This window comes from Heterodontus francisci, unplaced genomic scaffold (genome assembly GCF_036365525.1).
Source record: "Heterodontus francisci isolate sHetFra1 unplaced genomic scaffold, sHetFra1.hap1 HAP1_SCAFFOLD_43, whole genome shotgun sequence".
NCBI classification, from domain to species: domain Eukaryota; kingdom Metazoa; phylum Chordata; class Chondrichthyes; order Heterodontiformes; family Heterodontidae; genus Heterodontus; species Heterodontus francisci.
Window position 1 is genome coordinate 17,319,437 of NW_027141852.1, and position 72,089 is coordinate 17,391,525.

A 72,089-nucleotide genomic window follows, 5' to 3' on the forward strand; every position below is an offset into this window, starting at 1 on the left:
TTAGAGATGCAGCACTGAAACAGGCCCTTCGGCCCACCGAGTCTGTGCCGACCATCAATCACCCATTTTTACTAATCCGACACTAATTCCATATTCCTACCACATCCCCACCTGTCCCTATATTTCCCGACCACCTACCTATACCAGGGGCAATTGCTGATGGCCAATTTACCTATCAACCTGCAAGTCTTTGGCATGTGGGAGGAAACCCACGCAGACACAGGGAGAACTTGCAAACTCCACACAGGCAGTACCCAGAATTGAACCCGGGTCGCTGGAGCTGTGAGGCTGCGGTGCCAACTACTGCGCCACTGTGCCGCCCAAGAGTGTGGAAAGAGATGCAGTGGTTTTTGTCGAGGTTCATCTCAAGCAGCTCTGGAACACAGGAGTCTGTGTTCGACGGGCTGTTCCCAGGGACACACACCGAGATAGACATTAACTGCTGCTGAATGACCATCAATTCAGTGAAAGACGCTCTTTGGTCTGCTCGAAACTTGCTCGTCTTCCAGTGGAAAGAGTTGTCCACGACCGAGTGTTGCAGACTGGCACATTCCGAGGTCCAGGACTACATGCTGTGGGGCGCACTAAAGCTTGGGGCAGCCGCTGCAAAGTCTCAATGGGGAAAGACCACTGTGTAAGGTCCTCCCACCAAAATGAACTGAGAGGCTGGATCCATGGGAAACCCCTCGGGCTGTATACACCAAATATGGGTTTGCTGTAAAATGTACATGGTATGGAAAATGGAATGGAAGGGTTGTCAAAGTCGAGGAAGGAGAGTTACTCCATCTACATCAACAAAGTGATGAAGCAGGTTCACCCCAACACCACCATCTCCTCCAGGGCCATGAGCATCATGAATTCGTTGGTGAACGATATTTTGAATTTATGGCTTTTAATGTTAAATATTTTTCCGGCGGATTGTGATTCCATTTTTGAATCGTTTTTCTATCCGGTGGTAAGTTTCTGGGAAATGCAGTTTCACTACCCAGCAGAATATTTGTCTCCCGATTCACTGTTTGTGATTTAAACTGAACACTGCTCCCTGATCCTTTGTCGTTTTCTGGTCTGACCCGTTCATGTTCCGCCTCTTCCCAGACTGTGGTCAGTAAGAGCTGATTTAAAGGGAATGGCTCAGTCTTCAGTCACTCATTTCTCTTTTTCCAGTTTGTTTACTTATTGGGGAATATTAATTCATTAACCGTAAACCGCTGGGAGTGTAACAACCTTAATGTCACTTTTACTTCTTACACCAGAAGTTTGGGCTCAGGTTTAGCTCCCTTGGCAGCTCCTGTCACCAGGAATCAATCTATAATCTGTGATGTGTTTTCTTTACACAGATTGAGCTGGAATGTGTCCCGTCACAGAATGCTGTGAATGAGGCTTTATACTCGCCCGTTACAGACAGTGTCAAATCCAAGGGACAATAAACCCGAATACAGACCGGATTTTAAAAGCAAGTCATAGAGTCATAAAGTTATACAGCACAGAAACAGGCCCTTCAGCCCATCGTGTCTGTGCCGGCCATCAAGCACCTAACTATTCTAATCCCATTTTCCAGCACTTGGGATGTAGCCTTGTATCCTATGGCATTTCAAGTGCTCATTGAAATACCTCTTAAATGTTGTGATGGTCCCTGCCTCTACCACCTCTTCAGGTAGTGTTTTCTAGATTCGAACCACCCTCTGAGTGAAAGAAAATGTCCTCAAATCCCCTCTAAACCTCCTGTACCTTATCTTAAATCTATGCCCCCTCGTTATTGACCCCTCCGCTAAGGGAAAATGTTTCTTCCTATCTAAACTATCAATGCTCCTCATAATTTTGTATACCTCAATCATGTCCCCCCTCAGCCTTCTCTGCTCTAAGGAAAACAACCCTAGCCTTTTCAGTCTCTCTTCATAGCTGAAATGCTCCAGCCCAGGCAACATCCTGGTGAATCTCCTCTGTACCCTCTCTGGGGCAATCACATCCCTCCTATAGTGTGGTGCCCAGAACTGGACACAGTACTCCAGCTGTGGCCTAACTCGCATTTTATACAGCTCCATCATAACCTCCCTGCTCTTATATTATATGCCTCGGCTAATAAAGGCAACTATCCCATATGCCTTCCTAGCCAGCTTATCGAGCTGTGCTGCTGCCTTCAGTGATCTATGACAAGTACACCAAGGTCCGTCTGACCCTCTGTACTTCCTAGTGTCCTACCATCCATTGTATATTCCCTTGCCTTGTTAGACCTCCCAAAATGCAAGGCCTCACACTTCTCAGGATTGAATTCCATTTGCTACTGCTCCGCCCATCTTACCAGCCCATCTATATTGTCCTGTAATCGAAGGCTTTCCTCCTTATTATTTATGATACAACCAATTTTCATGTCATCTGCAAACTTACTTATCATACCTGCTGTATTCACTTCTAAATCATTAATGTCCACTAAAAACAGCAAGGGTCCCAGCACCGATCCCTGGTCACAGTCTTCCACTCGCAAAAACAACCCTTGACCATTACCCTCTGCCTCCTGCCACTCAGATAATTTTGAATCAAATTTGCCCAATTGGCCTGTATCCCATGGGCTCTTACCTTCTTAACCAATCTCCCATGTGGGACTTTATCAAAAGCCTTCGTGACGTCCATGGAGACTACATCAACTGCTTGACCCTGCAGTGGCCAGCACCGCAGCCTCACAGCTCCAGGGACCTGGGTTCGATTCTGGGTACTGCCTGTGTGGAGTTTGCAAGTTCTCCCTGTGTCTGCGTGGGTTTTCTCCGGGACTCCGGTTTCCTCCCACAAGCCAAAAAGACTTGCAGGTTGATAGGTAAATTGGCCATTATAAATTGTCACTAGTTTCGGTAGGTGGTAGGGAAATATAGGGACAGGTGGGGATGTTTGGTAGGAATATGGGATTAGTGTAGGATTGGTATAAATGGGTGGTTGATGTTCGGCACAGACTCGGTGGGCCGAAGGGCCTGTTTCAGTGCTGTATCTCCAATCTAATACACATCTAGTCACCACCTCGAAAAATTCAATCAGGTTAGTTAGAAACGCGCTCCCCCTGACAAAGCCATGCTGACTATCCCTGATTAATCACTGCCTCTCCAAGTGGAGATTAATCCTGTCCCTCAGAATTTTTCCCAATATAGTTTCCCTACCACTGATGTTAGACTCACCGGCCTGTAATTACCTGGTTTATCCCTGCTACCCTTCTTGAATAAAGGAACCACATTTGCTGTCCTCCAATCTTCTGGAACCTCTCCTGTGGCCAGAGAGGATTTGAAAATTGGTGTCAGAGTCCCTGCTATTTCCTCCCTTGCCTCACATAATAGCCTGGGATACATCTCATCTGGGCCTGAGGATTTATCCACTTTTAAGCCCAATAAAACAGTTAATACTTCCTCCCTTTTAATGCTAATATGTTCAAGTATATCACAATCCCCCTCCCTGATCACTACACCTACATTGTCCTTCTCCATAGTGAACACAGATGAAAAGAAATAATTTAAAACATCACCTATGTCCTCCATTCTCCCACACAGGTCTGCTCCACTCCCGGAAGGTAAGTGACTGGACCGCGATCCTTGGGCATAATTTATCAGCTCCACTCTCGGTGTTCTCCCCACAGGCCTGCTCCTCTCTGCTCTGTTCCCGGAAGGAAACTAAGTCTGGTATCTGTGACGGACAATGAAGAGAAACACAATATCAGGAGAGAGTGAAATACATTTTACTCTTTAGACGATAATATTTATTATATTTCAGCTGTTCCTTGTTTTACAAATATTTTGGCGGGCTTTTCAGATTTGAGAATGGATTTCAGCTCTGACAATTTGTCATTCACCACCCCATTTTCTCATTGCCCTTTGATGATCGGCGAAATAGCAGCTACCTGATTGGTGACATGAACCAGCCAATGAGATTCAGCAGACAGTAACCAATCAGAAGTAGCCGGACTGCATTCCTCCAGCAGGTAAAGCAGGGAAGTGCGGGAGGAATTCCTCACTCTTTGTGAAAGTATTTGTGAGATTGTGGAAATGTCTGGAAGATGTGCAGGGGAGAGACCATGATCCTGTCTCAGGTAAGTTTTTGAGTAAAATGGCCGAAACCAATTCTGTAACTTCAGGCCAGGGAGTGTGTAACACCGTTCGGGTGGCAGTGAAGGATAAGGAAGGAGATGCACCGGTTGATCGTACCTTCTTCATTAAGAAAATCCTTATTGATTGCTGTGGATTCCAAGCTGTAAACATCTTCTGCCTGCAGGACTTCCCCAGCAGTGGATATTTTGACGTGACATTCAAGTACGTGGCGGATGCATCAAGTTCCTGAAGGTGTTCAAGGAGAAGGGAAACCAGGCGCCGCTGTCGATCCTCACAATGGAGCCGCTCTTCACACTGCCATTCGCAACGTGACCAGGTGGTGAGAAGCCACCTCTACAACCCCCATGTTCCTGTCGTGGATGAACTCACCTTCCTCACCAGGTATGTTGAGGCGGCCGGCGGCAGCACTGATGTCAAGGAACCATTTGGGAATTGGACCAGCTAGCGGCAGGTCAAGGTGACCTTGAAGGTCGATGCCAACGGAGCCATCATCCATCCTCCCTCCAGCTTCGCTTTCGGGGGAAGTCGAGGCTTCATGGTCTATGCGGAGCAGCCCAGAGTTTGTCGTACCTGCGGCAAATCTGGTCACGTGGCAGCTAACTGCAGCACAGTCGTCTGCAAGAACTGCAAGAAGGAAGGCCATCACACCAAGGACTGTAAACAGAGTAAGTACTGCAACCTGTGAGGTGGGGCAGGCCACCTCTACAAAACCTGCCCAAACGCTGCCTCAGTTATGCTCAGGCAGCAAGGACCAAGGAAAGACCGGGTTAAGGAATGGTGAACATGTCTGGTTCTGGGAGGGAAACAAGCAATCCTCCCCACAGCGATGAAAGTCGATCTGAGAAAGAGAAGAAAGGGGAGGCAGCTGCAACCAGTGACCCAACACCTACTCCGTGCCTGGAAACTCCTCCTCCACAGACAGAATTAATGGAGGAGGAGGCAGCAGATGGACAAACAGGTCAGTGGCAGGTGGTACAAAGGAAAACCACAAAGAAAAAAGCTCCAAAAAAAGAACAGGTCACCACCCAAACCAGTGGCAAGAGGAGGCTACCGTCTGAGACAGACTACAGCAGCTCCTCCTCACTGGACGAGGAAGGGCCGGAACGATGGCACCTCCAAAAGAAGCAGCAGAACTCAAAGGAGCTGGAAGATAACGCCCCCCAGCTCCGGGGCACTGGAAGCTGTGACACGCCCAGCGCACCCCAAACCAAAAGCATGGAACCCAAGGAGATGCTCAGTGCACCCCAGCTCCGGGAGACCGAGAGCAGCAAAGTGTCCTGCGCACTCCAGCTCCGGAAGTCAGGAACAGTGATGTCTTCGAGGAGGGACCGAGGGGAAAGACACCAACAGCAGAGGACAACCCAAGCCTTGCTGCCAACAAGACCCGTCCCCCACCTGCCGATGTCACCCCAGTGGAACAAAACCCTCATGAATAACCATGAGGGGTTTCTGGGCTCAACGAATGTGAAACAGCTTGCGTACACTATGGGTATGCAGGAACATACTCAAGGACTGGGACTAGCAAGGACACCTGGTGTGGTAAGCAACACCCAACTTTATAGTGGATATAAAGAATGCTTCGATTAACATGCATTGTGTTAAATCCACCACGTGATGTGTTTCAACCTTGGGTGACTTCGCAAAGGTCAAAGCCGGCATACTGTTTTGTCAGGAGTGTGGAATCCTGCACCGCAGCACTTACAGGCAATGGTCACGATGGTGATCCCACGGGCCATCGATCTGGTTCAGAGGAAATGATTCCTGTTCCTCCGGCCTGGGGATTCTGCTGTGGGGAGGCGATTTAACCATCTCTGAAGTTAAGATGCTGGTGGGCGGTCGCATTCTCGTAGCAGATGTAATGTACAACAATGCTCCGCTCCAGTTAAGCAACGTCTATGCCCCGGTCCAATACAGTGAGCGGCTGATCATCCTCCAGCAACTCACACTGCTGCTGGCGACATCCAGGCCGGTCATTCTTGGAGGTGACTTCAACTGCATCATTGATGCAGCTGGACGATCTGGCAGTGACGACAGAAAACTGGACGCTCCGCCCAGATTCTTAAATGAAACAGTAATAAATGCCAAACTGCACAATGTCTTCAGCAAACCTGCAGACAGAGAGCAGCGTCGATACACATGGTCAAGATCGGACGGGTCTGCCCATTCCAGGATTGACTTCCTGTATGTGTCCCCTGCTTTCAAGGTCAGATCCACCAACGTCAAGCCGGTGTTCTTCTCCGACCACTGCCTCTTACTGGTTGACTGTCACTTACAGGATGACCAGCGGGTTGGCAGGGGGACATGGAAGCTCAATGCTACACTGCTAACCTCAGAGAACATTGAGCAACTCAAAAGAGATTGAAAAAGTTGGAGAACAGTGAGACCCTCTTTGAGTATCCGGTGCACTGGTGGGAAGCGATCAAGGTGAATATCAAGAGGTTCTTTATCTCCAAAGGTGTTCAGAGGGCGAGAGAGACAAAGGGAAATGTCCCAACTCCAGAAAAGAATGCAAAATCTGCTCCGGCTGCAGTCGATGGGGGTCGAGGTCAAGGAGGATCTCCAAGAGGTGAAGAGCCAGCAGGCCTCGCTCTTTGCCACGGAGGCCTCCGAGATCATCTTCCGGACCAGAGTCCGCTCCATTGAGCAGGATGAGACGTGCTCGCGTTTCTTCTTCCAAAAGGTACACACAAAGAGCTCTGTGATCAGCAGCCTGAAGGAAGAGGATGGCTCGGTCACAACTTCACAGTCCGACATTCTAAGGATTAGCAAATCCTTGAATGCTGGGCTGCACGACGTGAAGTCTAAGGACAGCACGTCCTCCCAGTCCTTCCTGTCATCTATCACAGAGGTCTTAGATGACAGCATGCAGGAGAATCTGGACAAACCACTAACTCTGGACAAGCTGACAAAGGCCATCAAGTCTTTTGAGATGAAGAAAACTCCCGGAAGCGACGGCTTACCAGTTGAGTTGTATTCGGCCCTGTGGTACTGGGTCAGCCCGGACCTGCTGGAAGTATACGAGAGTACGCTCCTGGCCGGCAGCATGTCAGAATCCATGAGGAAAGGCATCATCACCCTCATCTACAAGCAGAAGGGGGAGAGGGCAGAAAACAGAAATTGGCGGCCCATCTCACTGCTTAATGTATTAAGATTCTGTCCAAAGTCATCGCCAATCGAGTCAAGTCTGCTCTGGAGTTGGTGATTCACCCTGACCTGACCTGTACTGTACCCAGTAGGAAGATCTCTGATAGTCTCGTGCTCCTCAGGGATACGATCGCCGATGTATGGGTCAGGAGGGTGGACACCTGCCTCATCAGCCTGGACCAGGAGAAGGCTTTTGACAGGATATCGCACACATACATGATGGATGTGCTCTCCAACATGGGGTTTGGGGAGGGAATCTGCAATTGGATCAAACTGCTCCACACAAACATCAGTAGTACAGTCCAAAAAATTGGGTGGGAATCAGAAAGTTTCCAATCAAATCTGGAGTCGGACAGGGCTTTCCTCTTTCCCCTGCCTTGTGTGTTTGCTGTATCGAACCCTTTGCTGAGTCTATTTGGAAGGATGCGGGCATAAGAGGGGTGACAATCCCAGGCAGTGGAGTCACTCAGGTCAAAGCCTCCCTGTCCATGGATGATGTTGCAGTATTCTGATCGGATCCGCTGTCCATTCACAGACTGATGAGCATCTGCGACCAGTTCGAACTGGATTCGGGAGCCAATGTTAACCATGGCAAAAGCGAGGCCATGTTCCTTGGAAACTGGGCTGACCGATCCTTTGTCCCCTTCACCGTCAGGTCAGACTACCTGAAGGTGCTGGGGATATGGTTTGTAAGGGCCGGGACGTGCACCAAAACCTGGGAGGAGCGAGTAGCCAGGGTACAACATAAATTGAGCAAGTGGGAGCAGCGGTCTCTCTCTATTATGGGTAAGAACCTGGTCATCAGGTGCAAGGTGCTCACGTTGTTGCTGTAAGTGGCACAGGTCTGGCCCATACCCCACTCCTGTGCTGTGGCGATCACCCGAGCCAATTCCCGCTTTAGATGAAGACGTAAAATGGACAGGGTCCAGAGGGACACGATGTTCAAACCTCTGGATAAAGGCGAAAAAATGTACTCAACGTCGCCCTCAACCTGATGGCCACCTTCGTATGTAGCTGCATCAAGCTGTGCGTAGAGCCCCAGTATGCAAACATCAAGTGTCACTACGTGCTGAGGTTCTATCTGACCCCGGTGTTGCGAAGGATGGATCTGGTCACATTGCCACGGAACGCTCCATCCAGTTGGACTCTGCGTTTGTGGAAATGTTTGTGTGGAAAAACACCTTTGACCACCAATCCATCAGGCAGTGGTCTGCACGGAATGTCCTCAAGTATATTTTTGGAAAAGAAAAGTCTGGAAGAGGAAAGACCGGCGGAAAAGCTTGGTCCAAGGCCAAGTCTCGCTCCTCCCGGGCTGGTCTGCAGTTCCCGGTGGGCCGTGTACACAGGCTCCTGAGAAAGGGCAACTATGCTGAGCGTTTGGGTGCCGGAGCCCCGGTCTATCTGGCTGCTGTGCTCGAGTATCTGACCGCTGAAATCCTCGAGTTGGCCATTAACGCGGCCCAGGACAACAAGAAGACCCGCAACATCCTCAGACACCTACAGATGGCCGTCCTCAATGACGAGGAGCTCACCAAGCTGCTGGGAGGGGTGACCATCCTCTGTACTCTCTCCACAGCAATTATGTCCTTTCTGCAATGTGATGACCAGAACTGTACGCAATACTCCAGCTGTGGCCAAACCACCGTTTTAAAGAGTTCTCGCATTACATCCCTGCTTTTGTCGACAAGAAAGGAAAGCATTCCATATGCCTTCTTCACCACTCTATCTCCCTATCCTGTCACCTTCAGGGACCTGTGGACATGCACTCCAGAGTCTCTCACTTCTTCTACCCCTCTCAATATCTTCCCGTTTATTGTGTATTCCCTTGCTTTGTTTGCCCTCCCCAAATGCATTACCTCACACTTCTCCAGATTGAATTCCATTTGCCACTTTTCCGCCCACTCAATTAATCCATTCAAATCATTCTTCAGTCCACAGCTATCCTCCTCACTATCAATTGCACGGCCAATTTTTGTGTCATCAGTAAATTTCCCAATCATAGCTCCCACATTTAATTCCAAAGAATTAATTTTTTTTTAAAGAGATACAGCACTGAAACAGGCCCTTCGGCCCACCGAGTGTGTGCCGACCATCAACCATCCATGTTATACTCATCCTACACTAATTCCATATTCCTACCACATCCCCACCTGTCCCTATATTTCCCTACCACCTACCTCGGGATAATTTATAATGGCCAATTAACCTATCAACCAGCAAGTCTTTGGCATGTGGGAGGAAACTGGAGCACCCAGAGGAAACCCACACAGACACAGGGAGAACTTGCATACACCACACAGGCAGTACCCAGAATTGAACCCACCACTGAGGTCAGACTTACCACATCCTTTGAAAATAATAGTACAACGTTCGCAGACCTCCAATCCTCCGGCACCTCCCCCATATCCAGTGAGGATTTGAAGATGATCCTCAGCGCATCCACTATTTACTCCTTGGCTTCATTTAAGAACCTCAGATGCAAACTATCTGGCCCTGGTGATTTATTCATTTTCAAGGATGTCAGACCCTCTCGTACTTCCACTCTCATTATGCTTATCGTATCTAATATTTCGCACTCCTCTTCTTTTCCGACAATGTCTGCATCATCCCTCTCCTTTGTGAAGGCAGAGACAAAAAACTCATTAAGAACCCCGCCCACATCTTCTGGATCCACACAGAAGTTCCCTTGTACATCTCTGATAGGCCATACCCTTTCCTTAGTTATCCTCTTGCTCTTAATGGACCGATAAAACATCCTTGGGGTTTCCTTCAAGTAGTTGTATCCAGTCCACATCCACCAAATCACCTCTCAGCTTTGTAAAATTTGCCTTCCCCCAGTTTCGAACTTTAACTTTTCGAGCTGCCCTGCCATTACTTAGCTTTACAAACTCATTATTGCTCGTGTAATAAGTGTAATAAGTAGAATAATTTACCAGTTACTCACCGATCAGCTTCTTCCCCTGTACCATGGAGGCCGAAAAGGCAGAAGTGAAGAGACCAAAGAGCACCTCCTTCCCCTAGTCAGTGAAGTCCCTCACACATCAACTCACAGCTTTACACTCTGTCCAAACAGCACTTTCTAATTAGTAATTATTCATAAATTACACTAACTAAAACATTAGTAACCTGACCAATTACAAGGTAGCTATTTGAGGGTTTTTAAACAAAGAGCTTTTTTCCCTATCCCAAAGGCTCTTTTCAGATCCACCCACAGTATCTGAAAGGGCTGATTACTGTCTGAAGTCTGCTGTACCCACACCTCTGTCTATCCCTTTTCATCTAAAACAAACAGCGTCATCTTCCATTCCTTTCACCATCATGTGTTTAACTCGCTTCTCCTTATAGACAGTCAGATATCAATGTAATAATGAAATGATCTGTATCAGTGCTGGCCATTTCCCTGTCCTGATTTCAGAGCCCACTCTGGACACTTGTTTCCCATTCCAGGACCTTCTTGTATTAATATTCAGCACCACCTGTCACTCAGAAACTTGTTTCAATGAACCGATCCTTTTACTGAACTTCCAACTGCTGCTGTCTATTTCTCGAGGGTAAGAGCTGCTCACTGTGTAAGGATGTGAGGGGAATGTAACCCGGCTGCTGGTGAGAAGGTCCCGTCTTCTCAATCAAAAGCCTTTTATTTTACTACAGTGATTCCCAGATTCCCAGCTGGTCCGTTGAGGATTTTGTTTTCACAGAAATATCTTGTTAAATACAAATCTGATTCCAACACGTCAATAACAGGACAGAATGGGAACCTTTTAAAAGGATGAAACAACTATTTCAGTGTCTCCTCACTGTCCCCCTGAAGCCTGTGTGAAGGGGAATTACCAATAGTCTGTAATTTATTACTTCCACACCGAGTTTGAGTTATTTGTCGTGTGAACGATTGCTGAACGGAGTCTTTTACTGTCAGTTACGGATGAGAAGTTGACAACAATTGGCAAAATAAAGCTGTTCATAAAATAGCACCAGCAATTTGAGTCGGTAAAAGCAAAATTGTGTTTTAAAAGTTTATTTAAACCGCTACGGGAAAATAGATTTTTATGTCCTTTTCCAGTCGATCACTTCTTTTCCAAAGTGAAATTGGCGGCTTTCACAAATTCAAATATTCTGCCAGGTTGACAGGTTCAACCAATGATTTTTTGTATTTTGTGCATCGAGGTTCTCTAATTGAATCATTCATGTGAGCTAATGGCCGTGTGGCCTAATGGGTAAGGCATCTGACTTCGGTATATTCCATGATGTTATCAGAAGATTGCAGGTTCGTGTCCTGCCATGGTTATTTTGACCCAAATGGATTATGCAGGGCTTTGGGGATCGAGTCGGGGACTGAACAGATTGGAAACCCGACATGGACTGAATGGGGTAAATGGCCTCCTCATGTTCTGTCACTGACTTTATGAGAAGAGGGTGACCAATCAGAAGTGGGCTGGGGAGACAGCGGGCTCAAACTGCAGGAATTCCAGGTCCCTGAATGACTGAGCTGAAACTGATCAATTTCACTGCAGGAAACACCGTCTCGGGGGAAATAACATCACAAATAATTCCATTTGACTAATTATTCAATTATAAAACAATGGGCAGATGTGAAGGTGTGATGTTACTTTTCACTGTGAGGGGAGTATCCGCCATCTGCATAAATCAGCAACTTTATCACATCGTCTGTGCGTTTGGAAAAGAAACGATGAAAACTCTCCCCATAACCCTGGTGTGGTGGAAAGGCTCAATTCAGAGATTGGAATATAACGAGAGCACAACATAAATCATTAACTGATATTTCCGGCATAAAACACACCCCAGCTCCCGTTCCCATGTCACTGCTGTCCCTATGAGGCGGTGGGTGACTCTGAAAAGAGACTTTGTTTTGTGTTTCTGCAGGAAAACCACAAAGATCCTCCCAGGCAGTGAAACTCATCTTCCCAGAATCTCCATACCAGATTGAAACAGAAAACACAAAGACAGTGAGAAAGTTCCAGAGAGTTACTGAGCATTAAAACCAATGAAATAAACCAATTCTAGAGAGATGTTGGTGCAGCTTTTTCAGAGAGATTGTAGGTGGCTCTGAAAAGAGCCGTTGTGTTTCGGGTGTTTTCACTACATGGTGGAGTTTTACTTGGAGTTGATGTACTTGGTCACTCACTTTGTCCCTTCTCACATTCCGAGCGCTTTGTTGGGTGGAAATATTTATTCAGGCAGTTACAACAGCTCAGAGCCGACATTGAGTCAGAAACCAGAAATGGGAGTACGGGACACAGACAAGGAATTGAGGCTGAACCTTTCTAAATCTCACTGGTTATCGGCCTCAGCTAGAGCATTGTGTCTAATTCCATGCTCCACACTTTAGCAGGAATGTCAAGGCCTTAGAGAGGGTGCAGAGGAGATTTACTAGAATGTATCAGAGATGCAGGAATTCAGCTAATGTGGAAAGAATAGGGGTCTGGGGTGTGTGAAGCTGGGGTCCTTCTTCTTAGAGCAGAGGTGTTAATGGGGCAGTTGAAAGTTGTGTTCAACATTGTGAAGAGTTTTTATAAGAATAAAGAAGTTTGACTGCAATTAGACAGAGCCTCGGTGAGATCACACCTGGAGCACTGTGTACAGTTTTGGTCCCCTTATCTAAGGAAGGATATACTTGCCTTAAAGGAAGTGTAGCAAAGTGTCACTCGTTTGCTTCCTGGGATGGGGGGATTGACCTATGAGAAGAGATTGAGTGGACGAGGCCGATATTCCTCATAATTTAGAAGAGTGAGAGGTAATCTTACTGGCACCTAAAAATCTTAAGGGATTTAACAGGGTAAATGCTGGGAGGATGTTTCCTCTGGCTGGGGAATCTCGAACTAGGGATCACAGTCTCAGTATAAATGGCTCAATCATTTAGGACTGAGAAGAGGAGAATTTATTTTCACTCAAAGTATTGTGAATCTTTGGAATTCTCGACGCACAGTGGTTAGCACCGCAGCCTCACAGCTCCTGTGACCTCGGTTCTGTTCAGGGTACTGCCTGTGCAGAGTTTGCAAGTTCTCTCTGTGACCACGTGGGTTTCCGCCGGGTGCTCCAGTTTCCTCCCACAGCCAAAGACTTGCAGGTTGATAGGTAAATTGACCATTGTAAATTGCCCCTAGTGTAGATAGGTGGTAGGAGAATGGTGGGAACGTGGTAGGGAATATGGGATGAATGTAGGATTAGTATAAATGGGTCGTTGTTGGTCGGCACAGGCTCGGTGGTCCCAAGGGCCTTTTTCAGTGCTGTATCTCTCTGTGACTCTAGAGATGTGGATGCTCAATCATTGGGTATATCAAAGAGAGAGATCGATAGGTTTTTGGATACGAAGGGAATGAAGGGATCTATGCTAGTGTGGTAAGATGGAGTTGATGTAGGAGATCAGCTGTGATCTTATTGAATGGCAGAGCTATTTCGATGGGCCGAATGGCCCACTCCTATTTTTTATGTAAAGTTCCATTCCTCTCAGGGAATATTTTATTTTCAAAAAGAGAATTACTGCACACACTGGAAACCTGAATAATAACAGAAGATTCTGGAAACACTCAGCAGTTCCAGCAGTATCTGTGGAGAGAGGAAGGGAGGAGCAATGTTTCAGGTCTATAGAAGGGTCACAGAACTGGACCACTATCCCGAGCTTCTCTTCTCCACAGTTGTTTCCGGACTGGCTGAGTGTTTTCAGTATTTTAGGCTTTTTCTTGCTGTATTTCATCCTTTTCCTATTTGACTATTTGCTGTGAAACTTTCAGCGTTGTGCTCAGTTCTTTGTGTCGTTGTGTTTTCTTTATTTGAAGTAATGTAAATAGTATCCTGAAATGAATTTGCCAAATGGTTGGGCAAATTGTTACAACCAGCTTTTGAGCAAGTTCTCCACATACACAGTGAAGGATTCCTTCACATTTGCGAATACCATCCAGGACTTGCATATCGATAGCAATGCCGTGTCCATGTGTCATTTGACATTGCTAGCCTATTCACCAATGTACCACTTCAGGAAGCCATAGATATTTGCACTGCAGTGCTATATCATGGCGATCTAGACCCGTCACCATTGTGTGAATCCGTATTCATTGAACTTATGAACTCGGCAACTTGCACAGTTGAGTTCAGTTTTATTGACACCATGTATCGCTGGTGTTGCCATGGGATCCCCTCTCGGCCCAGCTCTCACAAACATCTTTGTTGGATTCCATGACAAACCTGTTTTTAAGGGAATGACACCTAACCTCCGACCTCTTGCATATTTCCAATATGTCGATGATACATTTGCTATATTTGAATCCGCAGCTGCATGAAATAATTTCCTTGCACGTCTTCATGGGCTCCATCCTAGACTCAAATTCACCTTTGCAATGGAGCAGTCAAATGAGCTCCCTTTCCTTGATGTACTAGTTGAGAAATCTGCTAAGGGGTTTTCTACCACGGTCTACCGCAAACCTACCTTCACTGGTCAATGCACGCGTTGGGATTATTACAGATCCACGCGCTAGAAGATTGGTCTTTTCGGCAACCTCATAAATAGGGCTGAGCCATTTGCTCACCATGCAAGCTTGATGCTGAAATAGGGCGAATCAAAGACATCCTGCATTACAATGGCTACACTGATCAGATCATTTCTCACTGTATATCACACAAACTTATAAACGGGCTGAAGGACGTCATTTTGAGCCCTGAAAAGTGCCCAGTCTCCCTCAAATTACCCTGGAAGGGTAATATATCCCCAGTATTTGAGTAACAGGTGAAGCTCGCTGTTTCCTGCTGTTACTATGCAGGAGCAACAAGTGTGGTGTTCACCACTAACAGGATGCTGCTGTCAAGCAAAAGAGATGTCCTGCCTATCACACAAATAAGTAACGTGATATATGAATTTCAATACCAGTGTGATGCTAGGTTTCTAGACCGTACATCCCAAAACTGGCGGATTGTATCAAATAACATGTCCCTTCAGCTGTTCGCAATGGGCCCTACCCAACCAACCCGTGCTTGCAAAACCCAAAACACAGTATCCAACATGAGATGTGATTCCACAATAGGACAACATTTGCTAAATAATTCTCAGTGTGCTAAGAATTACACTGACAACCAATTTAAGACTGTCAGTCGGGCTCGCAATGTGGTGCATTGGTGTGGACTGTAAGCTACATATATTAATACATAGGGCCCTGTTCTTTGCAGACATAAAGAACATGCACACACATTGTGTCAGTTTCAGCTAAACAAAATAAGTGACAGCCATTGACTGGCTCATTCCACAGGGCAATGCCTTGGCCAATCAGAGTTCACTTGCCCACCAATCAGCACTCTCTTCTCATACAGAAGAAAGTTGTTGTTTTCCTTTAAATTGGTATTCTTGTGGAATGCCCTGCTGAGTGCAAGACGAAAACAACTGGCTACCAAAGTTTGGACAACATGTCACTATTTTCACGAAATGATTACTTTTATTTTCAATATAAAAATATAAAGCAATATGAGTGTAACATTTACAGACAAATTCTATTACCTCACATTGCCTGATTCTTTCACACTGACAGACTATGTGAACTACTGTCCCGATTTTGCAGTTCTCATTTCCACTTAGCAAATGTCAGCAATCTGTGATACAGTGCAGTTTACAGACCAGACCGTCAATCACAACATGCAATAATTGCTCAGCTTATGTTGGACTGGTGGGATTTAGAAATACTAGGAATTGAGATGAGCTGTTATTGTATTTAATTATTTGTTTCATGGGATGTGGACGTCGCCATCCAGGCCAGCATTTATTGTCCATCCCTAATTGCCCATGAGAAGGTGGTGGTGAGCTTCCTTCTTGAACCACTGCAGTCCATGTGGGGTAGGTACACCCACAGTGCTATTAGGAAGGGAGTTCCGGGATTTTGACCCAGCGACAGTGAAGGAATGGCGATATAGTTCCAAGTCAGGATGATGTGTAGCTTGGAGGAGAACTTTCAGGTGGTGGTATTCCCATGCATCTGCTGCCCTTGTCCTTCTAGGCAGTAGTGGATGCAGGTTTGGAAGGTGCTGCCTGAGTAGCCTTGGTGCATTGTTGCAGTGCATCTTGTAGATGGTACACACTGCTGCCACTGTACGTCAGTGGTGAAGGGAGTGAATGTTGTGGACGGGGTGCCAATCAAGCATGTTGCTTTGTCCTGGATGGTGTCGAGCTTCTTGAATGTTGTTGGAGCTGCACCCATCCGGGCAAGTGGATAGTATTCCATCACACTCCAGACTTGTGCCTTGTAAATGGTGGACAGGCTTTGGGGAGTCAGGAGGTGAGTTACTCACCGCATGCTTCGTACCTTCTGACCAGCTCATGTAGTCACACTATTTATAAGGCTACTCCAGTTCAGTTTCTGGTCAATGGGAACCCCCAGGAAGTTGATAGTGGGGGATTCAGCGATCGTAATGCCGTTGAATGTCAATGGGAGATCGTTAGATTCTCTCTTGTTCGAGATGGTCATTGCCTGGCACTTGTGTGGCGCGAATGTTACTTGCCACTTATCAGCCCAAGCCTGGATATTGTCCAGGTCTTGCTGCATTTCTACATGGACTGCTTCAGTATCTGAGGAGTCGCGAATGGTGCTAAATTTTGCAATCATCAGTGAACATCCCCACTTCTGACCTTATGATTGAAGGAAGGTCACTGATGAAGTAGTGAAGAAGGTTGAGCCGAGGATACTACCCTGAGGAACTCCAGCAGTAATGTCCTGAAGCTGAAATGATTGACCTCCAACAATCACAACCATTTTCCTTTCTGCCAGGTACGATTGCAACCAGTGCAGAGTTTTCCTCTTGATTCCCATTGACTCCAGTTTTGCTCTGGCTCCTTGATGCCATACTCAGTCAAATGCTACCTTGATGTCAAGGGCAGACACTCTCACCTCACCTCTTGAGTTCAGCTCTTTTGTCCTTGTTTGAACCAAGTCTGTAATGAGGTCAGGAGCTGAATGGCCCTGGCGGAACCCAACTGAGTGTCACTGAACAGGTTATTGTGAAGCAAGTGCCACTTGATATCACTATCGATGACACCTTCCATCACTATACTGATGATTGAGAGTACACCGATGCGGCAGCAATTGGCTGGGTTGGATTTGTCCTGCTATCTGTGTACAGGACATACCTGGGCAATTTTCCACATTGCCGAGTAGATGCCAGTGTTGTAGCTGCACTGGAACAGCTTGGCTAGGGGCGCGGCAAGTTCTGGAGCACAGGTCTTCAGTACCATTGCCGGAATATTGTCAGGGCCCGTAGCCTTTGCTGTATCCAGTGCCTTCAGTCGTTTCTTGATATCAAGTTGAGTGAATCGAATTGGCTGAAGACTGGCATCTGTGATGCTGGGGACTTCAGAAGGAGGCCGAGATGGATCTTCAACCCGGCACTTCTGGCTGCAGATTGTTTCAAATTCTTCATCCTTGTCTTTTGCACTGATGTGCTGGGCTCCCCCATCATTGAGTTTGGGGATAATAGTGGAGCCACCTCCTCCTGTTGGTTGTTTAATTGTCCACCACCATTCATCATTGGATGTGGCAGGGTGTAGATCTGATCCGTTGGTTGTGGGATCACTTAGCCCTGTCTATTATATGCTGCTTCTGCTGTTTGGCATGAAAGTAGTCCTGGGCTGTAGCTTCATCAGGCTGACGCCTCATTTCAAGGTATGCCTGGTGCTGCTCCTGGCATGCCCTCCTGCACTCTTCATTGAATTAGGGTTGGTCCCCAGCTTGTTGGTAATGTTAGAGTGGGGGAATATGCCGGGCCATGAGGTTATAGAATGTGGTTAACTACAATTCTGCTGCTGGTAATGGTCCACAGCACCTCATGGATGCCCAGTTATACATTGTTAGATCTGTTCAAAATCTATCCCATTAAGCACAGTGGTAGTGGCACACAACACGATGGAGGGTATCCTCAATGTGAAGACGGGACATCATCTCCACAAGGACTGTGCAGTGGTCACTTCTACCAATACTGTCATGGACAGATGCATCTGCGGCAGGCAGATTGGTGAGGATGAGGTCAAGTATATTTTTCCCTCTTGTTCGTTCCCTCACCACCGACTGCAGACCCAATCGAGCAGCTATGTCCTTTAGGACTCGGCCAGCATGGTCAGTAGTGGTGCTACCGAGCCACTCATGGTGATGGACATTGAAATACCCCAGCCAGACTACATTCTGCACCCTTGCCCCTCAGTGCTCCCTCCAAGTGGTGTTAATCAGTCTTTCGCTGTTACTTGCTGGTTTGCTCAGTACCTTTCTCTGTCTGTTCCTTTCTGGGTCCTGATAATCTCTTCCTGGTTTTCTGTGTGTCTTTCTCTGCCTGCCTCATTGTCAGTGCTGTTACTCAGTGTCCTTGTGTCATTGTGCAGTGAGGGTGAGTCTGTCAGCACGTGTGTTGCTGAGTCCGGGATTCTTGAGAAATCCGACGACAATCCTATTTTTGGAAAAACATTGGGGAAATCAACATATTTCACTAACGGGCAGCTAAAATTGGCAACAGTCGTTAGCAGAGTGGCGCAGCGGAAGCGTGCTGGGCCCTCAACCCAGAGGTCAATGGATCGAAACCGTTCTCTGCTATTTATGTTTGGTAGCAATACAAACAGTTCACTTTTGAAGCATCAAGTATTTACCCACAATAACAAGATGCTTCCAAAGGCACTCAATTGCAATCAGCTTCTTCCTTCCAGTGAACACATCAATCAGTAACAAATCACTTTTGCTCACACGAACACAAGCTGCAAACACGGACCAGCCGAGTCTATCCCACTTTGTCAACCCCTTCCTGCAGAGCCTCCTCTCCACCACCAGATGGTGATGTTGGCCACAATAAAACCAGGACAAATGGTCACAGTGAGGAGACGGTCAGTAACAGAAAATAAAACAATAACAGGGAAAACCTTTGCACAACAACAGGGTACATCTTTACACAACAGAAAACATATTTACTAAACAGGAAATACCTTTAGACAACAGGGAGAATACAATCATAGAAATGCCTTGTTTCTCCATCTCAGTCTCGTTGTCTCTCTCTCTGTTCCTCACTTTTGCTTCCTCACAGTCTATTGGTTTTCTCTGTGGTTTTCTCTCTGTCCCGTTGTCGATGGTGTTACTCAGCGTCCTTGTAACATTGTGTAGCCAGGCTGAGCCTCCCAACACCTGTGTTGCTGTAATAAAGTCAGAAAATGCTGAAAATGCTCAGCTGGTCTGGCAGCATCTGTGCAGAGAGAAACAGTTAACAGTTCAGATCTGTTTCCTTAGCTCACATTAACTTTGTTTCTTTCTCCACAGATGCTGCCAGACCTGCTGACTATTTCAAGCATTTTCTGTTTATGTTTCAGATTTCCAGCATCTGCAGTATTTTGCTTTTGTACGTGTGTTGCTATGTCTGGGACTGTTTGAGTGCAATGCTATTGCTTTATAAACAGCGTTGAAACAAACATTTATCTCGCTAACACACAGCACTAATACACAGCTGGATATAAACAGCAGCCTGCAGCAGAGGGCGCACTGGAAGTTTATTAACACAAATAATTCACCAACACTATATTTACTGCTGTCCCCAATGACACCACACTTCATCTTAACACGTTTTACTCTTTATTTACATCAACTTCTTCCTTCCAGTAAACACTTCAATTTGGAACATAGCTTCCAAATCACCTTTATTCACAAAGCCAAACACACACCAGTCCAGACTTTCCCCTTTCTGTCAACCCATTCCTGCATCACTGCCTCTCCACCAACAGTTGTTGCTGGAATCATACAATCATAGAATGGCTACAGCACAGAAGGAGGTCATTCGGCCTGTCGAACCCGTGCTGGCTCTCTGTTAGAGCAACTCACCTCATTTCACTCCTCAGTCAGTTCAATTTTGGAGGTGAGAAAACTTCTCAAAAGAATAATTCGGGACAAAATTAATAGTCCCATGGACAAATGTGGGTTAATTCAAGAAAGCCAGCATGGATTTCTTAAGGGAAAATCATGTTTAACTGTCCTGCGGGAGTTTTTTGATGAGGTAACAGAGAGGGATGATGAGGGCAATGCTGTTGATGTGGTGCACATGGACTTTCAAAAGGTCTGGCAGCATCTGAAAGGTCACTGAACTGAAACGTTAACTTTGCTTCTCTCTGTACAGATGCTGCCAGACCTGCTGAGTATTTCCAGCATTTCTTGTTTTCATTATGGCACAGAGTTCCCTTTTCAAACTTACAGAATTAACCACAATAATGTACTCTGAGATTCAAGTGAAATATCAGCCCAATATTTACACACATTATGAGTTTATAAATTTCAGTATTAATTCCCATAGTGCATCCTGACATATACATTAGATATAACATAACATAAGAACAGAAGAAATAGGAGCAGGAGTAGGCCATTCGGCCCCTCAAGCCTGCCCCGCCATTCAGTAAGATCATGGCTGATCTGCCCCAGACCTCAACTCCTCTTTCATGCCAGCTCTTCATAGCCATCAACTCTCCAATATTTCAAAAATCTATTTACATCCTCTTTAAATACTTTCAGTGATTTAGCCTCCAATACTGTCTGGGGTAGATAATTCCAGACATTCACTACCCTCTGAGAGAAGAAATTCCTTTGCATCTCAGTGTTAAATGAGTGTCCCCTTATTCTGTAACTATGTCGCCGAGTTTGAGATTCCCCCACTAGTGGAAACATCTTCTCAACATCTACCCTGTTAATAAAAACAGGAAATGCTGGAAATACTCAGCAGGTCTGGCAACATCTGTGAAGAAAGAAGCAGAGTTAATGTTTCAGGTCAGAGACCCTTCTTCACCCTGTTAAGCCCCCTCAGAATCTTGTACGTTTCAAAAAGATCACCCCTCATTCTTCTAAACACGAATGAATAACCTGTTTTGCCGTTCTTCATAAGTCAACCCCTTCATCCCAGGAATCAGCTGAGTGAATCGCTTTTGAACTCCTCCAATGCCAGTGCATCCTTTCTTAAGTCTAAATCTCAAGTGTAATATCAGATTGAGAGAATCTGAAAGAGAGCATAACCTGAGATACAAACTGAGAATTCAGTTTAAAACTCCCCCGGATTGTGAAACTAAAAGATACAAGAGCAATTCAATTTGTATAGACTGTGCTTTGGATCACATTCCAGCCCTCATACAGTATCAGACTGGAAGATACTGTAGCAATTCCATTAGTGCAGACTCAGCTCTACATTACAGAGCAGGGAACATATTTAAACAACCGGGAACACTTTTACACAAGACGGATCACATTTACACAACTGAGAAGATCTTTACCCAACAGGGAACCATTTTACACAATAACAGAGAACATCTTTACACAACAGCGAATACAGTAACACAACAGAGAACATATTACACAGCAGGAAATATTTTAAAAGAACACAGGGAACATCTTTACACAACAGAGAACACAATTACATAAATCATTGGTCTTTCGCTGTCTCTTGCTGGTTTGCTCAGTACCTTTCTCTGTCTGTTCCCTTCTGGGTCCTGATAATCTCTTCCTGGTTTTCTGTGTGTCTTTCTCTGTCTGTTCCTTTCTGGGTCCTGATAATCTCTTCCTGGTTTTCTGTGTGTCTTTCTCTGTCTGTTCCTTTCTGGGTCCGAATGATCTCGACCCGGTTTTCTGTGTGTCTTTCTCTGTCCGTTCCTTTCTGGGTCCTGATAATCTCTTCCTGGTTTTCCGTGTGTCTTTCTCTGTCTGTTCCTTTCTGGGTCCGAATGATCTCTCCCTGGTTTTCTGTGTGTCTTTCTCTGTCTGTTCCTTTCTCGGTCCTGATAATCTCTTCCTGGTTTTCTGTGTGTCTTTCTCTGTCTGTTCCTTTCTGGGTCCTGATAACCTCTTCCTCGTTTTCTGTGTGTCTTTCTCTGTCTGTTCCTTTCTGGGCCCTGATATTCTCTTCCTGGTTTTCTGTGTGTCTTTCTCTGCCTGCCTCATTGTCGGTGCTGTTACTCAGTGTACTTGTGTCATTGTGCAGTGAGGGTGAGTCAGTCAGCACGTGTGTTGCTGAGTCCGGGATTCTTGAGAAATCCGACTGCAATCCTATTTTTATAAAAAATTGGGGAAAAGAACATATTTCACTAATGGGCAGCTTAAAATTAAAACAGCAGCTAGCGGAGTGGTGCAGCGGAAGCGTGCTGGGCCCATAACCCAGAAGTTGATAGATCGAAACCATTCTCTGCCATTTATGTTTGGTAATAACACAAACAGCTTACTTTCAAAACTTTAAGTGTTTCCCCATAATAACAAGATGCGCTCGATTGAAATCAGCTTTTTCCTTCGAGTGAACACATCAATCAGTAACAAATCACTTTTACTCACACGAACACAAACTGCAAACACGGACCAGCCGAGTCTCTCCCACTTTGTCAACCCCTTCCTGCAGAGCCTCGTCTCCAGCACCAGATGGTGATGTTGGCCACAATAAAACCAGGACAAATGGTCACAGTGAGGAGACGGTCAGTAACAGAAAATAAAACAATGACAGGGAAAACATTTACACAACAACGGGGTACATATTTACACAACAGAAAACATATTTACACAACAGGAAATACCGTTACACAACAGGGAGAACACATTCATGCAAATGCCTTGTTTCTCCATCTCAGTTTCGTTGTCTGTCTCTCTCCGTTCCTCACTTTTATTTCCTCACAGTCTATTACTTTTCTGTGTGTTTTTCTCTCTGTCCCGTTGTCGATGGTGTCACTCAGCATCCTTGTAACATTGCGTAGCCAGGCTGAGCCTCCCAACACCTTTGTTATGGAACATAGAACATAGAACAGTACAGCACAGTACAGGCCCTTCGGCCCACGATGTTGTGCCGAACTTTAAACCTACTCTAAGATCAAAACTACCTACATACCCTTCATTCTACTATCATCCATGTACCTATCCAAGAGACGCTTAAATGTCCCTAATGTATCTGCTTCGACCACCACCGCTGGCAGTGCATTCCACGCACCCACCACTCTCTGTACAAAGAACCGACCTCTGACATCTCCCCAAAACCTTCCTCCATCACCTTAAAATTATGCCCCCTGGTGATAGCCCTTTCCACCCTGGGAAAAAGTCTCTGGCTATCCACTCGATCTATGCCTCTCATCATCTTGTACCCCTCTATCAAGTCACCTCTCATCCTTCTTCATTCCAATGAGAAAAGCCCCAGCTCCCTCAATCTTTCTTCGTAAGACATGCCCTCCAGTCCAGGCAGCATCCTGATAAATCTCCTCTGCACCCTCTCTAAAGCTTCCACATCCTTCCTATAATGAGACGACCAGAACTGAACACAATATTGCAAGTGTGGTCGAACCAGGGCTTTATAGAGCTGCAACATAACCTCGCGGCTCTTAAACTCAATCCCCCTGTTAATGAAAGCCAACACACCTTGCGTCTTCGGAACAACCCTATCAACTTGGGTGGCAACTTTGAGCGATCTATGGACATGGGCCCCAAGATCCCTCCGTTCCTCCACACTACCAAGAATCCTGTCTTTTAGCCTGTATTCTGCATTCAAATTCGACCTTCCAAAATGAATCACTTCACACTTTTCCAGGTTGAACTCCATCTGCCTTTTCTCAGCCCAGCTCTGCATCCTGTCAATGTCCCGTTGCAACCTACAACAGCCTTCCACACTATCCACAACTCCAGCAACCTTCATGTCATCGGCAAACTTGCTAACCCAGACTTCCACTTGCTCATCCAAGTCATTTAGAAAAACCACAAAGAGCAGAGGTCCCAGAAAAGATCCCTGCGGAACACCACTGGTCACCGAGCTCCAGGCTGAATACTTTCCATCTACTACCACCCTCTGTCTTCTATGGGCCAGCCAATTCTGTATCCAGACAGCCAACCTTCCCTGCATCCCATGCCTCCTTACTTTCTGAATGAGCCGACCATGGGGAACCTTATCAAACACCTTGCTAAAATCCATATACACCTCATCCACTGCTCTTCCTTCATCAATGTGTTTTGTTACATCTTCAAAGAATTCAATAAGGCTTGTGAGGCATGACCTGCCCCTCACAAAGCCATGCTGACTGTCTCTAATCAAACTATGCTTTTCCAACTAATCATAAATCCTGTCTCTCAGAATCCTCTCCAATAATATGCCCACTACCTACGTAAGACTGACTGGTCTATAATTCCCAGGGTTATCCCTATTCCCTTTCTTGAACAAGGGAATAACATTTGCCACCCTCCAGTCATCTGGTACTACTCCAGTGGACAGTGAGGACGCAAAGATCATCGCCAAAGGCGCGGCAATCTCTTCCCTTGCTTCCCTTAATATCCTTGGGTATATCCCGTCTGGCCTCAGGGACTTATCTGTCCTCATGTCTTTCAAAATTTCCAGCACATCCTCCCTCTTAACATCAACCTGTTCGAGCATATCAGCCTGTTTCACGCTGTCCTCACAAACGACCAGGTCCCTCTCACTCGTGAATACTGAAGCAAAGTATTCATTTAGGACCTCCCCTACCTCCTCCGACTCCAGGCACAAGTTCCCTCCACTATCCCTGATCGGCCCTACTCTCACTCTGGCCATCCTCTTGTTCCTCACATAATTGTAGAACGCATTGGGATTTTCCTTAATCCTACCCGCCAAGACTTTTTCATGTCCCCTTCTAGGTCTCCTAAGTCCATTCTTCAGTTCCTTCCTGGCTACCTTGTAACCCTCTAGAGCCCTGTCTGATCCTTGCTTCCTCAACCTTAAGTCAGCTTCCTTCTTCCTCTTGACTCGCTGTTCCACATTTCTTGTCATCCAAGGTTCCTTCACCCTACCATCCCTTCCTTGCCTCATCAGGACAAACCTATCCAGCAGTCGCAGCAAGTGCTCCCTAAACAACCTCCACATTTCTGTTGTGCATTTCCCTGAGAACATCTGTTCCCAATTTATGCACCCCAGTTCCTGCCTAATAGCATTGTAATTCCCCCTCCCCCAATTAAATATTTTCCCATCCCGTCCGCTCCTGTCCCTCTCCATGACTATAGTAAAGGTCAGGGAGTTGTGATCACTATCACCGAAATGCTCTCCCACCGAGAGATCTGCCACCTGGCCTGGTTCGTTGCCAATCACCAAATCGAACATAGCCTCCCCTCTAGTCGGCTTATCTACATATTGAGTCAGGAAACCTTCCTGGACACACCTGACAAAAACTGTTCCATCCAAACTATTTGCACTAAGGAGGTTCCAATCAATATTAGGGAAGTTGAAGTCACCCATGACAACAACCCTGTTACTTCTGCACCTTTCCAAAATCTGCCTCCCAATCTATTCCTCCGTGTCTCTGTTGCTATTGGGGGGCCTATAGAAAACTCCCAATAAAGTGACTGCTCCTTTCCTGTTTCTGACTTCCACCCATAATGACTCAGTAGACAAACCCTCCTCGATGACCTCCCTTTCTGCAGCTGTGATACTATCCCTGATTAACAATGCCACTCCCCCACCTCTTTTACCTCCCTCCCTATTCCTTTTGAAACATCTAAACCCCAAAATTTCCAACATCCATTCCTGCCCCTGTGATCTCCAAGTCTCCATAATGGCCACAACATCGTAGCTCGAAGTACTGATCCATGCTCTAAGTTCATCACCCTTATTCCTGACACTGCTTGCATTTAAATAGACACACTTCAACCCATCGTACTGGCTGCAACTTTGCCCTGTCAACTGTCTAACCTTCCTCACAGACTCTCTGCACTCTGTATCTGCCTGATCAACAGCTACCCCATCCACTTATCCATAGCTCCGGTTCCCATCCCCCTGCCAAACTAGTTTAAACCCTCGCAAAGAGCTCTAGCAAACCTCCCACCCAGGATATTGATGCCCCTCCAGTTCAGATGCAACCCGTCCTTCTTGTACAGATCCCACCTTCTCCAGAAGGTATCCCAATGATCCACATAACTGAAGCCCTCCCTCCTACACCAGCTCTGTAGCCACGTGTTCAGCTGCACTCGCTCTCTGTTTCTAGCCTCACTAGCACGTGGCACCGGTATCAATCCTGACATTACTGCTCTGCTCGGCCTGCCTTTTAGCTTCCAACCTAACTCCGATATTCGCCTTTCAGGTCCTCATCCCTTTTCCTAGCTATGTCATTGGTACCGATATGTACCGTGACTTCTGGCTGCTCCCCCTCCCCTTTAAGAATCCTGTAGACTCGATCCGAGACATCAATGACCCTGGCACCAAGGAGGCAACATACCATCCGGGAGTCTCGCTCGCGACCACAGAATCTCCTGTCTGTTCCTCGAACCATTGAATCTCCTCTCACTATCACTCTCCTATTCTCCACCCTTCCCTTCTGAGCTGCAGAGCCAGGCTCAGTGCCAGAGACCTGGCCGCTGTGGCTTTCCCCTGGTAGGTTCCCCCCCCCCCACAACTGTATCCAAAACGGTATACTTATTATTGAGGGGAACGGCCACAGGGGATCCCTGCACTGTGCGCCTATTCCCTTTCCCTCCCCTGACGGTCACCCAGCTACCTTTATCTTGTGACTTAGGTGTCAGTACTTCCCTATAACTGCTCTCTATCATCCCCTCTGCCTCCCGCATGATCCGAAGTTCATCCAGCTCCAGCTCCAGTTCCCTAACGCAATCTGTGAGGAGCTGGTGTTGGGTGCACTTCTCACAGGTGAAGTCAGCAGGGACAAAAGTGGTGACTCTTACCTCCCACATCCTGCAAGAGGAGCATGCAACTGCCCTAGCTTCCATCCCCTCTGCTCGACATTGACAACAGAGAATAAAAAAATATAAAGGAAAACCTTACCTTACCAAACCCTCCACACAAGAGTCCTTTTTTTTGGTTGGAGGAGGAGGATGGGTGGAAACACTACACGTGTAGTGTTTCGGGTTTAGCCACCACGCGAATATATAAGTTCACTTACCCAGCAGTCCCCGTGTCCGCGTCCCCCGAATTGCCAGGTAAGTACTTGATAGTGAAACGTACCTTCCCGGCTGCCCCCTGGCTCGCACTATCACCGCTACTGCTGATCAAAGGTGTTGCTGTAATAAAAACAGAAAATGCTGGAAATGCTCAGTAGGTCTGGCAGCATCTGTGCAGAGAGAAACAGTTAACAGTTCAGGTCTGTTTCCTTAGCTCACATTAACTTTGTTCTCTCTCCACAGATGCTGCCAGACCTGCTGACTATTTCAAGCATTTTCTGTTTATGTTTCAGATTTCCAGCATCCGCAGTATTTTGCTTTTGTACGTGTGTTGCTATGTCTGGGACTGTTTGAGTGCAATGCTATTGCTTTATAAACAGCGTTGAAACAAACATTTATCTAGTTAACACACAGCACTAATACACAGCTGGATATAAACAGCAGCCTGCAGCAGAGGGCGCAGTGGAAGTTTATTCACACAAATAATTCACCAGCACTATATTTACTGCTATCCACAATCACACCACGTTTCATCTTAACACATTTTATTCTTCATTGACATCAACTTCCTGCTTCCAATAAAAACTTCAATTTGAAACACAGCTTCCAAATCACCTTTATTCACAAACCCGAACACAAGCTGCAAATGCTGCAAACACACACCAGCCCAGACTTTTCCCTTTCTGTCAACACATTCCTGCATCACTGCCTCTCCACCAACAGTTGCTGCGAGAACCATACAATCATAGAATGGCTAAAGCACAGAAGGAGGCCATTCGGCCTGACGAACCCATGCTGGCTCTCTGCTAAAGCAACTCACCTCGTCTCACTCCCCAGTCAGTTCAATTTCGGTGGTGGGAAAACTTCTCAAAAGAATAATTCAGGACAAAATTAATAGTCCCATGGACAAATGTGGGTTAATTCAGGAAAGACAGCATGGATTTCTTAAGGGAAAGTCATGTTTAACTGTCCTGCTGGAGTTTTTTGATGAGGTAACAGAAAGGGTTGATGAGGGCAATGCTGTTGATGTCGTGTACATGGACTTTCAAAAGGTCTGGCAGCATCTGAATGGTCACTGACCTGAAACATTAACTCTGTTTCTCTCTCCACAGATGCTGCCAGACCTGCTGAGTATTTCCAGAACTTTTTGTTTATATTTCAGATTTCTAGCATCTGCAGTATTTTGCTTTTATTGACTTTCAAAAGAAGTTTGATACAATGCAAAACAACAGACTTGTGAGCAAAGTTATAACTCGTGGAATAAAAGGGACAGTAGTAACATGGATATGGAATTGGCTGAGTGACAGGAAACAAAGAGTAGTGATCAATGGATGTTCTTCGGGCGAGAGGAAGATTTGTAGTGGAGTTCCCCAGGAGTCAGTGTTGGGACCCTTGCCTTTCCTGATATACATTAATGACCTAGACCTTGGTGTACAGGGCAGAATTTCAAAGTTTATGGATGATACGAAAATTGGAAGCATTGTGAACTGTAAGGATGATAGTGTAGAACTTCAAAAGGACATAGACAAGTTGGTGGAATGGGAGGACAGATGACAGGTGAAGTTCAATGCAGAGAAATGTGAATTGATTCATTTCGGTAGGAAGAACATGGAGTGACAATATCGAATAAAGGGTACAATTCTAAAGGGGGTGCAGGAGCAGTGGGACTGGGGTTATATGTCATTGGTTGAGAGAGTGGTTAATGAAGCATACAGTATCCTCGGCTTTAGTAATAGAGGCATAGAGTACAAGAACAAGGAGGTCATGTTGAACTTGTATGAGACACTAGACTCAGCTGAAGTACTGCATCCAGTTCTCGGTGCCACACTTTATGAAAGATGTGAAGGCATTGGAAAGATTATGGAAAAGATTCATGAGAATGGTTCCAGGGATGAGGAATTTCAGTTATGAAGATAGATTGGAGAAGTTAGGACTGTTTCCCTTGGAGAAAAGAAGGCTAAGAGGAGATTTCATAGTGATATTCAAAATGATGAGGGGTGTGGACAGAGTGGATAGGGAGAAACTGTTCCCACTTGTGAAAGGATCGAGAATGAGAGGGCACAGATTTAAAGTAATTGGTAAAAGAAGCAAAAGCGACATGAGGAAAAACTTTTTCACACAGCGAGTGGTTAAAGTATGAACTGCCTGAGAATGTGATGGAGGCAGGTTCAATTGAAGAATTCAAAGGGGAATTAGACTGTTATCTGAAAAGGAAGAATGTGCAGGATTATGGGGAGAAGACGGGGAAGTGACATGAGGTGAATTGCTCATTTGGAGAGTCAGTGCAGACACGATGGGCCAAATGGCCTCCTTCTGTGCAGTAACAATTCTGTGATTCTGTGATTCCAATATTCAAGTCATTTATATATATGGTGGTCCTGACACTGACCCTTGTGGACATCACTGTTCACCATCTTCCATTCTGAAAAACAACCAAATATCACAACTCGCTTTTCTTGATATTTCATCCATTTTTTAATCGAAGCAGATACTGACCCTCCTATTCCAGGAACCTCAGTTTTGTTACCCAGCCTTTTATGTGGTAGTCTGTCAAACGCTTTCTTAAAATCCATATAGACAACATCCATTGCTTTCCCTTCATCAACCTTTTCTGTTACTTCATCAAAAAAATTAGTTATGTTGGTGAAGAAGTGGAAAGGTGCTGAACCTCTCAGTTTTCGGTCTACCCAAACCAAGTTCAAGGCCTGAATAATGAACCGATTGCCTCATTAGTTCTGTGAATAATACAATGATTTAATAGACAAAGTTTTGAAACATTCCTGCCCATAAATCTTGATAACAGAGAGTGTGTGGATCTCCTGACTCAGAATGTTTAATGGATACAGTCCTCAGATCCGACAAGGAACCCCTGAACATCCACAGTAAAGACAGTGTGGATGAGGAAATGTAAGAGCCGGGAGCTGAAACTCAGGGACGGCCGAGCTCTCCTGTCATTGAGCTTGTGTGTCTGCTCTGCTCGCCGCACTTCCGGCTCTACTTTGTTTCCAATGAAAAGATGAAAAGGGCCGTTCGGTTTTCCTCTCACTGACAGCGTGTTTCATTCGGGTTAATATAACCCGGGACTTTTGCTGCTGAAATGAATTCTGCAAGGTCCCAGCAAACACACCGGCTCCCTCCTTTCTCCCCTCTTTCTATCGGATTGTTTTACCAGGAGGGGCACAATAATAACAAACCCCCTGCAGGGAATGACCGCAAATTGAGCATCTAAATGGGGCAAGTGGGCAGCTTTCTGGGTTCTAGGTTCCCCCTACCCCGCACCTCCCTCCCTCCAGCCCAAGCCCCTCTTCACTTTCTTTGGGACTTTGATGAGGGTGAAATGGGGAAAGTTCCCATTGATGTTTGAATGCTGAATTGCTGCAAAGATCTGCGCACGCGTGACATAACCCCGCCCCCAGTGAGACGTCACAATGAGGAGTGGAGCGCATGCGCATCCTTCCCCAACCCAGTCTGTGAGGCCATTCACTCAATCAGGGGAAGATGCTTTAAATCAGCTGCTAATGGAGACTTCCCGGTCCCGGGGGAAGGGAACAAACAGCATCTGCTTCCAGCAGCCACTGCTTTGGGAGCGTGTCCGCAGATGTGCTCAGAGATTAGCATTGAGTGGTGGGAAGTTGAGGGGGAGTCGGGGAGTGTTTGTAACAGACACTGTGGAGCAGGAGCTGCTCCCAGAACATGGAGTGAGCCGGGGACACGGGGAAGGGAGAGTTCATTCTCGGACAGTGTCTGTACAGGCTCAGGGAGACACAATGGGAAGAAATCACTATTGAAAATCACTGACAATTTCACCACCCAAAGGAGAGGGAATTTTCCTGCTTTAGTTCCAGTCTCTCACTGTTTGTTGGATTGTGAACAGTGGGGGGAAAATAGCCGCAAAATAACGATGTGGACAGTTAGACAAAGAACATTTATTGCAGACACCAGGTGAGAAGTGTGAAAGGCATATTTTAAATAGTGGCTGCTTGTTTTCCGTTGAAATACAAATGTGACTGTGCAAAGGTCACTGCTCTATCGGACAGTCCCAGTCATTGAGCAGTGCAGGGCTTGTGTTGTTTCTGAATGTCACAAACTTGTTGTAAATCCACTGCAAACACCTGGTAAACAGAAGCTGAATACTGCAGTACTGCAGTGGAGTCAGACACTGACACTGTTTGTGTTTCTGGTTTTCATTTTGTGATTGTTCATCATGATTATTATTGGGACGATTACATTGATCGCTTTTGTATCTTCTACCTCACCAGTTCTTTCATTCCTGCAGGAAAATACATGAAGGAACCTGAATGGATGTGGTGATTCCTCGACATACACTGATCCCAAAGTCGAGAGACACATTTTCAATCCAACAGTCAAACAACAGCAGGAGAGACAGAACTTGTTTCCATTTCACTCCAATTCAGTTCACCTGAAAGGTGGATACATCAATCGCAGTCCAAAAACAAACCCACTATCAGATCTGAATAAACTCTGTCACCATGGTCACATTTTAAATATAAAATCTGAAATAGAACAGACAAAATTTACATGATTGAAAGGTACAGAATGAATGCAAAGAGGATTCAAAGGGGATTTGGACATGGTAAGTGAATGGGCAAGAACATGGCAGATGGAATATAATGTGAATAAGTGTGAAGTTCTCCACTTTGGTCGAATAAACAGAAAGACAGAGTATTTCTTCAATGGTGAGAGGTTGGGAAGTGTTGATGTCCAAAGCGACCTGGGTGTCCTTGTTCATGAGACACTAAAAGCTAGTGTGATGGTGCAGCAATCAATTAAGAAGGCAAATGGTATGTTGGCTTCATTGAAAAGGGATTTGAGTACATGTGTAAAGATGTATTGCTTCAATTATATAAAGTCTAGCTGAGACCGCACCTGGAGTATTCTGTGCAACTTTGGTTTCCTTATCTAAGGAAGGATAGACTTGTCACAGAGGGAGTGCAACAGAGATTCACCAGACTAATCCCCTGGGATGGTGGGATTGTTGAAAGATGAGAGACTGCAGAAACTGGGCCTAAATTCTTGAGAGTTTTGAAGAATGAGAGGTGATCTCATTGAAACAGACAAAATTCTTACAGGGTGTGACAGGGTAGATATGGAAAGGATGTTTCCTCTGTCTAGTGAGTCTAGAACAAGGGGACACAGTCTCAGAATAAGGGCAGGCCATTTGAGACTGAGATGAGCAGGAATTTCTTTACTCAGAGGGTGGGAAATCTGTGGAATTCTTTATCCCCGAGGGCTGTGGAGGTTCAATCATTGAACATATTCAAGATAGAAATCGATAGATTTCTAAATACTAACAAGATCAAGGGATATGGAGATAGCAGGGAAAAATGGCGTAGAGGTAGATGATCAGTCACGATCTGTTTGAATATTGGAGCAGGCTCGATGGGCTGAATGGCCTAATGCCCCTATTTCCTATGATCCTATGAATCCCAATAATGTACATCAGACGTTAGACCAAGTCATGTATTACATACCAGTTCAAAAATCCCACAGAGATTAAGACTGAAAGATACAGTATCAATTCCATTACTACAAAATGAAGGACTTGGAGCTTGCAGACCAGCCCATGTATAAGATTGAAAGTTATATTTTCATTCACAATCGTTTTCACAGAGCTAAATATTAAATACCAATCCACAACTTACACAGGACTACCAAATACAACTTACAACTGTAAAATACAGTTAATCCATATTTTAAATTAAACACAAGGCAAATAAATATTGATCCATCAAGAGAGCGGGAAACAGTGAGAACAATGGAGCATAAAGAGCCCAGGAGAGGGAGCAAGAGTTCCCTCGGAGAGCAGGGAACAGCGAGAGCAGGCGTCAAAAAAGGCAAAGGAATACACAATTAATGGGAGAACACTGAACGGTGTAGAGGAAGTGAGGGACGTTGAAGTGAATGTCCACAGATCCCTGAAGGTCACAGTACAGGTCAATAAGGTGGTTCAGCAGGTATATGGAATCCTTTCCTTTATTAGCTGAGGTATCGAATATAAGGGTGATCTGGGTGTCCATGTCAATAAGTCACTGACAGCTCACATGCGGGTGCAGCAAGCAATTAGGAAGGCTAATAGTATGTTAGGCTTTATCACAAGAGGATTTGAGTACAGGAGTCTTGAATTCTTGCTTCAATTGTTAAGAACCTTGGTTAGACTGCACTTGGAGTACTGTGTGCAGTTTCAGTCCCCTTCCCTTAGGAAGGATATTATTGCCACAGAGGGAGTGCAACGAAGGTTCAACAGACTTGTTCCTGGGATGGTGGGACTGTCCTATGAAGAAAGATTGGGGAAACTGGGACTGTATTCTCTAGAGTTTTGAAGAATGAGAGGTGATAAGATGCAGCTAAGATGTTTTCCTTGGTTGGGGAGTCAAGAACCACGGGACGCAATTTCAAAATAAGGGGGAAGCCACTGAGGACAGAGATGAGGAGAAATGTTGTTACTCAGAGGGTTGTGAATCTTTGGAATTCTGTTACCCAGAGGGCTGTGGAAGCTCAGTCATTGAGTATGTTTAGAGCAGAGATTGACAGATTTCTAAATGCAAATGACATAAGGGAATATGAAGAAAGTGTGGGGAAAAGGGCATTGAAGTGGATGATCAGCCATGATCATATTGAATGGCGGGACAGACTTGATGGGCTGAATGGCCGACTCCTGCTCCTATGTTCCTAACTCCACATGATCGGTGAGGCACAGCCTCAGGCCGACTTGGTGGGCGGTGCAAACGGATATCACTGCTTCTGATCTTCACCAGAACAGAGAATGAGATGTCACATTGATCATCAAACAGACTGTGAGAGAATACACAGAATAAAACACATGGAGAGACACTGTGGAATAACAAATCGATTTGATTGGAATGTTGAATTTTGATTGGAATGATTAAAACAGCAGATTAAATTGGGATTCTCATCATTATATTGATCTGGGACAGAAAAGAGAAACTGATGGAAGAAAGAAGAAAAGAAAAAATGGAACAGTTCAGTTTTTTTCAGTTTTTTCACTCGCCCATCAAAGTTGGATTAAAAAAAGATGCAAATAACAGAGAATTTCACCAAAAAGGGAGATTAAATGCTTCTGAAACCTTGGATCGAAGGATGCCCCAACAGATCACCTGTTTAACTGTCTCCTCACTGGGGGATTTCAATCAATGAGCAATATTATTTTCAACTTTTCTTTTGTTAAATGAAACCACTACTGTCACTTGGAGTTAATATCCCTGTGTTCCAACTCCTGAATAATAAAATTGTGAGTTTCTTGATATTTTCAGGACAAAGTTCCTGCTGAAAGAACTAAGAACTCTTTTCTAATTTACACAATACTATATACACAGTCATCAAGCCTCCTAAACTAGCATCCTTGCTGCTGCTCTCTCTTCTCCCAAACCTCATCTCATGTGACTGTTACATCATCACTCTGACAGTGGGAGGGGTTGATCCCACTGTCTTCAGCATTAACCCATTACATCCTTATACTGCACTGTCTGTCCAAGAAAACGGGTGGAGGGAACTTGATTTATCGAAACAGTAACAGCTGCCAGTTGAAAATCAACTCAATCCCATCAGAGATGGGATTGTTCCTGACTGGCAAATATTCCAAACCTCAGATCAACCCTCCCTCTTGCGTCATGTCCCAGTCTCGGTTAAAAGCAACACATATCGACCTAAACACTCTGAAACATACAACGTGGTCACACTTTCCTTCAGTGAGATTAATGTCTAGCTGTTTTCCAGATTGAATGCAACTGTGAACAAATTTCTGTCAAAGGAGTTGCCTTTGGTGTATCAGCACTGAATTTCTGAAGGAGGAACAGCCATTCCAAATTCACATCCTTCACAAAGGCTGTATTTTTCTGTGACTGAAACTCAACATGTAATTTGAATTCTGAGTTGAAGTTCACAAGACACAGATGTAAACGTAGGTAAGGAAACTTCTAAAGCATGTTGCTACTGTGAATTAAGGCTCTGCTGGGAGTTGAATTCAAGATTTCTTGTTTGTTAGGTAGGTGTTTTAACCAATTAAGCTACAGAGCCAGAGCACAGATGTGTGTGCAATTGAAATCAGAGGAGGGCACTATTTATTCTCATCCCATTTCTCCACAGGTCACAACATATTTTACCTTTTCCCACTTACTGAAACAGTCAATCATATACTCTATTTTTCCCAGTACTGAGAATGAATGTTTTGGAAGAAAATACATACATTCAATTGTTTCTGAAAGGTTACAGAACACAACATGTGAGTAATATTCCCCATGGCTTTCTCAGCACTGATGGATTGTGAAGCGGGAGACCGCCAGAAGTCCCACTGAGCCGCACAGACCCTGAGCTGAGAATGAAATGAGATAAAGTTCAATCTTTCACAGCGAGATGCTGCAGAGAGTTAAGATTCCCGAATCAAAGTGAGACTTTCTCATACTGTTGTTGAATTTCATGTCAAACACTCCTTGTACTCTCTGCTAATGAAGCCTAAAAAAAGGGAAAAACAGAATGGCACTCAAACTCACAACCCTGAGATTAAAAGTCTCATGTTCGACTGACTGAACTGTCACTTCTACTCAGTCTCTTATTGGATGGATGCAACTGTATGCTCCAATGCAGGGGCGGCTTTCAAATCCTCCCATGGATCCACATGTCAGTCTGAGTGACATGTTGTAGCCTCAAGCAAAGGAAATCTGCTCACTTTCAAAACTATCAGTGAGTTGAAGCTGATTACGATCAACATCATCAGAGGTCAGAACTACCTGGTGAACGAAAATACCCTGAAGATGGATCCACAATTATTCAAACATATCAAAAAAGTGTAAAACAAGAAAATCGATGAGTTAATCCAAACCAAACAACAGAAACACAGAAGAATCCATTCCATACCAGATACTAGTCGTGTTGTTTTGCATCCAGCTCTCAGTTACTGCTCCACCTTCATACACACACTTGGTGATCTGTACATTTTGTTCATTTCAATTTTGTCGACAGGCTCTTTGAATCCAGTTCTCTGGTCGTCAAACAGGCTTCGTATGAAAGTCAATTCCGCTTTCTTTAAGGCTGCAACCAATCAATGACCTTCAACTAAAAACACAAATGAAAATGGGCTCCTCGGGCAGTTGAACCAGAGACCCCTCGCATGCTTGTCAATTGTACACCCAAAGCGAGAATCATGCCCCTAAACCAACAAGCCACTTACAGTATGTGTTTTTTTAGCTCCTGTGGAAAAGCTGTTCTTCCATGTTTTTTTCAGATCAAAGCAACATCCTGTAAATGCTGAAATCATAACAGAAAGTGTTGGAAATGTTCAGCAGCTCTGGCAGCATCTGTGGAGAGAGAAACACAGCTAACGTTTCAGGGTGTTCACCTTTTGTTTGAGGCATCCTTTCAGACTGCTTCTGTCTATCCAATCTCACTTTCTATTCTATCCACATTCGAACGATTCACTATGTAAATACATTTTTCATGAATTCCTCATTTCTTTTATGAATGACAATTTCATATTTCCAACCCTTGCTTCAGACACCACCACAAGTGGAATCATGTCTCCATCTACCCAATCAAACACCTTCACTATTTCCTCACATTGCAATGTTTCTTTAACCCTGACAGACTGTGGAGTTTCTGCTGCTTAATTGCCGTTCTTGTTTCCTGCCAGTAGATGTCACCTCACTCCAATACAGTGAAGTTTACAAATCTGAGAGAGACACAACAGGAAATAATTGTTCACATTATAGTGAATGTGTGGGATTTAGTAACACTAGGAGTGGAGACGAGTTATTATTGCATTTTGTCAAAACAAACATAACTTATAATGTTGTGTTAAATCCGTCACTCTGTTGTCTTGACTCTGCGAGTGACTTAGAGTCATCGAGTCATTGAGTCATTTGTGGTATAGAAGGAGGCCATTCGCCCCGTCGAGTCCTGGCCGGCTCTCCAGGGAGCGATCCAGTCAGTCCCACTCGTCTGCTCGATCCCCGTAGCCCTGTAAATTTATTTCCTTCAAGTGCCCATCCAAATTCCTTTTGTAATCATCGATTGTTTCCACTTCCTCCACCCTCATGGGCAGTGAGTTACAGATCATCACCAATCACTGTGTAAAAAGGTTCTTCCGCACATTCCCCCCGCATCTCTTGTCCAAAACCTTCAATCTGTGTCCCCTAGTCCTTGTACCAATAGTTAATGGGAACAACTTTTCCTTGCCAACTTATCTAAAACTGTCATAGCCTTATACACCTCTATCAATTCTCCCCTCAATCTCCTTTGATACAGGCAGAACAACCCTAGCTTTTCCAGCCTAACCTTGAAACTATAATCCTCTATTCCTGGAACCATTCTGGTAAATCTCCTCTGCATCCTCTCAAAGATCCGCACATTCTTTCTAAAGTGTGGTGAGCAGAACTGAACGCAACACTCCAATTGGGGCCAAACCAGAGCTTTATGAGTTTCAGCATAATTCCCCTGCTTTTGTACTCAATGCCTCTATTTATAAAGCCCAAGATCCCATCTACTTTGCTCACCACTCTCGCAATATGTCCTGCCAACTTCAAAGATTGATGGACATGCACCCAAGTCCCTCTACTCCTGCACATTCTTCACAACTGTAGCATTGCGTATCTATTGCCTCTCCCTATTCCTTCTGCTAAAATACATCACCTCACATCAGTCACTATTAAATTCCATCTGCCACTCGTCTGCCCATTCTGCTAGCCGATCACTGTCCTGTTGCGAGCAGTTCATATCATCCTCACTGTTTGCCACTCATCCAGGTTTGATGTTATCGGCATATTTTGAGATTCTACTCTATATTTCAAGATCCAAGTCATTTATCTGGAGCAAAAAAAGCAGTGGTTCTAGCACTTACCCCTGGGGAGCACCACTGTCGACTATCCTCCAGTCTGACAAAGAACCATTTACTACGACTCACTGTTTTCTATCCATAAGCCAATTTTCTATCAAATTGGACACTGATCCTCCTATTCCATGAACCTCAATTTTGTTAACCACCCTTTTATGTGATACCTTATCAAAAACTTTCATAAAATCCATATAAACAACATCCACTGCATTCCCTTCAACAACCTGCTCTGTTAGTTCATCAAAAAATGCAGTAAGATTAGTCAAGCATGAAACTTCCATTTCTCAATTCATGCTCGCTCTCCTTAATTAACTCAAACCTCTGCAAGTGACTGTTGATTTTTTCCCTGTTTATTGTTTCTAAAACCTTACCCACCACTACTGTTAATCTAACTGGCCTGTAGTTACCCGGACTGTCCTTACACCCTTTCTTGAATAAGGGTGCCATATTTGCCACTGTTAAATCCTCTGGCCCCTCCCCTGTTTCCAGGGAAGATTATAGCAAGCCCTTCCGTTATCTGCATCAGCATTTCCTTTTGCAACCTGGGATGTAAGACATCCGGACCTGGTGATTTACATACCCTAAACATAGCCAGTCTTTTTAGTACCTCCCTCTCTCAATCTGTATCCTATCCATTGCCTCTACTCTCTCCGCTTCGACTGATAGTTTGTCAGATTCCACTTCCTTAGTGATCACTGATACAAAGTACTCATTAAGTATATTAACATTGCCCAGCACCTCTCAGCAAACACTATCGTCTTTGTCCTTAATAAGGTCCCACTCCACCTCTTACTACCCACTTATTACTTATATACCGCTCAAGGACTTTTGGGTTGCCTTTCATGTTGACTGCCAGTCTCTTCTCATTGAAATAGAGGATAAGCTAAATATAGAAGATATAAATATTTCACATCCTTGGGTGAGGTGGAACTTTTTATGCCGTGGGTGGTGGAAGCAGAGACAATCAATGATTTGAAAAGGAAATTGGATGGATACTTGAAGGAAAGAAACTTGCAGGAGGAAGGGGACCGAGCTGGTGAGTGGAACTGACTAGATTGCTCCGGGGAGAGCCAGCATGGACGTGATAGGCCAAACGACCACCTTCTATGCTGCAAATGACTCTGTGTTGTTTCTCAAATCCAATCCACTGGTGCTTGTTAAATAATTTCAAAGCAAATTGTGCAACTGGAAAATCAGAACCAAAGCATGGGACGCATAAAGAATTGAAATTGCCTTTAGATCTTCAATCTAACACTCCCCCAACTGAGCTATTTCAGCCCCACATTGTTAATGTCTTTGTGTCTTTGTTTTGGAAGAAAATACATACATTCAATTGTTTCCGAAAGGTTACAGAACACAACATGTGAGTAATATTCCCCATTGCTTTCTCAGTACTGATGGATTGTGAAGTGGGAGACAGCCAGAAGTGCCACCGAGCTGCACTGACCCCGAGCTGAAAATGAAATGAGATAAAGTTCAATCATTCACAGCAGAGAGTTAAGAGTCCCGAATGAAAGTGAGACTTGCTCATACTGTTGTTGACTTTCATTTCAAACACTCCTTGTAATCTCTGCTAATGAATCCTAAAAAAAGGGAAAAACTAAATAGCACTCAAACTCACAACCCTGAGATTAAACGTCCCATGATCGACAGACTGAACTGTCACTTCTACTCTACCTCTGTTTGGATGGATGCAACTGTATGCTCCAATGCAAGGGCAGCTTTCAAATCCTCCCATGGGTCCACATGTCAGACTGAGTTACATGTTATAGACTCAAGCAAAGGAAATCTGCTCAGTTCCAAAACTATCAGCGAATTGAAGCTGATTACGATCAACATCATCAGAGGTCAGAACTACCTGGTGAAAGAAGACACCCTGAAGAAGGATCCACAATTATTCAAAGGCATCGACAAAGTGAAAAACAAGAAAATCCAAGTCAAACAGAAACACAGAAGAATTCCAATCCAAGCCAAACAGAAACACAGAAGAATTCCATTCCAGACCAGAACACAGTACTGTTGCTTTTGGAGCTAGGTCTCAGTTAATGCTAGAACATGGCTCCCTGCCTGACCCTAACCCGAAGGGTCCCGATGACATGTGTCGGGTTTGGGTCGCTCCTCCGGGTTCAGCATTTGGGTTCAGCATTCGGGCTCGGGTCAGGCCGGGCTGGGTCAGACACACTCGAACACTCTAAATGCCTTGTGTTATAATTGTGTTGGTGAAACACCGGAAACCGCAGATCTTTTGAAGTGTACTTCCGACTCTGCTTGGTATTTCAACTTCCTGTGTACTATTCAATAAACAGTTTTTGTGTACATTGTAGCAGAACTCAGCCCCAGGGACATAATTATCCAGTTAGCCCTTTCTTGCCCTTTCCTGATTCTAGGGGTGTTGAAGGCCTTTGCCATTTTAATCTTAATGAAATATTTACAATGTAATCAGTTGCTGCACTGTTGTGTAATAAGATGTTTTTAATGAGTTCTATTTTTCACTGACACAAATTTAACCTTTTTATGTTTTGGTTTATTTTTTGGTTTTCCTTCGTGCTTTGTATTCTTGGTGACAAAATCATTTGAACAGCTTCAATCTGCATTAATAGCAACTTCAACCTTTTCTTTAATTGCACAGTTTGCAAATGAATTGACTGCATCCCGTTAGGGGTTGGCAAGACGTCTTGTGCCTGCCTCAAAACATATTGTATTGAATAAAGATTGTAAAGCAAAGGAGGCTTGTAATGCAAATTAAGAGATTTAAAGGGGAAAGACAATGAATTATGCTCTGAATTTGGAATATATTTAATCAATTAAGTGTCAGACTTGATAAATCGCTGCTTTTAGTTTAATGTGGCCTCAGTGTTTATGGATAATTAATGAAATTAAGAGGCATGTTTTATATACAAAGCTCGGCATTAGTACTTAATAGTTGATATATAATTTTGAATATATTTTAATTTCTTTATTCATTTGACACTGCTAAATACGAAGCAGTCTTAAATAAGATAATTTTTTTTTTGTAAAATCTGACTTACCAGATTAAAATATTAAATCAAGGGAGGCCTGGACTCAAGATCCAGTGACAGCCAGGACGTCAAGGTGGGAAACACTCTGCACTAGTCTGCAGTGAGCGATTCCATCGAAGGTAGAGCACAATCTCTTTAATATAAGAATGTATATTTTATAATAATTAATCACTCAAGACCTTACTGGTCTCTGCATCTCAGCTGCTCTCTTGATAAACTTGCAGCAAGTATTTCAGCCTGTAAAGCAGGAGTCTAGGGAATGTATAATGATATTTTCTAGCCTTCGGGCAATATTTTAATCAATACAGTGTGGGACAACCTGTCTGGGCACAACTCCATGAGTTTCTCTTTAACTAATGACCTAACAATCACTAACTTCTATGGTAACAATCTTCAGCTCATCACCTCCGGTACGTAGCTCGAATCTTAATGTACATTGAAACAACCTTTCAAGTCCAGTTACAGTTTTTGTTGCTTATCTGCACAAGTGAAAAAGTGAAAAAGGGAAGCAAGTTTAACTGAACATTCTGGTGGTCGGTTCGGGCACGGGAAAAAAATGAAAGGACTCGGACCAGGTGGGATGTGGCGCTGTCAAGTTTGGGTCAGGTTTCATTTGCAGACCTGAGCACGCCTTTAGTTACTGCTGCAACTTTATTTTCCCACTTGACGATTTGCATATTTTGTTCATTTCAATGTTGTCGACAAGCTCTTTGAACCCAGTTCCCCGGCCCTCAAGCAGGCTCAGTATGGAAATCGATTCCGCTTTCTGGAAGGCTGAAACCAATCGATGACTTTCAACTAAAAATAGCAACAGAGAAAGGGTCATTTAGGATTCGAACTCAGGAACTCTCACACGTTAATTATTTATACACCCAAAGCAAGAATCATACCCCTAAACCAATGAGCCGCTGCCGGTGAAGTTTATTTTCCCTCCTGTGGAATTTCACTGGCACCCACAGCCGATCATCCATTTTTTTCTGATCAAAGCAACATCCTGCAAAGCTGAAATAAAAACAGAAAGTGCAGGAAATGCTCAGCACCTCGGGCAGCATCTGTGGAGAGAGAAACAGAGTTAACATTTCAGGGTTTTCACCTTTTGTTTGAGCCATCTTTTCAGACTGCTTCTGTCCATCCAATCTCACTTTTTATTCTATCCACATTCAAAAGGTGGTGCAGTGGTGAGCACTGCAATCTCACAACTCCAATGACCCAGGTTTAGTTCTGAGTACTGCTTGTGTGGAGTTTGCAAGTGGTACTTTATCAAATAAACAACACCCACTGCATTCCCTTCATCAACTTTCTCAGATAGTTTATCACAAAATGCAGTTAGATTTGTCAAGCATGAACTTCCACTTATAAATCCATGCCCACTCTCCTTAATTAACTCAAACCTCTCCAAATGACTTGATTTTTTTCCCTGACCTGTTGGTCTCGTGCTGACAGCAAGCTCACCATAGAGCATGTATTTGGCAATGTGACCGTCATTCATTTGACCCAGTCAACAGAGCCACCACTGACTCAAGAGGGCAAACATGCTGCGGATCCCTGCACGCTGGTGTACTTCCGCATTGGGCACTCTGTCCTGCCAGGAGATGCCCAATATCCATCTGAGGCAGTGGAGGTGGAAGCTGTTCAGCTGCTTTTCTTGGCTTGCATAAGTTGTTGATGCTTCTCTGCGATAAAGGAGGGTGCTGAGAACACAAGCCGAGTACACGTGGAGCTTTGTATTTATGGTCAGTTTGCTGTCGGTTTACACTTGTATTCTCAACTTTGACATGACAGCTGCAGAATTGGAAATCCTGGTGCTGATTTCAGTATCAAGGGACAGATTTCTGGTGATTGTTGATCCAAGGTATGTGAAGCTGTTGACAACCTCCAAAGTGATGTTGTCGATGTTGATGGAAGGTGGAGTCTCGACATCCTGGCGCATAATTTTCATCTTCCTGAGGCTGATCGTCAGTCCAAACTCCTTGCAGGCCAGGGAAAACCGATATACAAGCTGCTGTAAGTGAACTTCATTATGGGATGTCAGCACAGCGTCATCAGCAAACAGCAACTCACAGACTAGGAATTTACCCACTTTGGTCTTGGCGCACAGTCTTGCCAAGTTGAACAGCTTGTCGTCAGCTCTGATGTGCAGGTGCACTCGCCCATCTGAGTACAGAAAGCGTACAATAGCAGCATGGAGAAGAATACGCCAATTATAAAGGATGTGATAAGTAGACAGTTAGAAAATAATGATTTGATTGGGCAGAGTCAACATAGATTTATGAAAAGAAAAACAGGTTTGAAAAACCTGTTGAGTTTTTTGAGGATGTTACCTGTAGAACAGATAAAGGAGAACCTGTGGATGTGTGGTATTTGCATTTTCCTTTGGTAAGGTCCCACACAGGAGGTCAGTAAACAAAGTTAGAGCATGTAGGATTGGGGATAATATACTGGTATGGATTGAGAATTGGTTAACAGACCGAAAACAGAGAGCAGGAATAACGGGTCCTTCTCAGGATGGCAGGCTGTTACTATTGGGGTACTGCAAGGATCAGTGTTGGAGCCACAGCTGTTAACAACCGAAATAAATGATTTGGATGTGGGGATTAAATGTAATATTTCCAAGTTTGCAGATGACACAAAGCTCGGTGAAGTGTGAGTTGTGAGGAGGATGTAGAGAGGCTTCCAGGGGACCTGGAGCAGCTCAGTGAATGGGCAAGAACATGGAATATAATGTGAATAAGTGTGAAGTTATCCACTTTGGTAGAATAAACAGAAAGACAGAGTATGTCTTAAATGGTGAGAGGTCGGGAAGTGTTGATGTCCAAAGGGACCTGGGTGTCCTTGTTCCTGAGACACTAAAAGCTCTTGTGCAGGTGCAGCAATCAATTAGGAAGGCAAATAGTATGTTGGCTTTCACACGAGGGGTCATGAGTGCAGGAGTAAAGATGTCTTGTTGCAATTGTATAGAGCCTTGGTGAAACCGCGCTGGAGTATTGTGAATAGTTTGGTTTCCTCATCTCAGGAAGGATATACTTGCCATAGAGGGAGTGAAACAGAGGGTCACCAGACTAATCCCTGGGATGGTGGGATTGCCTCATGAGGAAACTGGGCCTGTATTCCTTAAACTGTCGAAGAATGAGAGGTGATCTCATTGAAACTGACAAAATTCTTACAGGGCGTGATAGTGTGGGTGTCGACAGGATGTTTGCCCTGGTTGGTGAGTCTAAGACCAGGGGACATAGACTCAGAATAAGGAGTAGGCCATTTAAAACTGAGATAGGGTTGAATTTCTACACTCAGACGGTGGTGAGTCATTGGAGTTCTGTACCCCAGAGAGCTGTGGCAGCTCAATCATTGAGCATGTTCAAGACAGAAATTGATAGAAATCTTGATACTCATGACATCAAGGGATATGGGGATAGCAGGGGAAAGGGGCATTGAGGTAGATAATCAGCCATGATCTAATTGAATGGTAGAGCAGGCTCAACGGGCTGAATGGCCTCCTCCGATGTTCCTCTGTTCCTAAGAGAGTTGGCACCAGCGCGCAGCCCTGCTTTACCCCACTGCTGATCTTGAAAGTGTGTGATGTTGCTCCATTGTAACTGATGGAACTGTGCATGTTCTCGTGGAAAGAAGAAATGACGCCCAAGTGTTCAGGAGGGCAGGCAATGTTCCATCGCAGTTTGAAGAATCCGTCTCTGCTAACAAGATCAAAGGCCTTGGTGATGTCGTCCAGCACATGTATGCCTCTGTGGTGCAATGGATAGCGTGTTGGACTTTTAAATAATGATTTTAAAAAATATTCAAAGGTTGTGGGTTCAAATCCCACCAGAGTCAGATTTTGGACCAGAGACAGAGGAACACGACGGAACAGAGAGTTCAGAAATGCGTCAAAAGCACAGACTCTGAGACAGAGCAAGAGAGAGAGAAGCACAGCAAGAGTGACATCACAATGGAGAGTGAGAGCAGGGAAACAGAGAGCTGCTGGGGTGAGTTTGCAGGATTTGGTTCTTGCTTCGGTGCAGTGGAAGGAGCTGTTTGGTGAGGATCTGGTAAGCTGTGACATCACAGGCAGGCAGGTAGTTGATTGGTTTGGAAGAAGCTACCTGTTTGATGAGTATCTGGTAAGTGATTAAGTTCCATTTTAGTCCTAACGTTTAAAATAGTAAACAAACTAGTAGTAAGCTTAATAAAATAGACAGTAAAATAAATAATTGAATCAAATATTTAAGTAGTTAATTGAAACACGTTAAGGATGACAGGACAGGTGATGTGTCACAGCTGCAGCATGTGGGAGTTCCTGGATGCCAGTGTGATCCAGGGCAAACACGGCTGCAGTAAGTGTTTGCGGCTCAAAGAGGGAGAAAAAAGGAATGTAGTGGTAGTAGGGGACAGTATAGTAAGGTGGATTGATTCTGTTCTCTGCAGCAAAGAGCAAGCGTCCAGACGGCTGTGTTGCCTGCCGGTGTTAGGATTAAGGACATCTGCTCAGGGCTGGAGTGAAACATACAATGGGAGGGGGAGGATCCAGTCATCGTGGTCCATGTCGGTACCAACGACATAGGCAGGACAAGGATAGAGGTTCTGCAAAGTCAGTATGAGGAACTAGGCAGCAAATTAAGAAGCAGAACCTCAAAGGTAATCATCTCTGGATTATTACCTGAGCCATGTGCAAATTGGCAGAGGACAAATAAGATTAGAGAAATTTATGCACAGCTCAAAGACTGGTGTGGTAGTAGTGGGTTCTGGTTCGTGGGGCATTGGCACCAGTACTGGGGAAAGAGGTGGCTGTCCCGTTGGGACGGTCTGCACCTGAACCGTGCTGGGACCGGTGTTCTAGCGAACCACATAACTAGGGAAGTAGAGACAGTTTTAAACTGAATAGTGGGGGCAAGGAATCAAATTTGGGAAGATATGGTGAATCAAGGAGTAGAGACAAGGCAAGAGAGAAAGGTATAAATATGGGAAATGATAAAGAGACTGTGACAGGAAGGGACAGAATGTACAAATCAAAGAGTAAATCAACAAATAAGGCGAGAGGTGACAAAAATAATAAAAGGACAAAACTAAATGCTCTGTATCTGAATGCATGGAGCATTCAAAACAAAACAAATGAACTGACAGCACAAATAGAATAAATAAGTACGATCTGATAGTCATTACAGAGACATGGCTGCAGGGCGACATAGATTGGGATGTGAATATTGGAGGTTACATGGCATTTTGGAAGGACAGGAAGCAAGGAAAAGGTGGCGGGGTAGCTCTGTTAATTAATGATGGTATTAGCGCAATAGAGAGGGATGACCTGAGTTCTGGAGATCACGATGTCGAAGCAGTTTGGGCAGAGATGAGAAATCATAAAGGCAAGAAGTCACTTGTGGGAGCGGTGTACAGGCCACCTAACATTAACCACACTGTCGGATGGGGTAGAAAGGAAGAAATAATGGCAGCTTTTCAGAAATGTACAGTGATAATTATCGGGGGTTTTAATCGACATATAGACTGGAAAATTCAGATGGGCAGAGGTAGCCTAGATGAGGAGTACATAGAATGTTTTTGGGATAATTTCTTGGAATAATACATTCTGGAGCCAACCAGAGAGCAGGCTATACTAGACCTGGCATTGTGCAACGAGATAGGGTTAATTAATGATCTCATAGTTAAGGTGCCTCTAGGTAGTAGCAATCATAATATGATTGAATTTTACATTCAGTTTGAGGGAGAGAAGAGTGGGTCCCAGACTAGTATTTTAAACATAAATAAGGGCCTTTTGGCTAAGATCAAGTGTAGTATCTGTTCTTATCAGTGCTTATTTGGAAGAGAAGAAACCATGATCAGTGGCTTTTGATCCTGGGTAGGTTTTGAGTAAAATGGCTATAACCAATCTTTGCGCTTGAGGCCAGGGAGTGCGGAACACCGTTCGGGTGGTGGTGAAGGACAAGGAAGGAGATGCACTGGTCGATCGCACCTTCTTCATCAAGAAAATTCTCATCGATTGCTGTGGATTTCAAGCTTCGGACATCTTCTGCCTGCAGGATTTCCCCAGCAGTGGGTATTTCGACGTGACGTTCAAGAATGTGGCGGGATGCATCAAGTTCCTGAAGGCATTCAAGGAGAAAGGGGACCGGGCGCCGTTGTCGATCCTCACAGTGGAGGCACTCTTCACAACGTGACCGGGTGGTGACGATTCACCTCTACAACCCCCATGTTCCGGTGGTGGATGTACTCACCTTTCTCGCCAGGTACGTCGAGGTGGCCGGCAGCAGCACTGATGTCAAGGACCCCTTTGGGATTTGGACCAGCAAGCGGCAGGTCAAGGTGACCTTGAAGGTCGATGCCAGTGAAGCCATCATCCATCCTCCCTCCAGCGTCGCTATCGGGGGAAGTCGAGGCTTCTTGGTCTACGCTGGGCAGCCCAGATTTTGCTGCACCTGTGGCAAATCTGGTCACGTGGCAGCTAACTGCAGCACGGTTGTTTGTAAGAACTGCAAGGAGGAAGGCCATCAGACCAAGGACTGTAAGCAGACTAAGTGTTGCAATTTGTGCGGTGTGGCAGGCCATCTCTACAAAACCTGCCCCAAACGCTGCCTCAGTTATGCTCAGGCGGCAAGGTCCAAGGAAAGGCCGGGAGAAGATTCAACGAAGGCGTCCGGTGCTGGAAAGGAGACAAGCAACCTTCTCTGCATTGAGGAACTTCTACCTGAGAAGGAGAAGAAAGGGGAGGCAGCTGAAACCAGCGACCCAGCACCTACCTTGCACCCGTAAACCCCTCCTCCACAGACAGAATCAATGGAGGAGGAGGCAGCAGATGGACAAACCGGTCAGTGGCAAGTGGTACAAAGGAAAACCACAAAGAAAAGACCTCCAAAAGCGGAATAGGCCACCACCCAAACCAGTGGCAAGAGGAGACTACCATCTGAGACAGACTACAACAGCTCCTCTTCACTGGATGAGGAAGTGCTGGAACGACGGCCCCTTCAAAGGAAGCGGCAGAACTCCAAGGAGCTGGAAGATAAAGCCCCCCAGCCCCCGGACACAGGAGGCTGTGATGGGCCTGGCGAGCCCCAACACCAAAGCGCCAAACCTAACGACATGGCCAGCGCATCCCAGCTCCGGGACACCGGGAGCAAAGACACGTCTGGCGCACCTCAGCTCCGGGATACCGGGAGCAAAGACACGGCTGGCGCACCTCAGCTCTGGGAAGCCGGGAGCAGTGATGTTTTCGAGGAGGAACAAAGGGGAACAGCAGAGAACAAACCAATACTTGCTACCTACAAGACCGCCCCCCCCCCCGTTGTCACCCCAGCGGAACAAATGTGAAACAGCTTGCGTACACTATGGGTATGCAGGAACATCCCGAAGGACTGGGACTAGCTAGGACAAATGGTATGGGAAGCAACAACCAACTTTTAAAAAATGGGTATAAGAATTGCTTCCAGTAACATGCACAGCATTAAATCCACTGCGCGATGTGTTTCAACCTTGGATTACCTTGCCAAGGTCAAAGCCGACCGACTGTTTCTGCACGAGTGTGGAATACCACACCTCAGCACCTACAGGCAGTGGTCGCGATGGTGGTCCCACGGGCCATCGATCTGGTCGGGGGGTAATGACTGCCGTTCCTCCAGCCTGGGTATTCTGCTGCGGGGAGGTAACTTCACCATCTCCGAAGTTAAGGAGGTGGTGGGCGGCCGCCTCCTCGTAGCAGATGTAATCTACAACAACGCTCCGCTCCGGTTGATCAACGTGTACGCCCCGGTACAATGCAACGAGCAGCTGACCGTCTTCCAGCAGCGCCCACTACTGCTGGCGACATCCAGGCCGGTCATCCTAGGCGGTGACTTCAACTGCAGCATTGATGCAGCTGGACGATCCGGCAGAGACGACAGCAAACTGGACGCTACGTCCAGATTCCTAATAGAAACAGTTAAAGATGCCAAACTGCACGACGTCTTCAGCAAACCTACAGACGGAGCACAGCACAGATACACCTGGTCAAGATCGGACCGGTCTGCCCGTTCCAGCATTGACTTCCTGTTTGTGTCCCGCACTGTCATGGTCGGATCCACCGACGTCAAGCCGGTGTTCTTCTCCAAGCATTGCCTCTTACTGGCTGACTTTCACTTACAGGATGACCAGTGGGTTGGCAGAGGGACGTGGAAGCTCAATGCTACACTGTTAACCCCAGAGAACGTTGAGGAACTCAAAAGGGATTACAAAGGTTGGAGGACCGTGAAACCCCTCCTGAGTCTCCAGTTCACTGGTGGGAAGCGATCAAGGAGAACAGCAAGAGGTTCTTCATCCACAAAGGTGTTCAGAGGGTGAGAGAGAGAGAGAGGAAAATGTCCCGACTCCAGAAAAGTATGCAAAATCTGCTCTGGCTGCAGTCAATGGGGGGCGAGGTCAAGGAGGACCTCCAAGAGGTGAAGAGCCAGCAGGCCTCGCTCTTTGCCAAGGAGGCCTCCAAGATCATCTTCGGGTCCAGAGTCCGCTCCATTGAGCAGGATGAGATGTGCCCGTGTTACTTCTTCCAAAAGGTACACAGAGAGAGCTCTGTGATCAGCAGCCTGAAGGAAGAAGATGGCTCGGTGACGGCGTCGCAGTACGAGATACTAAGGATCAGCAAATCCTTTTATGCTGGGCTGTATGACGCGAAGCCCACAGACAGCAGAGCCTCCCAGTCCTTCCTGTCATCTATCACAGAGGTCTTAGATAACAGCAGGAGGGAGAGACTGGACAAGCCGCAAACTCTGGACGAGCTGACAAAGGCCGTCGGATCCTTCAAGACAAGTAAAACTCCCAGAAGCGACGGCTTACCGGTTGAGTTGTATTCGGCCCTGTGGGACTGGGTCAGCCCGGACCTGCTGGAAGTATACGAGAGTATGCTCCTGGCCCGCAGCATGCCAGACTCCATGAGGAAAGACATCATCACCCTCATCTACAAGCGGAAGGGGGAGAGGGCAGAAATGAGAAATTGGCGGCCCATCTCACTGCTTAATGTTGACTACAAGATTCTGTACAAAGTCATAGCCAGTCGATTCAAGTCTGCTCTGGAGTTGGTGATCCACCCTGATCAGACCTGTACTGTACCAGGCAGGAAGATCTCTGATAGTATCGTGCTACTCAGGGATACGATCGCCTATGTACGGGACAGGAGGGTGGACACCTGCCTCATCAGCCTGGACCAGGAGAAGGCTTTTGACAGGATATTGCACACATACATGATGGACGTGCTTTCCAAAATGGGGTTTGGGGAGGGAATCTGCAATTGGATCAAACTGCTCTCCACAAACATCTGTAGCGCAGTTTCAATCAATGGGTGGGAATTGGAAAGTTTCCCGATCCAATCTGGAGTCAGACCGGGCTGTCCTCTCTCCCCGGTCTTGTTTGTTTGCTGTATTGAACCCTTTGCTGAGTCTATTAGGATGGATGCGAGCATAAGAGGGGTGACTATCCCAGGCAGTGGATGCACTCAGGTGAAAACCTCCCTGTACATGGATGACGTCGCCGTCTTCTGCTCAGATTCGCTGTCCGTGCGCAGACTGATGAGCATCTGCGACCAGTTCGAACTGGCCTCGGGAGCCAAAGTTAACCACGGCAAGAGCGAGGCCACGTTCTTTGGGAACTGGGCTGACCGATCCTTTATCCCCTTCACCGTTAGGCCAGACTACCTGAAGGTGCTGGGGATATGGTTCGGAAGGGCCAGGGCATGCACCAAAACCTGAAAGGAGCGAGTAGCCAGGGTACAACACAAGCTGAGAATGTGGGGGCAGCAACTCTCTCCATTATGGGTAAGAACCTGGTCATCAGGTGTGAGGCACTCACGTTGTTGTTGTACGTGTCGCAGGTCTGGCCCATACCCCACTCCAGCGCTGTGGCAGTCACCAAGCCATTTTCCGCTTCATCTGGGGATCTAAAATGGACCGTGTCCGGAGGGACACGATGTTCAAACCTCTGGATCAGGGTGGGAAAAATGTACCCAACGTGGCCCTCATCCTGAGGACCACCTTCGTGTGCGGCTGCATCAAGCTGTGTGTAGACCTCCAGTACGCAAACTCCAAGTGTCACTACGTGCTTAGATTCTATCTGTCCCCGGTGTTGTGAAGGATGGGCCTGGTCACACTGCTGCAGAACGCTCCATCCAGTTGGACTGTGCCCAACCACCTATCCTTCGTGGAGCAGTTTCTGCGGGATAACACCTTGGACCACCGATCCATCAGGCAGTGGTCCTCAAGGCACTCCGGGAAAATGAGACGGTGGATCCTGTCGGATGGTTCCTCGAGCAGACTGCCAAAGTCATTTGGCGGAATGCCTCATCACCAGAACTTTCAAACAAGCACCAAGATGTAGCTTGGCTGGTGGTGAGAAGAGCCCTCCCCGTCAGATCCTTACTGCACGCCCGAAGTCTCACCCCCTCTGCACAATGCCCTCACGGTGGATGTTCTGGGGAAGAGACAGTTGCCCACCTCCTCCTGGAATGTGTCTTTGCAAAGCAGGTGTGGAAAGGGATGCAGTGGTTTTTGTCGAGGTTCATCCCAAGCAGCTCTGTAACACAGGAGTCTGTGCTCCACAGACTGTGCCCAGGGACGCACACCGAGATAAACATCAACTGCTGCTAGAAGACTATCAATTCGGTGAAAGACGCCCTTTGGTCTGCCCGAAACTTGCTGGTCTTCCAGCGCAAAGAGTTGTCCACGACTGAATGTTGCAGAATAGCACATTCCAAGGTCCAGGACTACGTGCTGAGGGACGCACTAAAGCTTGGGCAGCCGCAGCAAAGGCTCAATGGGGAAAGACCACAGTGTAAGGTCCCCCGACCAAGTTGAACCGAGGGGCTAGATCCATGGGAAACCCCTTGAACTGCATCGGGAAAATGTTTTTTCCTGTAAAATGTAAAAATGTATCTGGCACGACAAATGTGAAACGGAAGGGTTGTGAGGCAACCCATGATTGTATTGAAGCAAACGGACCTCCTTTCCACTGTTTGTAATTTTTGACTTGGTGCTGTTTGAAACTGGTGATGTATTTTTTACAGATTTTTATGAATAAAGTATATTTTGGAAATAAAAAAAAATTCAGAGAAGGTTCACTTCAGAGAAGGCTGATTCCTAGGATGAGGGGTTTGTCTTGTGAGGAAAGGTTGAGCAGGTTGGGCCTGTACTCATTGGAGTTTAGAAGAATGAGAGGTGATCTTATTGAAACATATCAGATCCTGAGGGGGCTTGACAGGCTAGATGCTGAGAGGATGTTTCCTCTCATGGGGGAATGTAGAAATAGGGGATACAGTTTCACATTATGGTGATTCCAATTGAAGATGGTGATGAGGAGGAATTTCTTCTCTCAGAAGGTCATTAGCGTTTGGAATTCTCTTTCCCAGCGAGCAGTGGAGGCTGGGTCAATGAATATATTCAAGGCTGAGTTGGACAGATTTTTGATTGACAAGAGAACCAAGGGTTATTGGGGGGCAGGAAAGTGGAGTAAAGACAACGATAAGATCAGCCATGATTTTATTGAATGGCGGAGCAGGCTCAAGGGGCTGAATGGCCTACTGCTGTTCCTACTTCTTATGCTCTTATACCTACACAGACAGTCCTTTTTCACAGCTAATCTAAAACGAATGATATTTTAATGACTCTTTCACACAATCCTTTCCGACTGAAACATACTTCATTCACCTGACTTCATTCTCCAAATCTAGATCCAGTACCATCTCCTTCCCCATTGGATGGAAATATACTGATTCGGAAAGTTCTCTTACACACATTCCAGGAATTCTTCTCCCTCTTTGCCCTTCACACAGTTATTTTCCCAGCCTGTATTCGGATAATTGAAATCCCCATTAGCATTACTCAGAGGTTCTTGCATCTTTCGACAATTTGCCTGCAAATTTGCTCCTCTGTCCACTTCCTACTATTTAGTGGCCTGGATATACACTGAGCAGTGGAATAACTCCTCTGTTGATGCATTATTCTAAACAAATAGATTCTACCTTTCAACCCTCAAGTACATTTTCTCTTCCTAGTGCTGTAACAGTATCTTTGATCAATACAGCTGCACCCACACAATCCTCTGCCTATTTTTCTTCTCTATCTTTCTTGAATACATCGCAGTGAGGAATATTAAGTTCCCATTCCTCCCCTTGTTTGATCCATGTCTCCGTTATTGCCACTGGATCACAATCCCATGTGGCGACTTGTGCCTGCAGCTCACCAATCCTATTTACCATGCTTCAAGTATTTACAAACATGCACTCTAAACCTATCTCAGTCTGCCTTGCATTTGTCTCCTGTTTGAGTTTTGTGCTTCTGAACTATTCTTTATTCTAATGCTGTTTGTTTCTCTCAGTCCTCGGTGCAACTTGTATCTATTCTCTAATGCTTCATCCTTGTGCCCCTCCCCCAGCCAAATTAGTATAATTCCTTTCACAAAGCATTAGTTAAAGTGACAGCGAGGACATTTGTCCTGTCCATATTGTGCAGGTCACATCAACACCAGAAGTGGTGACAATGTTCCTGGAAGCTGTAGCCCTGCCTCATCCACCATTTCTCCAGCCATGCATTAACCTGTATTATCCTACTATTCCTACACTCACTAAAACACATGGCAGTAATCCAAATATTATAACCTTTGTGGTCTTGCTCTTTAACTTCCTTCCCAGCTCCTAAAACTCTGATTGTAGGATCTCAACCCTTTTCATACCCATGTCATTGGTTCAAAAATAGACCACGACTTCTGACTGTTCTTCTTCCCCATTGAACATATTTTGAAGACTGAAAACTGGTTTCAGAATCTCACACTTGGTCCCACTGCCAAGCGGCCGGTGGGGAGGTGAGGGTGGGGGGTGGGGGAGCGGCGGGCCTTTCCCGAAGTCGGGGGTCGCGGCGGGTCTCTTCCCGCGGAATTTTATGGCCCCCTCCTGCCGTGACCCATGACATCGAGAGGCTGGTAAAATTCAGCCCGATATGTTCAGCTGCAATGGCGGTTCATGCTGCCCTCTTCTGGTCATTGGCTGACATACATGCAAAGTTTCTGTAAAATGAATGTAACGTGGATATATTGCCAGGACAGGGGAGGATCACCTTGAGATGTTTTTAGGAAGAAGCAGAGCAGTTGGACTAATTGGAGAACACAGCCAAAGATACAGCACTGGCATGATGGGCCAAATGGTCTTTGTTCACTATTCTATGACTCGATGAACATTTCCCATCCTAATTTCACATTTTCTACAACTGCAGCATTTGGCTTTGTAAAGGTCTGGTGTGTAGACTTTTCCCAGAGCTGCAAATAGTACCTTGTGACAATATAAACTGTCAGTGTGTGAATGTGGGTGTCACATTTCTATACAAAATGAGTGCTGAAGTTATGACAGTGTCAGTTGTAAATGTATTTTCATTATGTTTTTAATCTGTAATATGTTATACATATCTATGATTGAAACTGTGCTCCTGTAAATGGTGAGTTTTATTAATCATTCATTGGATGTGGACATCGTTTACAAGGCCAACATTTACTGCCCATCCTGACTTGCCCTTGAGATGCTGGTGCTGAACCGGCTTCCTGAACAGCTGCAGCCCGTGTGGATTTGCAGTTTTTCTTGTAGTTGTTCATTTGAAACAGATGAACGGTATGCTCGGGCATTTCAGAGAGCAGTAAAGAGTTAACTACATTGCTGTGAGTTTGAAGTCACACATGGGCCAGACCAGGTGAGGAGAACAGATTTCCTGTCCTAAGAACATTAGTGAACCAATACTCCAGTTGTTTCATTGTCACCATTACTGATACAAGCTATTTATTGTTGATTTATTTCATTAACTGAACTTAAATTCTGCAACTGTGGTGATGGGATTTGAAATCACTGTCACCAGATTATTGATGGGATTTGAAATCACTGTCACCAGATTACTGATGGGATTTGAAATCACTGTCACCAGATTATTGATGGGATTTGAAATCACTGTCACCAGATTACTGATGGGATTTGAAATCACTGTCACCAGATTATTGCTGGGATTTGAAATCACTGTCACCAGAGTACTGATGGGATTTGAAATCACTGTCAACAGATTATTGCTGGGATTTGAAATCACTGTCACCAGATTACTGATGGGATTTGAAATCACTGTCACCAGGTTATTGCTGGGATTTGAAATCACTGTCACCAGATTACTGATGGGATTTGAAATCACTGTCACCAGATTATTGCTGGGATTTGAAATCACTGTCAGCAGATTATTGCTGGGATTTGAAATCACTGTCACCAGTTTAGCGATGGGATTTGAAATCACTGTCACCAGATTATTAGTCCAGGCCTCTGGATTACTAGTGCAGTAAATATTACCACTATTTTACTGTAGCCAGGGGTGCATCAATGGGCTTATTATGAATAAATGTGTATGTCTGTGTGTGTGGTTTTGGAATATATTTGTGTGTATCTTTGTGTATAAATGTACTTAGGTGTTATTAATAAATAAAACAGAAATAAATAAACAGATAATTTTTTTTGAATAAGACAATTCAACCTGAATAAATAATAGATTCGTGCAAATAAGCATGTAAGCAGTATTTAACACAAGAAATCAAAAATGTTCGAGTTTAGCATGGATGAAAGGAAGAGCAAATGTAACAGGGCTTTCAGGTGATAAACTCATAGAATCAGTGACTGGTTACAGCACAGAAGGAGGCCATTCAGCCTATCGTGTCAATGCTAGCTCTCTGCAACAGCAACTCACCCAGTCCCACTCCCCTGCCTTTTCTCCATTGCCCTGCAAATATTTCTCCTCAGATAATTATCCAATTCTCTTTTGAAGGCCTCGATTGAACCTGCCTCCGCCGCACTCTCAGGCAGTGCATTCCAGATCCTAACCACTCGCTGCTTAAAATAGTTTTTCCTCATGTTGCCATTGATTCTTTAGCCAATCATCTTAAATTGGTGTCCTCTGGTTGTAGATCCTTCCAGCAATGGGAACAGTTTCTCCCTATCTACTCTGTCCAGACACAAGAACACAAGAACATCAGTAGTATGAGAAATGGTCCATTTTCCTGCTGATTTTTCTATTGCCTCACCTCAATAACCACAATAACAATCATCTCCTTGGGTTTCTTGGTTTATTGAATGAATTTGCAGTCCTGACACAGTGTGAATCCACAGAAGTCATCGATAAGGTCCATCTACTGCCCCGTGACATGGTGTAGCTAGCTTTATTCTATCAATGAAAGTAATTCGCATTGGCATTACATACTATATTGCTTGCTTGCCAGCTAATGCATTTTGCTGCTCTCCATTGATGTTTGTATGCTACTTTATTTATAGGGAGAAAATATGTTTTAAATCAGACTGTGTTTTGAAGGCATCAGATTGGCTATACAATTTATATACAGATTAATTGCCCCCATGTCCATGGCTGAGTCAATAATTTTGTCAAATGTCCATGGTGCAACATCAACATGTCAGTGCCTATCCCTGCACAGATAAGAGGGGCTCCCTCTTCATTTAGGGCAGGGGGAGGAGGAATGGCTTTCCCAGAAGACATAAATCTCAAAGAACACATCCATTCACAGTTTTGACTGAACTGAACTGCACAGAATGATGTGAGAGAGCAATCCAGTTCCTTTTCCCACTCTCTTGGGGCTTGAGGAAAAAATGTTCTTTAAAACAAAGAAAGAAATGCACTGGACACATTCAACTGGAGAAACGGGATCAAAATTCTTTGCCGCTGTTTGTTGTTCCACCTCCCCTAAAGGTTTAATGGGTGTATGTGGCGTGGCAATGGAATGATGGAAACTCGGAAACCCCAAGGTAGATTTGCCCAGATTTGTGCTGAGCTGACGTACCACATTTAGTCTCAGTGTCCTTAGTTTAAGAATGGAAAAACGTAGCCAGGATTCCTCCTCCTAATAGCAATTCAGTGACTTGATGTCAATTACACAGGGATGGACCTGAGGCAAGGGAGAGATTAAGCTGAACTTGTGATGTGCTCCAAGCAGCCTGTCAACAATGGCTCTCTCAGCTCACACATGAAGAATGTTCTAGAAGGCTGACCGAACCCATGGATCATAATCCCAGTGAGGACACAACAACCAGAGGAGGAGAAAAACAATGATTGGATAAAATAATTGAAATGCTGTTTGTAAAGTTATATATAATGCAACAGTTCATGCTGCAACAAAACAACATGATGTGGGTTTGAACCCGTAAGTGCCCAGCAGTAATATTCTCCATCTACAGACTAGGAGGCTCCTCAGTGAAAGTGAAATTGGAGTGTCAGCCTAGGACATGAAAGCTAGTGCCAGTTATTTTAGCAAACTAAGACACACAGGTTCAACTGGTAGAAAGCAAAATTAGGACTGATGTCAGGAATTTCCGTACACAAATAGTGATCGCCGTGTGGAAAAGACTTCCAGATAGGGCAGTGAAGATAAAAAAGCTTGTCAACACTGAAGAAACAGTTGGAGAGTGTGGGAGTGAGGGATGCAGTTCTTTCTGAATCAATGAGCTTGAATAGGCCAGATGGCATTCCTCAGAATCCCAATGTTTATAACCTGTAAGGCTGAATTGCTATATGTCTGGGGATAGGTTATCTGTTTGCTTCGTAGTCTGAGTGAAGTGTCTCGCATGGGCAAAACAACCAATGGAAAAGAGGTAACTCACCGACATGAGACTCCCTCTCATGCAGTGACAAGGTTATGATAAGCTTGGTGAGGACACAGAACTGCGAGCTCAAGGTACAGCTAACAGATCTTCAAAATAGATTTGGAAAACCTGTATGTATTTTACATCTCCTCTTTGTAAAACCCAAGATCTTATTCACAAATGTGTTTCTGAATCTATTTCACTAATCCTCACATCAACTGGATCCATTATTAAGTCTTTGTGGTCAAAATCCTGAAGTTCCCTCTTGCATTTTGGGTGTATTTAGACTGCATTTTCGATCAGTGTGAAGTGGTTTCAACTTTGCACTGACACTTTTATTATGTTCATTCAAAGGTAAAGTAATATCCATCTTCGAAAAGGGTGACAGAACTAAGCCGAATAATTGCAGCCCAGTTAATTTAACATCTATGTTAGTTGAGTGAGTATGTTCAAGACTGAGATTGGTAGAGTGTTGGACATGAATGGAAACAAGGGAAATGGGGATAGGGTGGGAAATGGATTGAGGTAGAAGATCAACCATGATCTTATTGGATGGTGGAGAGGCTCGAGGGGCCGTACTTTCTACACCCGCTCCTATTTCTTATTTTCTAGGTCAATGTTTAGAATCTTTAAAGATAAAATTGCTAAATATCCAAGTGAGAAAATTATTAGAAGCAGAAACACTGGTTTCATAAAGGAAAATCGTGCTCGACAAAACCCAATAGAGTTCTTTTGAAGTGACAGATAATGGTGGCCGTGTGTACAGGGACATTCGGAATGCCTTGGAAAAGTTAGTAGAGAGGAGACCATTGGAGAAGATTAACACTTTTGGTATCAGGGGAATGGGATGAAATGGGATTAAAAACTGGTTCTGAGGGAGGGGAGAGTAGGAGTTAAGGGCAGTTTCTCCGAGGGGATGGAAGTGGGTAGCAGTGCCCCACAGGGTTCTGTTCTAGTGCTGCTAATTTGTAGTGTGTAAGGTCACTTGTACACTTGGCGAGGAGTGAATTATGGTGCAGGGCATGGGGAAGATGCAAAAAGACCATCTTTAAGAAAAGGAGTCTGGCCTCAATGGTCCGGGTGGAAACACTTGTGACACCATGCAGTCACAATGACTCCCTCGTATGCATGGGTTTGGCCTGTGTTGACAGCCCGAGCAATAAGGGAATAATTTCTTTCTACAGAATGTAACATTTGTTTCGCTTTCGGTTGAGTTGAAGAATGACGGTTTTTATACAATTGAGAAACCGGTTCTTGCAAACTGCTTGTTTCTCTTATGGAGTTTGTTGAACCCAGACTGAGCCACAACACTTCAATAACCTGAAACATTCTCAGCACAGTAACCTTTTATTCATGTGATTGTGTTTTTTACTCCCCAGATCTAGAAGACAGCAGCTTGACAGATGATATTGAGTCTTCAAGCACTTCACTGAGCTGCTGTGCTTCCAGCAGAGGCTCTGCAGCAAAAGCAGGCTTGCCTTCCGAAGACTGCACTACTAAACAGACCAGACAACTTACCGAAGAAATCCAGAACCTACAGGTCAAACAAAACTCATCCCTGACCTTTTGTAGATGTGTTCCCTTTCTCTACAAGCATGAAAAAACATGAGGTAATCAAGATTAGAGCCGTCTGACAATCTGATCCATTCAAGCACAGGGAATATAATTTTTTGGGGGGTGGGAGATGTTTGTAAATAGTTAAGGATCTAAAGGCTAAGTGTGTTGATGAGCAACATTGTGGTGGAACGCGAGGAATTTTGAGGCCAGAGAAACGGTGGTTCTACAAAACACCAGCGTTAATCTAGCATGACCTCTCATAATGCCTCATCAAAAAGATGACTATAATTCATAACCAAGTTCCTTTAACTTCTGTAAACAGCTGCTTTGAAACCGTTTACAAACATAATCACATATATTGTAGATTTTTAAAAACCCAGTGTAATAAGTTCCTCTCCTTCCCAGAGATTTAAGTTATTATAATTCTTAAATGACATTAATCAGATTGTCCCAATCAGGAGCCATTTGACCTGTCTGCTTTTGTAGACTAATTACACTCTATCCTCAAGGCTCAATGGGAACTCAGTGCATTTGTGTAAAAACCAGACAGGGAATTGTGAAAATATACTAAATCTGTGTTTTTTAAGCTGCTGAAAACAAATTGCACTTTTTAATTTAGAAACGCAGTTTCTCGAGTTCCCCAATGGTCTAGTGGTAAAGGCACTGCCGTTCACCTGACATTCAACCATATGAACCAGAGGATCTCAGGTTTGATTCCCACTCTTGGCTGAGTTAGCTAATTTAAACTAGAGACGCTGTCGGGCTGCTGCAGTTACCTCAGTCACCACTTGAACCATGTAGGTTTGGTGCTCCGAAGTCGGAGATGATAAAGGGGGTGAGAAAGGGAACGGTGGCCTCATTCCCTGTCTCTGTTCAAGTTTTGGAGCTGGGGGATCCTCCAAACACCACCAGGTTTCATCAATTTCTGTCTCCGCTGGGCAAGCTAATATTGTCACTTGCTGTCCTTCCATCCTCTTCGCAACCACTCACAATCACTCTGGTGAGCAGATTGTTGAGGTATTTGCTGTTTGCTTCTCTCATTGCAGTGTGTCAGGGGCCTGGAGAACATGACCTTTGGAGATGCTGGATGGTTTTGGAGGGTGCTGGGCTCAATCATTATCCTGTTGAGGAATAAGCACAACAAAGAGATGCTAACGCTTGAGGTGCTGTCATACCTGTCGGAGAACATGATTCAGTTGAGAGCAAACACTAATCCACCCTTTGTCGATACAATCCTCAGCAGAATTCAGTCACTCTTTGAGGGAAGGTGTGAGAAAGTACTGGTGGAAATGTTCCAATGTGTTGGGAAACTTGACCAAGTGGAATCTGAGGGTGAAGATCTTTCTTCTACCAACAGGTCCATTCCAAACTGGTTCACTTATTGTTGCACCTGGATGGAAAGAGTGAGGAGATCATCAGATCTTGTAGGTCAACACTGTGGATGATCTTGCCACTTACTGGATCTGCTGAGGCTTCCTCATTGATATCTAGAGGAGCCCAATGGGAGTTACATGGACTTCCTCAGATACCTATCACAGCAGTTAGTTTAAGATGCTTCGAAACCTGTGGAGCTTTTATCAGTTCTCCAAGGAAGACAGTCACAGTGACTGCCTGACAGTGTTGGATCTTAAGGATGTGAGAAGCCAGCTGCTCCACAATACCAGGCAGACTGGGACCAGCATATTCCACCATTGCTCTGGCAGCAGAACAACCTCCTTGTTGAATTTGCAGAGGTTCATCATCTGTTCCCATCCTCCATTTCTTTCCATGTATTCAGCTCCGTCACTATAATTGTCTGATTCAAAGGGATCTTTAGTGTCTCCACACTAGTGACACACAAATCCCTACTTATAGATGTTTGAAATTTAGCTGTGAATTCTCTCTGCTGTGATTCACTCTCAGAAACAAAACCATTGATCAGTGAAAGATCAATTCCTATACCATGGATTGTGAGTTATTCTTCAATAATGAGCAGGAGCAGCTCCGAGAACACGCAGTGACCTTTTCAACTTTACTCCTGCAGCAGCTGGAACGTGTCCGACCCGCCCGGTGGGTTACCTGGTGGACGAGCTGTGTAATGAACTGCTGCTGTCCCCCATCAGAATTAAACCTGAAGACACAGACCCCGATCCTCCTCCACCTCCTCCTCTTCAGAACAACAAACTGATCATTCTTTCAACATGACCTACACATTTGTAACTGTATGGATTGTAATTAAATAAATATTCTGTTGTGTTATTGTAACTATTGGTGAATCTTCAAACCCATTCAGGGAGGCAGTATTCCTGACACAGAGCAGCAGTGAGCAGGAGGAACTGGGGATAACATTGAGGAGAAATCTGTCTCCCCCCGGGGGTGACAGAAGCAGGAGGTCTCCGCTGAGGATTCCAAGAGCAAGATCTCCGAGGCCTCGGCTGGTAAAGATCAATGATTGATGAGCATTGGTCTCACACACAGGCTGTGGAGACAGTCTATTCTCTCCTGGTGCAGATGACGGGACAATTGGAGGAGTCCAGAACTCACACCGACAACACAATGAGGGAGGCAACACATGAAGTGAGGAAGACCCTGGGCACTGGCCGTCCGGGAGATCAATGTAGCTGCCAACCAGACATTAGGATGAGGGTAGAAGAGCTCTGGTCACTTCTACAGTGACAACAGTTACTGCTTCCACAGCTGGCATTCTGACAACGTAGCCTTGACTGCTCAGAAACTGCAGTTTCATCATCATTGCCATAACTCCTGGTAAATCCGTAATCCAGAATTAGCCCACTGTGTGTTCACATTTAGCCATTTCTCCCCCGTCGCTCCAGTCATTTGATTCTGGTGGGTGCACTGTCACAAAATGATCAGAGTTACAGAGGCTCAGAGAGGGAAATCATGGCAGAAATCCCAGTGCTCACTTCTGGTGTGGAGTTTTGCTGTGGGGCCGTGTCCCACTTCACTTGCCAGACCAGCTCCCAGAAGTGGGTGGTTTTTGGAAGGAAATTCCAGCTGGTGATTTTGGGATACGGGTGCTGTGATAATAAGACTCGCCTGTTTGAAATCTGGTTTTCACACAACATTCTGATGACCATAATTTGAAATTGCCTGGAGGCATGAAAACAGAAAGCTGCAGTTCATCACTCGAGTGCTGATTCGAAGCAATGTTCTTGGTGCAGTATAAGTGGATTCCACACACACATTTCCACTGAAGGTGTGAAGTGTGCTGTCTGACACACAGCAGCATGTTTCAGGATCACTCAGGGACTGAGGGAACGAAGGCACAGGTTCACAGGTACAGTACTGGAGGTCCTGATGGAGGAGGTCCAAAGGAGGAGGAATGTCCTGTACTTACAGAGGAGAAGGAGTCCACCTCCCTCTCCTGTCTCTCCTGTCCTTCTCTCCTGCCGCGGCTGGTGCTGCTCAGCCTGGCCTCGTGTCCTCCTCCCATTTCTCCCGCGGACCGAGCAAGATGTCAATGACCAAACGCTCCCTTTCTCCTGCTGATTCCTGTAAAGTTTCCAATAAGGTGGAGTAACACAGCACTTACTCTTTATAGGTGAAATCCTCAGAGTATTTCCCGAGTAAATGCTGACAGAGTGTTGGTGAAGTCTTGACAAAGTTTCCCAGAAAGTCTCCCAACGTGTTTCAAATGTCCTCTTCAAACCTCCAGCAGTAAGTGAACAGTAAAAGGTGAATAATCTTTAAATAGCACTTGAAATCCTCAGCGATAACTTGTTTACTCCTGTCACTGTCAGGAGACGGTGTGAGTTCAAGAGCCAGCCACCAAAATGCTGAACTGAGCAAGATGTCGATGACTAAACACTCCCTTTGTCCTGGTGACTCTGATAGGGAGGGGTCGACCCAACTCACAATCTCACTGATTTCACACAAATCATAAACTGCAGGACTGTCTGTGAAATTAACCTCCAATGTAGCATTCAAAATAAAATATGAATTCATAATTTAATAGTTTGTTTTAAAACTCCTCTGTGGTCACTGTGATACAAAAGCACTTCACTTCCTTCATGTGATGATGTGATCTTCCAAAAGGAAATTGAAACAGTCCTCGTTCAGGAGTGAAAATTCTTCTGGTCACTGGCTGCAGAGTTAAAGGTGCCAACAATAGATTCCTCTCTTGCGGATTTCCACTGTAATCACAGTTTCATACAACAAGGAAAGTGTTTACCAGCATATATCAGCAGTATGGAATTCTGTTGTGTATACAGGAAAGGGAGGTGGGAACAGGACAGGTACATGGGATTAGGACGACTGCTCATGTGGAGGATGATCACCAGTAATCTATCAGAGATCAGATTACACCAGAGAGACTCCAAAAGAGAAACTGGTGTTGAATTTGTGAGCCTTGCTTTGTGGAATGCTTTAGTGTTTGATGAGAATGTTGAACCAGTGAAATTTTGGAGCTGTGGGATGACAGTTACCTGAATAGATATTATAATATTTATTGCAACATTAAGGTACCATGTGTACTGAGTGTAACAACGTTAGCAGCATCCAATCATACAGCTGTGAAATATCTGCAAATGTTGCTATTTATGTCGTGAGACAAATTGAAAAGTGTTTAATTTCTCTGCGATTTAAGTAGACATCTAGTCACTGGACCCAGAACCCTGAAGTGGAAGAAAATCATTCTCGTTCCCGAGGGACTGCCTAAGAAGATGAATAAGAAGAAGAAGAATGGAATAAAGTAACACCCTGACAGTTCATTAATTGTCTGCATGGAACCTTGCAGAATTTGGAAGACAGGCAGAAAAGTCAAAGTCACTGTCTTGGTCCCAAGTCCTCCACTCTTCCAATATTGCATATTTACATCTCTATAAAGGAGATGGCTTTTTGGTAAAGGAGCAGAATTCCTGCTGTGTATTTGTGTGAGGTCCTGGGTTCAAATCATACATAAGCCCTCATTTCGCCAGTAACATTAGAACTTGTAAGTGAAGTATTTAATACTTTTTCCCATGCGAATTGTGAAATTTACAATAGTCTGCTACAAAAGAGGTTGAACCTCTGTTGAAAAAGGGAGCGAAGGAAAGACCGAGTAATTACAGGCCAGTCAGACTAACCTCAGTCATGGCCCAATAACTGGAACCTATTCTGAGAGACAGAATAAACTGTCAGTTCGAAAAGCACAGGTTAATCAAGGATAGTCAGCATGGATTTTTAAGCGAAGATCTTGTTTGACCAACTTGATGGATTTTTTTGAAGAAGTAACAAGGAAGATAAATGAGGGAAGTGCAACTGACGTGTCCCACATGGATGTTAGCAAGGCATTTGACAAGGTCCCACATGGCAGACTGGTTAAAAAAAATAAAAACCTATGGGATACAGGGAAATGCAGTAAGGTGGATACAAAATTAGCTCAGTGGCAGGAAACAAAGGGTAATTGTTGACGGGTGTTTTAGCGACCGAAGGGCTGTTTCCAGTGGTGTTCTGCAGGGCTCAGTACCAGGTCCCCTGCTTTTTGTGGTACATATTAGCGATTTGGAAGTAGGTGGCATGATCAAGAGCTTTGCAGATGACACAATGATTGGCCATGAGGTAGATAATGAGGAGGATAGCTGTAGGCTGCAGGAAGATATTGATGGTTTGGTCAAGTGGGCAGAAAAGTGGCGAATGGAATTCAACCTGGAGAAGTGTGAGGCGATGCATTTGGGGAGGTCAAACAAGGCAACAGAATACACGATACTGAGAAGTATAGAGGAAGTGAGAGACCTTGGATTGAATGTCCACAGATCCCTGAAGATGGCAGGACAGGTCGATAAGGTGGTTAAGAAGGCAGATGGAATCCTTTCCTTTGTTAGCCGAGGTATAGAATACAAGAGCAGCGAGCTTATACTGCAACTGTATAACTCATTGGTTAGGCTACAACTTGAGTTCTGTGTGCAGTTCTGGACACCTCATTACAGAAAGGATGCAATTGCACGAGAGAAGGTACAGAGGAGATTTACAAGGATGTTGCCAAGACTGGAAAAATGCAGCTCTGAGGAAAGACTGGATAGGCTGGGGCTGTTCTCCTTGGAACAGAGAAGGCTGAGAGGAGATCTGATTGAAATGTACAAAATTTTGAGCGGTCTAAATAGAGTGGAAGTGCAAGGTCTATTCACCTTAGCAGAGAGGTCAGTGACGAGGGGGCATAGATTTAAAGTGATTGGTAGAAAAATTAGAGGGGAGACGAGGAAAAACCTTTTCACCCAGAGGATGGTGTGGGTGTGGAACTCACTGCCTGAAAGGGTGGTTGAGACAGAAACCCTCAACTCATCCAAAAGGAGTCTGGATAATCACCTCAAGTGCCGTAATCTGCAGGGCAACGGACCAAATGCTGGAAGGTGGGATGAGAACAGGTGGATCATTTTTCAGACACCACAGACATGATGGGCCAAGTGGCCTCTTTCTGTGCGCTCAACTTTCTATGATTCTGTGATTCTTAACTCTCTCCAGCATCTTGCTTACTGATTTTCTTGTTTTTCTTGTTTTTCACTTTGTCGATGCCTTTGAATAATTGTGGATCCTTCTTCAGAGTGTCTTCTTTCACCAGGTAGTTCTGACCTCTGATGATGTTGATCGTAATCAGCTTCAATTCGCTGATAGTTTTGGAACTGAGCAGATTTCCTTTGCTTGAGTCCACAACATGGAACTCAGTCTGACATGTGGACCCATGGGAGGAGTGGAATGCCACCCCTGCGTTGGAGTTGCATCCATCCAATAAGAGACCGAGTAGAAGTGACAGTTCTGTCAGTCGAATATGAGACTTTTAATGGCAGGGTTGTGAGTTTGAGTGCCATTCTGTTTTTCCCTTTTTTAAGGCTTCATGAGCAGAGAGTGCAGGGAGTGTTTGAAATGAGCAAGTCTCGCTTTGATTCAGGACTCTTACCTCTCAGCAGCATCTCACTATGAAAGATTGAATTTGATCTCATTTCATTCTCAGCTCGGGGTCTGTGCGGCTCAGTGGCACTTCTGGCTGTCTCCCGCTTCACAATCAATCAGCACTGAGAAAGCAATGGGGAATATTACTCACATGTTGTGTTCTTTAACTTTTTAGAAAACTTGAATGTATGTATTTTCTTCCAAAACAAGGACACCAAGCCACTGTTAATGTAGGGCTGAAATATCTCAGTTGGGAGAGCATTAGACTGAAAATCTAACGGTCCCTGGTTCAATCCTGGGTTTCAGCAATTTTGCTTCCTTATGCGTCCCTTGCCTTGGTTCTGATTTTCCGGTTGCACAATTTACTTTGAAATTATTTCCCAAGCACCAGTGGATTGAATTTGAGAAACAACACAGAGTCATTTACAGCATAGAAGGTGGTCATTTGGCCTCTCATGTCCATGCTGGCTCTCCCCGGAGCAATCTAGTCAGTTCCACTCACCAGCTCGATCCCTTTCCTCCTGCAAGCTTCTTTCCTTCAATTATTCATCTAATTTCCTTTTCAAATCATTGATTGTCTCTGCTTCCACCACACTCGTGGGCCAAGACATTACGACCCACAACATAAAAAATTCCACCTCATCAAGGATGGGAAATACTTATATCTTCTATATTTGCTTAATCTCTATTTCTATGAGAATAGACTGGCAGTCAACATGAAAGGAAACCCAAAAATCTTCGAGCAGCATGTAAATGATAAGTGGGTAGTAAGAGGTTGAGTCGGGCCTATTAGGGACAAAAAGGATAATATAAGCTTAGAGGTGCAGGGCAATGTTAATCTACTTAATGAGTACTTTGTCTCAGTGATCACTAAGGAAGTGGAATTTGACAAAATATCAGTCGAAGTGAAGAGAGTAGAGTCAATGGAGAGGGTACAAATTGAGAGAGGGAGGTACTAAAAAGGCTGGCTGTGCTTCGGGTAGATAAATCACCTGGTCTGGATGGCTGGCATCCCAGGTTGCGAAAGGAAATGCGGATGCAGATAATGGAAGAGTTTGCCATAATCTTCCAATCTTCCCTGGATACGGGGGAGGTGCCAGGAGTAAACAGTGGCAAATGCGACGCCCTTATTCAAGAAAGGGTGTAAGGACAGTCCGGCTCACTACAGGCTAGTTAGATTAACAGCAGCGGTGGGTAAGGTTTTAGAAAGAATAATCAGGGGAAAAAATCAACAGTCACTTGGAGAGGTTTGAGTTAATTAAGGAGAGTGAGCATGGATTTATAAATGGGAGTTCATGCTTGACTAATCTAACTGCATTTTTTGATGAACTAACAGAGCAGGTTGATGAAGGGAATGCAGTGGATGTTGTTTATATGGATTTTCAGGAAGCGTTTGACAAGGTCCCACATAAAAGGGGGCTTTACAAAATTGAGGTTCGTGGTATAGGAGGGTCAGTGTCCAATTGGATAGAAAATTGGTTTAAGGACAGAAAACAGCGAGTCTTATGAAATGATTCTTTGTCAGACTGGAGGATAGTCGACCGGGGTGTTTCCCAAGAGTCAGTGCTGGAACCACTGCTTTTTTTGCTAAAGATAAATGACTTGGATCTTGGAATATTGAGTAGAATCTCAAAATATCCCGATGACAACAAACTTGGAGGAGTGGCAAACAGTGAGGATGATATGAACTGCCTGCAACAGGACAATGATAGGCTAGCAGAATGGGCAGACAGGTGGCAGATGGAATTTAATAGTGACAAGTGTGAGGTGATGTATTTTGGCATAAGGAATAGGGAGAGGCAATATTTACTTCATGGCACAGTTCTAAAGTGTGTGCTGGAATAGAGGGACTTGGGGTTCATGTGCATCAATCTTTGAAGGTGGCAAGACATATTGCGAGAGTGGTTAGCAAAGCATATGGGATCTTGGGCTTTATAAATAGAGGCATTGAGTACAAAGCAGGGAAGTTATGCTGAACCATTATGAAGCTCTGGTTCGGCCCCAGTTGGAGTGTTGCTTCCAGTTTTGCTTACCACACTTAAGAAAGAATGTGAGCGTCCTTGAGAGGATGCAGAGGTGATTTACCAGAATGGATCCAGGGATGGGGGATTTTAGTTGCAAGGTGAGGTTGGAAAAGCTAGGGTTGTTCTGCCTGTATCAAAGGAGAGTGAGGGGAGAATTGATAGATATGTTTTCGGCTATGACAGTTTTAAATAAGTTGGCAAGGAAACATTGTTCCCGTTAACTATTGGTACAAGGACTAGGGGACACAGATTGAAGGTTTTGGACAGGAGGTACAGGGGGAATGTGCGCAAGAACTTTTTTTACACTGATTGGTGATGATCTGTAACTCGCTGCCCACGAGGGCGGTGGAAATGGAGACAATCGAGAATTACAAAAGGAATTTGAATGGGCACTTGAAGGAAATAATTTTACAGGGCTATGGGGATCGAGCAGACAAGTAATAACTCTTCTCCACTCCTAGTATTTCTAAATCCAACACATTCACTATCATGGGAACAATTCTTTCCTGTTGTTTCTCTCTCAGATTTGTGAACTTCACTACATTGGAGTGAAGTGACATCTACTGGCAAGGAACAAGAACTGCCGTGATGAGATCAGCCATGATTGTATTGAATGGCAGAGCAGGCTCGAGTGGCTGACTTGCCGACTCCGGCTCCTCGTTCTTATGTTCATAGAATCATACAGCACAGAAGGAGGCCATTCGGCCCCATTGTGCCTCTGCTGACTCTCTGACAAAAAGATGCAATTAGTCCAACCTCCTGCCTATTTCCCCATAATCCTGGAGAATTTCACTTTGAAATATTTGTCCAATTCCTTTATGAAAGTTATAATTGAATCTGTTTCCACCACCCTGTCAGACAATTCATTCCAAATCCGAATCAGTTACTGGGTAAAAAGATCTCTCCTCACCTCCCCTTGACATTTTTGGCCAATTATTTTAAATCTGTGTCCTCTGGTTCCTGACCCCCAGGACAGTGGAAACAGTTTCTCCCTCTCTACCCTATGAAAATCCTTCATGATTCTGAACATCTCTATTAAATCTTCCCTTAACATTCTCTACTCTGAGGAGAACAATCCCAGCTTCACCAGCCTGTCCAGAGAACTGACACCCCGCATCTCTGGGATCATTCTAGTAAATCTCCTCTGAACTATCTCAGAAGCTTTGATGTCCTTTCTAAAGCCTGGTGCCCAGAACTGGACACATTACTCGAGCTGAGATCGAGCCAGCGACGCCCACATCCCACGAACGAATAAAAAAACGCTCCCGGACCAGTCCCCAATTCTTAAGCATTTATCGACGCTCCCTGCCCAGTCCCCAAATCTTATTCATTTAGAAACGCTTCCTGCCCAGTCTCCAACTCTTATTCAATTATAGACGCTCCCTGCCCAGTCCCCAATTCTTATCCATTTACAGACGCTCCCTGACCAGTACCCAAATTTTATTCATTTAGAGACGCTCCCTGCCCAGTCCCCAATTCTTATCCATTTACGCGGTTTCGGGAAGCTTCACCGGGAAAAGCTTCACCACCGCCATCCGCAGGGATACAGATGGGATTGTTCCATGTTATTGTGGCCCTGAGGCCCTGCTCCAGCTGTGTGAGCCCGCAAAGTCTTCTCGCACTTTGTGAATATCCCGCTCCAACTCCGAACCCGCAGCTCCAGCTGCTGACAAAGCTGTCTCTACTGCGCCTGCGCGCCCCGCTCCTGTCACAGATAGGGCGGATTCCCGGCCGCTGAACATTCTGGGTACCACACCTGTCATGAATGCTATTCTTTCAGCTGAAAGGTTTTATTACGTACATTTCATGACCTGGTATCTTCGTGAGTGTTTTCTTTTGCACCTGTCAATGCCTGGGAGGATGGAGTAAGCTTCACTTTGTAGCCATGAGTTTCTGGTGTGAGAAAGTGATGTTTAACTCAGTATATTTCAGTTTTTGGTCTGTGACTGTGGGTATTATTCAGTACCTGTTTGTTTCTGCTATTGCTCTGTGAGTTTCACCACAGATCTTTCAACAACTTGTATGTGAGCATCAGCTTTTGTCTATATCTATCAGTTTCTGAGAAGTGAGAAAGGGTTTGATTCTATCCCTATCATTTTCTGTTGCATGCATGTGTCTTTAATCTGCACCTCCTCTGAGTGTTTCTTCGTCTCTGTACTTGCAGGTGAATATGTGTTTTGCTTTGTATCTCTCAGTCTTTGAAGTGTGAGCCTGGGTTTGTACCTAATTTCCTTTGTACCTTGCAGTTGGGATATGAAAGAAAGATTTTTACACGTTACCTGCCAACTGCTGTTACGTGACTGTGGGTTTCACACTGTATCTGTCAATTTCTTGTCTGGTAATGCGAAGTTTACAGTGTACCTGTCAGTTTCTAGTCCAGGACTGATTGGTTTTACTCTGTCCCTAGCATTCGCTGGTATGTTAGTGTGGGGTTTACATTGTACCTGTCAGTTTCTTGTATGTGAGTGTTGATTTCACTCTGAAAAGAATCATAGATCATAGAATAGTTACAGAACAAAAGGAAGCCATTCAGCTCATTGTGCTTGTGCTGCTTCTATGCACGAGCAACTCAGCTCACGCCACAGACTCATGTATTCCATGAAAACATGCAATTTTTCCACTTCAGATAATTATCTTATACCATTTTGAAAGCCATGGTTGAATCAGCCTCCATCACACTCTCAAGCAGTGCATATCAGATCTTAACCACTCGCTGTGCAAAAGAAGTTTTTCCTCATGTTGCCTTTGGTTCTTTTGCCATTCACCTTAAGACGGTGTCCTCAGGTTACTGAGCCATGAATAATATTCCCCATTGCTTTCTCAGCACTGATGGATTGTGAAGCAGGAGACAGCCAGAAGTCCCACTGAGCCGCACTGACCCCGAGCTGGGAATGAAATGAGATGAAGTTCAATCTTTCACAGCGAGATGCTGCAGAGAGATGAGTCCCGAATCAAAGTGAGACTTTCTCATACTTTGATGAATTTCATTTCAAACACTCCTTGTACTCTCTGCTAATGAAGCCTTAAAAAAGGGAAAAACAAAATGGCACTCAAACTCACCACCCTGAAATTAAAAGTTTAATGTTTGACTGACTGAACTGTCACTTCTACTCGGTCTCTTATTGGATGGATGCAACTGTATTCTTCAACGCAGGGTTGGCATTCAAATCCTCCCATGGGTCCACATGTCAGACTGAGTTCCATGTTGTAGACTCAAGCAAAGGAAATCTGTTCAGTTCCAAAACTATCAGTGAGTTGAAGCTCATTACGATCATCATCATCAGAGGTCAGAACTACCTGGTGAAAGAAGACAATCTGAAGAAGGATCCACAATTATTCAAAGGCATCGACAAAGTGAAAAACAAGAAAATCGATGAATCAATGCAAGCCAAACAGCAGAATCACTGAAGAATTCCATTCCATTCCAGTCCAGCACCCAGTCCTGTTGTTTTTGGAGTCAGGTCACAATTACTGCAACAATTTTATATTCCCACTTGGCTATCTGTACATTTAGTTAATCAAGCTCTTTGAATCCAGCTCTCTGGTCCTCAAGCAGGCTCCATATGGAAATCAATTCCGCCTTCTGCAAGGCTGAAACCAATCAATGACCTTAAACTAAAAATGCCAAAGAAGAAGGGCTTGTCCAGGATTTGAACCCAGGATCTCTCACACATTAATTAATCACTCACCCTAAGCAAGAATCAAACCCCTAGATCAACATGCCACTGATATCAGAACTTCCTTTTAGCTCCTGTGGAATTTCACTGGCAGCCAAAGCCGATCATCCAATTTTTTTTCAGAGCAAAGCAACATCTTGCAAATTCTGAAATAAAAACAGAAAGTGTTGGAAATGTTCAGAAACTCTGGCAGCATCTGTGGAGAGAGAAACAGAGTTCACCTTTCAGGGTGTTTACCTTTTGTTTGAGCCATCCTTTCACACTGCTTCTGTCCACCCAATCTCACATTCTATTTTATCTAGATTCCACCCACACACTACCTAAATACATTTATCATGAATTCCTAATATCTTTTAATAATGACA

General features: G+C 44.9%; 2 non-coding genes across 2 annotated transcripts; both read left to right on the forward strand.

Moving 5' to 3' along the window:
* The first annotated feature begins 18,724 nt into the window (after positions 1-18,724).
* On the forward strand, positions 18,725-18,796 carry trnae-cuc (transfer RNA glutamic acid (anticodon CUC)). Its single transcript has one exon. It is a non-coding gene; the product is annotated as a tRNA-Glu (tRNA).
* A 25,921-nt stretch (positions 18,797-44,717) lies between these two features.
* Positions 44,718-44,809, forward strand: trnak-uuu (transfer RNA lysine (anticodon UUU)). Its single transcript is given in 2 exon segments — positions 44,718-44,754; positions 44,774-44,809. It is a non-coding gene; the product is annotated as a tRNA-Lys (tRNA).
* Positions 44,810-72,089: the final 27,280 nt, after the last annotated feature.